Source organism: Amphiura filiformis, chromosome 4, assembly GCF_039555335.1.
Source record: "Amphiura filiformis chromosome 4, Afil_fr2py, whole genome shotgun sequence".
NCBI classification, from domain to species: Eukaryota; Metazoa; Echinodermata; class Ophiuroidea; order Amphilepidida; family Amphiuridae; genus Amphiura; species Amphiura filiformis.
This window is the reverse complement of record NC_092631.1, coordinates 68,066,782-68,138,870: the sequence shown is the minus strand read 5'-3', so window position 1 is coordinate 68,138,870 and position 72,089 is coordinate 68,066,782. Positions and strand designations below refer to the sequence as shown.

The 72,089-nt window shown below is 35.3% G+C and overlaps 2 protein-coding genes and 1 long non-coding RNA gene across 5 annotated transcripts in view; all 3 read left to right on the top strand.

The window, feature by feature from the left end:
• LOC140151274 (solute carrier organic anion transporter family member 1A4-like) overlaps positions 1-4,812 on the top strand; it is a 26,705-nt gene extending 21,893 nt beyond the window's left edge. The window contains exons 9-11 of one of the 2 annotated variants that reach the window (XM_072173555.1): positions 663-907; positions 2,486-2,547; positions 4,289-4,400. In XM_072173555.1, coding sequence (XP_072029656.1) covers positions 663-907; positions 2,486-2,547; position 4,289 — 308 coding nt within the window. In that variant the 3' untranslated portion in view covers positions 4,290-4,400. Of the gene's footprint in view, positions 1-662; positions 908-2,485; positions 2,548-4,288 lie in introns of both variants that reach the window. The other variant, XM_072173554.1, reaches the window with a different exon arrangement.
• A 14,358-nt stretch (positions 4,813-19,170) lies between these two features.
• Positions 19,171-69,535, top strand: LOC140151272 (solute carrier organic anion transporter family member 2B1-like). 2 transcript variants are annotated; one of them, XR_011858922.1, is made up of 10 exons: positions 19,171-19,842; positions 34,512-34,935; positions 35,360-35,490; positions 43,768-44,005; positions 45,602-45,766; positions 57,033-57,409; positions 58,033-58,217; positions 63,279-63,343; positions 64,255-64,614; positions 67,752-67,781. XR_011858922.1 is itself a non-coding variant. In XM_072173549.1 (10 exons), the coding sequence occupies exons 1-10, from the start codon at positions 19,255-19,257 to the stop codon at positions 67,818-67,820; spliced, it is 2,487 nt and encodes an 828-aa protein (XP_072029650.1). In that variant the 5' UTR covers positions 19,172-19,254; the 3' UTR covers positions 67,821-69,535. The 2 variants fall into 2 exon arrangements, 1 of the variants encoding a protein (XP_072029650.1); XM_072173549.1 differs by having other exon boundaries at positions 19,172-19,842; positions 64,255-64,499; positions 67,752-69,535.
• On the top strand, positions 48,775-53,079 carry LOC140151280 (uncharacterized). Its single transcript, XR_011858923.1, has 4 exons — positions 48,775-49,020; positions 49,474-49,546; positions 50,984-51,152; positions 52,030-53,079. It is a non-coding gene; the product is annotated as an uncharacterized lncRNA (long non-coding RNA).
• Positions 69,536-72,089: the final 2,554 nt, after the last annotated feature.

Here is a 72,089-nt window from a genome sequence, read left to right as displayed (position 1 = left end):
CCCCTCCTGCCCTTTTCCTCCTCTTCCCCCCTTCCTCCTCCTCCTTCTCCTCTTCCTCCTCCCCTCCTCCTCCTCTTCCTCCTCCTCTTTCCTCTTCATTATTAATATTTACGCACTTACACAATACCATGCCTTACATGCACTTATACGCAATACCATGCCTTACATACAGAGATTTGTTATTACTAAACAAAGCCATGATTCCTTTTCAAACAATTCATGTTTTATGGAAACATCAAGTATTGTGGAAATCAGGAAGTGCGTTTGCTCCTGACCCGATTTGCCGCGTTCTTACTCCATTGAAGTAGTATTGAAGCTTATTGGCACGTACAAAATTATGTCAAGTACTGGAAATAGGTCGTTTTCATTCAACATAGTTCCATCATGTAGTGTACCATATCTTGCTTGATTGGCATCATTTCTTTGATTCAATATTTTTCAATGGCAACTTTATTATTATATAAGTAGAAGTATAACCATGCAGCAGTATAATAGTTAACACAATATTCTTTTTCCTGTGGTTTTAAAGTTTTGATTATAGTTTAAAAGTGAAAGAAATAATTATGATAGTGTACTTTCAGTTTTACATTCGTCATTAACTTGTCCATTTTTGGATTCACAATCATTATAGTTCATTATAATCAATTATATTACATTTTCAGGTAATCTGTTGGGGCCGATGTATTTTGGTGCTGCAATTGACGCCGCCTGCCTCCTCCATGAGACCAACGACTGCGGTAAATCAGGAGCCTGCTTCTTGTATAATCTCAGAAAATACCGCTACATCTTTGTGGGGCTGCTGTTTGTATTTGTATTTGTACATACATGTTTTGTGTGGCTTGCATATTATTCATTGAAGAAACAGCAAGGTTTGCGTCTTAGGCAGCACGTACCCTTAGAAGAGCAGGTAGGTAGCGATGGATGATATAGCAAAATCCAACTTGAAACTTGATATTTAGGTGATGTTGGTTTATAATTGGTTTACCAGGAAACGTTCATATGTCTACATAATTGTATTATTCTTAAAGCCGTTTCTGACGATGATCCGCATTTTACTATTACAAAGGTTTAATCTTAGGGACGGGATCAAAACTCGACCGCTGGGTGACCGGCGATTGAACCGCGTTCCATTGTTTTGAACAATAGAAACCCGCTGCAACCGGACGGAACCGCTGGTTAAGTTTTGAAGCCGTACGTCCCTTACAAGAGTGGGGACAAGAGTTCATTTTCACTTGTTTGATTTATAAGAAAAACATACCAATTATTTTACAGAGTTCTGCACTGAAGTCCTTAGAATTGGCTTCAATTGATTCCCGGCAAATTTCTATCGATCAGTATCAACAAAATGCATCAAGGCCACAGGGCCGGCAGGCCCGAGGCCGGTGACTCCATAGTTGAGTTCTTTACTAATGGAGTTCTAATATAGAAGGGCCCCGCAGGGCAAGAAAGCAAGAGTAACCTTAATGTAACATTGACCATGCAATAGTTACCTTAATATAACCAGTAGAGAGGGCATAGAAGGTGCCTTTGGCACCGCTTGCGAGCGGCTTTGCCAGCAGCTTTTATAGTGCTTAAAGCATAACTATTATAAGGCAGTGGCCTGGCAATCCATGACATAGTCTTTTCAAAACCCAACGTGCATTATAGGGACATTTGTCATGCAATTGTTTTAAATCTCATACCAACAGAGGGTGTATCAAATCTAAACACAATTGAACTCAATAATTGCACAAAGTTATACTGGATGTTTAAAATCGAAATCGATCATATCGATTGAGTTTGATACAAAGAACTATTTGAGGATTTGAACATGTCATTGTACATTTTCACAAATTGCACATAATTGTAATATATCCATGTTTTGTGACATGCAGTGGGCTGGTTCAAATGCTTGATTTACAAAAAATTAACTCACTGAAAATAAGAACATTGCCGTTGTTTTTGTAATCAGTTGTAAATCCTATATTATGAAGAAATGGTGCGATTAAAAGTTAACAATCTAACGAGATTAATTAGCGAGATACAATCATGTCTGCAACATAGACTCTGTATGGCTAAGAAAGTTATATGACACATATCCTCTCATTTGTAATACCTACTCTCTTAATGTAAAAAAGTGAAACACCTTGAAAGAGTGGTTTCCAGTTTTTTCGGGTGTGATTTGCACTCTTCTCACTCTTCTGGAGAGGAGTTTTTCCGTTAGTTTTTCACTCTTTAACATTAAGAGAGTAACCACAATTGAAAAGCATGTAATTGGTTAAGTATACTTAATTTACGAGAAAGTGCCGTCCTAATGTAGTAAGTTTGAATACAGAGAACAAAAAGATTGATGAAGCCTTACGTGCGCTTGTAACTACAAAGTAGGATTTATGATCATTGAGAAACAAAAACAATATCAAAAATTTGAACCTGCCCATTGTCTTTAAATTGATGCTATGATCAGTCATAGTCTAATGTCAATATCTATTCGTCAAAATTTATACAGAACGACACAGATACGCATGATGTGACGGCAAACAGTACTACGGCGTTTGAAATTCTTATATGGTAAAAAATCCCATATAGTTAAAAATATGTAATCCAAATCCTTATTAACTTCATCCATCAAAAACTGTTTCTTATCTTTAAAAATATATTTTGTTTTGGAGTTTTGCTGTCTTGCTCGGTGTGGATTTCTTTACAAATAAACACTCTTAGACAAAAATGTTCCAAGTAGATATTAAAAAAGTTCTTAAGCTGTCCTGTATGTAGAACCTTAAACATGTTAAATAGTTCGACAAAGAACTAAAAAGGTTCTGCAAAAGCTAGAGAGAACCATTTTAGACATGCAATGGTTCTGTAAAGACCATAAAGAACCATTTTTGGAGTTCTTGCAATTTCCTAGCTGTAAAACCACTAGAACCTTTTTTCTAAGAGTGCAATTTCTTCTACCTTAAAATTATAATTTAACAATGTTGGAACTAACAGCGGAAAATAAAAAAGATCAATAATAAATTTGTAACTTTTAACATTGTGCAGTTTCTGTTTTTTGTTTCTTTGTTTTGTTTTGTTTTTCAAACATTTTCATTGGGGTCACGTGAGCTTTCCTTTAAGAACTAAAATAATAATGAAATTATCCATCTTTGTATTGTACTCTATTGTCATTATGTCCCGTTTTTACCAAGAAGAACCAACTTTAGTCTTGGACTGTAGACGGTGTAATGGACCCGGGTTAATGGAAAGCCATGCACTTATGAGATACCGTAAAAACTCGATAGTTAGCATTATGCTAATGAAATTGTACCAAAGTCCGGCGCTTTATACCAACTGGGGAGCTAATGGGGTTGAGACACACATTTGCAGGTTTATTTGTTCGGATCGTATAAAACTACATGAATTATGTGTATCGATGATTTACTCAAAACCCTTTACACCTTTTTTGGATGGGGTTCTTCATGTTTGGGTGTTTTAAAAAGCGCTCGATCGTATCGAGTAACTATCGAGTTTTTACGGTATCTTAGACTTACTTATAAAATTATAGAGCACGAACTATATTTATTGGCAAACCATAATCACTATTAAAATAATGTTTCCCTTTAACTTATATCTTGGAAATCAGTTGATAAAAAGAAATTATGATCATGCCTGGTCGGACAAGCACCACTACTGAGTCCAGGACTAAAGATATAGCACTGGAAAATACCGGACATATTATGGTGTTAGGCTAATGAAATGAAATGATTAGTTTCCCGTCACATTTTTTCGGTGAAATATGAGATCATGATTTCATTATTCATTATTTTGGAAAATTTCATTATTGTCAAAAGTTTCATTTATATGGCTATTACCTATATTGTTGATAAAAGACCAGCTCAAAACAGGTATTACATGTAATGCTTAGATCATCATTACATCTTGCAACAGATTGAGAAAAGATTTGAATTTGTTTTTATAAAAATGAAAAGAAATTTGCAATTTTTGTAATCACTAGAAACATGATGAGGTAATTCTTAAATTTTCATTATTTACCATATCCTCTACCCCTACAACTAAGAAAAACCTGTTGATTATGATCAGCAGGGGATGTCACACATTTTGAGAGTTTCAATTTTGATTATTTCCATCTCAATTTTCAGATAATTGACTTTTATATGAAAATAATGAAAGTTTTGGTCAAATTGAAAAAGTTATGAGGGCGGGTGACGGGAAACTAATAATTTCATTTCATTAGCCTTATCGTTTGTATACCAATTTGAAAGTGAAACTTGCAATCATTTCGGTTTTTTCCTTTTGATTTCTTTCTTTCCAGACCAGCGACATTAGTGGCTCGTCGTCGGGGAATCAAGACCAAGATTTAAAAGCTGACGAAGAAATAGATCTCAGTATCGCCGTATGAATTCATAAATGGCCGATCACGATGGAAGCTACAACTCTCAGTTTGAAAAGGATATTTTGAACATCATTGTTCGGTATTAGCAGCTCCAAGAATTCATCAATGAACAGACCAAACCGGCGATAAAACCGAGGCTTTTTCACAGCGTAGTTCACCGTTCACGTGTATTTCACGTGTAGTTCACGTGTAGTTCACATGCAGTTCACGCGCAGTTCACGTGTATTCCTTTTGGAAGTGTCCACCATTTGGTCATCATACACTATGAGCTAAAATGATCTCATCTCTGCAGTGGCAAAGTTCAATCATCTAATAGCTCAGCAGTTGACCTCAAGTTGTGGAGTATAGGCCTAGTTTCAAGTTGTACGCAACATTCAAAGCCTCATTTTTTTGCATGCAGAATACCGAACTGTGTACTGACAGATGAGCATGTTTATTACGATAGCTTCGTGTGCTTCCTCGGAATTTCTTTTCAATCCGGCACATGAAACGAGGCAAAGCTCTAAGATAATCTCGAAATACACCGTGGCAGTTTCCGACTTCTTCATTTCAAAAATTTCGTCGTGGGAATCGGGCAATGGGAAAGCGTACGGGCCTACTTTAATTGGCCGTCACTGATCTCTTCATGAGACATGTCTTCCAGCACGTCTTTCTCTAGCTGAATTTATACTCCATCGCTGAGCGACCAATGAGGTAGCGCGATTTTCGCAACGCAACTAAAAGTGCTCTACTTTATTTGCATCGCTCGTCACTCAGCGATGGAGTATAAATTCAGCTTTGGTCGTGTATTTCTTGGAAACATGACCTTTTGTCTTAAATTTGAAGATAGGACTTTGAGGAGGATGTCAATACACATCATGATTCGATTTCTCTCATTGTCAATTATTGAAGACATGTTTAATCGCTATTATGCCTATATATAGGCCTACATGATATAAGACATGATTTGTCAGTGTACAACTCGGGGTAGGCCTACAACTACAAGTTTTTAGCTGTTTTTTATCAAGTGGATTTTAGCCTATATATAAGCCTCGCTGGTCTTCTCTCATTCAAATTCGGTTTTATCTGAGCTCTACATAGACCTACCAAAGCTCTATGACCGAGGTTTTTTCCACGGCTCCTATAGGCCTATAGACGAATCCAATTTCACGCATTCCTACACCTCAATGGCAGCCATAGCCGCGACGGGGACCCAGCTATCTCACCTAAAATGTGAAATGATGCGGCCTTGAAGGGTATTTAAACTGCATTCTATCACCCGTGTTACAGGTAGACAAAAGAATGATGACAGTTTACAAAACAAAAGAATCTAACATCGAATTTTAAGCGGCTTTTATCCACCCAATTGGGCAGTCACGACACCAGTTTGGTGCTGCGGGGACCCAACAATGGCCGACCAAATCCTGACCATGACTTGGCTCGTTGGATTCGTCTATAGCTGCTATCCTCTGGGCTATTCTCATTTATATTTTTTGTATCATTTTAAGCTGAAATAAACTCGTATCTCACAGATAATATCATTGCAATATATAACTTCCAATTTGGTGCATTCTTTTAAATTACCATGTGCAATTTGTACGCTAAGTATCTGTATATCATGTATATTGTGTTAATTGAAGCAACATATTTTATTAAGGTATAGGCCTACAGCGCCTAATATATAGTGCTCATCCTCGTAACTATCACACATAGGGCCTACAAATAAAGCACACGTCTTGTCTTATTGAACTGACAGTATAGACCTTAACCGATGCATTAAGATGTTTTCTTATTACGAGCTAACAAGAAGGGAATCGTAAAATGACTGTTATCCTGTGCTTTTTTTCATTTAAAATGTTCATAGAAATAAAAAAAAGAGTCAATTAGATTATTTGGGCAATTCAAGCGCATCATCATGATCATTCCGCAACGCGAAGTCTGCATATGGATTTCTTGTAACATGTAGGTATTTTATTTATCACATATCGTGGCCAAATGGCCAAATTACATGTAAAATGACAATTCGATCATACATATTAAAATATTAAAAAGATTGAACACTTTACACATGTACTTTTTTACACTTTCACTGGGATCACTGATTGGGATTTTGAGGTTAGCAACTATTTTTTTAAACAATTTAAAAATTGTTACGATTTGGTCATGGTTGTTCACAGCATCTTGCGAAAGATAGTGAGCTCTGGCAAAAATTGCATTGATCATTTCCATCTTTCTCAACTTTGGTCATTTCATAGCGAGTGTGTAGAAGAATTCAAATATCACAGATATACTCTTGTAGGTCCTGTGGTTCTTGAGTTATGTTGTAAATAGGGCTGAAACAACAATACTTTAGTAAAACGTACATGATTTATTAACAACAACAAGCAAGTATATGATTTGTCGAATGAACTTTTGCAAAACATCAAAGTGTTATTTTTCAATGATATAATTAAAATTAAAATCGATTTTTTTTTTGGCTGCTTCGAGTCCAGGCCCGTAGTCAGGGGGTGTGCGAAGGGTGACGACGCACCCCCCCAAAATGCCAAAGGCCCAAAAAAGTCCCATTTGCGAGCGTAAGCGTGCAAAAAAATAGAGGTTTTTATGCCTTTTTCGTCCAAAAATGTCCAAATCCGCCCCCAGTCCAAAAAGGTCCAAATTTTGGAAAAAAGGTTCACTTTTTCAAAATCAGCACCCCCCCCCCCAAAAAAAATAAATAAATAAATAAATAAATAAATCCTGGCTAAGGGGCCTGTCTTCGACCAACAATAGATCGTGTAGCCTTATGCGCATTGAGGCATGGGCATAGGCTATTCATCACTAAATCGCTTTATTGTGTTGGATTATTTAACTATTTTATAACTTTTCTGACAAAACGAAGCCTTTTACTCATAACTCAAACTACAAATCAACAATAGCCATGTGTATACGTGATAGTTAATATATATAGATCTGCATTTTTTTGGCGTATACATGGTATATATAAATAATATATATAGTTATGAATGAAAATAAGTAAACATTGCTTGAGTCCCATATAGTTGAGCATGTTGTGTAAACAATGTCGGTGATATTGTGTTATGAATGGATACAACAGTAAAATGACTTATGAGTAGGCCTATAGTTTCAATTGTACTATATGCCAGTGTTGTAGTCAAGACCTCTATGTCCGAGACCGAGACCGAGACCAAGACCTGCCCGTCCGAGATCGAGACCGAGACCGAGACCAAACCTTCCGAGACCAAGACCACCCCTTCCGAGACCGAGACCTCTAAGTTCCGAGACCAAGACCGAGACCTGAGACCTTGGTTTAATCCCCTGGGATACTCAAGTTTGGTTTGGGTAGGGGATTGCCGCTGAGAATTTAAAAGGGAACCCATCATTGTACCAACTGTTCAAGAAATTTGGACCTGCAGTTAACACTTGTCTTAATTTTTGCAATTTTTTCTCCAAATTTTGGGAAAATTTCAAAAATGTTGGCGATAGTGGAGGCAAAATTAGGCTAGTGTGTGAAGGGCTGGAAACAACAGTGCGCGAAGCGCGAAAAATTGAGCAATTTTACCATATTTGGGCCAAAAACACACTTGATTTTCGTGCTGAAAAGAAGATGCACACTGCACAGGGCAACTATTTGTTCATCTATTTTGCTTTTGTGGAGAATGTTCCCCTTGCAAAAGTTAAGTGGGATCCTCACTTCCACCACCTGCCCACCTATGTTTAATCATGAACTGAAATTGGAAGCTCACATCCGAACAAGCTCACTATAACTTTTTATAACCTTATAAAATGATTTCTGTATCTTTATTCTTAACAATTTCTTCAACATTCATTGAAATTTAGGGTAAGGAATAAATAATGAACAAAAACAGAAAATCATATCTTTTTCTTCAGGTCTCGACAGGTCTCGAACAAAAAAACGTTCGAGACCGAGACTTTTGAGGTCCGAGACCGAGACTTTTGAGTTCCGAGACCGAGACCTTGACATCCGAGACCGAGACACTACAAAAAGGTCTCGAGATGGTCTCGAGACCGAGACCTGGTCTCGAGACCTACAACACTGCTATATGCCACATAAAAAAAAATTCGTTTCACGTCCGACTCCCTCCTCACTTTCTGGGATCAATTCATATATTTTTTGATTTTTCGAATTTTAATTTTAAATTTAAGTTTTTAATACTTTAGTAAAATGTTAATGCTGATCAACAAGATTATTTGTCAGAATTAATCACTTTCAAATGTTTTTGTGGCACTCTAACCCCTCATATAATCTTAAAGAGGAAGCCCCACCAGAGCAGTCTTCTGGGGTGAACCAAACCTGTCTGGTTATCAAATTAATCAGTGACAAAGTTATCTCTGAATTTGATAGGGCCTCATCGTTTTCCTCAAAGATGCAGAAAACTGCTATAAATGTCAATTTTGCAAAATTAAAAAATTAAAAATAATAAAATGAAAAAAAAAATACCTCCCTTCCTTATCACTTTGCCAAAACGTTGGGACGTGAAACGAATTTTATGTGACCCGCTAGGTGAGTAAATGGGAGCGTTCACTAAAACAGGAGGAATAACTGAACAGGTAGAATTTTATGTGGCCATTATTATATAATTGTTATTCAGTTGTTCATTGAGAAGATGCGTTGACCCGTCACGTATTATTAGCTTGTATTACCAATGATTACTGAGTTGTGGAAGATCGGAGGCATGTTGTACCTAAGGTCAAGTTTTCCAGACCAACAACAACAAAACAAAAAGGTGCAACTTGAACTTAGAACCTTTTTATCCCCGTATATAGCACCCACCCTACCTACACCATAAGGATCTATAAATAACCTTTAAAAAACGTTTTATAAAGAACCTTAAAGATTATAAGCTAAGAATTTCCAAATTATTTAATTCAAGGACTCATTGTAAAGTTAAGAAAACTGAAAAGCAATGTAAACCGTTTTTGGTTCTACAAAACCATTTTCTTGGCTAAAGATTTTTTTTTCTATTCTACAAAGAACCAAAGGTCCATATGACTAAAACGTGTTAGATCAGGTCTAGCTTTAGACTATTATATATGGAGATTAGTCCTACGGAAAATGAACTTTTTGGAATTTACACACCATAGTTTATATTATTGCTAAAGGCAAATTACATGTAGACTATTTGTTTAGACTTTGCTAGGAGTAAAGGAGGAAAAGAGTTAATGGACCCTCCATGATTCTAACCTCTACAGTCATTCAAGATCTAACATCAGACCTGGTCTAACTTGTCTTACATTAGACCAGGTATACGGACCATGGCGGGTTCTTTATTAAGGGTTCCTTTAGCTTAAGGTTCTACAAAGAACCATTTTCTTGGCTAAAGAGCATTTTTGGTTCTCCATGGGGTTCTTTGTAAAAACAAAAAAGTTCTTTAGCCAAGAAAATAGTTCTCTGTAGAACCTTATACTTGAAGAACCTTTAAGGAACCCTTAATAAAGAACCCTTCAAGGTTTCTCAACAAAACAGAAAACAAAGTTCTTTACACAAGACAATGATGTTTCAGAACCAAAAAGGGCCAACACTCCCTTTCTTAACTAGTTCATAGGCCTATATAAATCTTTAAGGTTCTTTATAGAACTTTTAAAGGTTCTTTTAAGGACCTTTAGACAAAAAGGTTCTAAGTTGTACCTTTTGTTCTAAAGTTAGCTAAATCTTCCTTGGTGAGTATGGATTTCAAATGGAATAATCCATGACTGCTGTCTGTCCGTTTGCATCCAATCGATTGGCTGCATCCATATTTGTGAATATAAACAATTCTCGCGATTCCAAATACAGCGCGCCACCTACGATCACGCCTGGCTGATCTACTTCGCGCAGAGCATCATGGGTAAAAGTCGACATCCACGACGCGTCGACGATGAACCATCGACCAAGGAAACGGAAACGATGATTTTTTTTTCATTTCTGCCTCCTTTTTAAAGTTAATTTCGACAGTCATGGTTTAGGCCTACCTCTGTGAATGTTCAGAGTGTTAGGCCTATTCCCACACAAAATAATGGGCATCAATTAATCCCTTATTTTCAAACTTTTCCGAACTTTCCGAGGCGCTAGGGAAAATACTTTAGGCTCTCGTTTACAAGAAAAGAAAACACTTTCTGGTCTTTAAGCTTTGTTGTAAGTAGGCCTATAATAGACTTGATTAAAAAAAATATGATTGGGGATAGGCCTACTTACTTAGACCCTCATGCATATCCTTAAAAAAAACCAATTTTTAAACCTTGTTTGTTTTAAGTAAAGTAGGCCTAATTCTCAATATTTAGAATAACGAAATATTCAATACATATTTTAACAGCATGAACAGCGTAAAGCATTTTTTTTTTTAATACGATTAAAACGTTTTCGAATTTCAAATGTACTCTATTCCTATTCAACCATCTACGGTTAAAACTAGATGTCAAAAATGTTGATGTCTCTGATCGACCATCTAAGCCTATAAACCCGATGTCAAAATGTCAATTTTCGAGTTTGGGTAGGCCTATAATAGCAAATAGGAAATTTAATCTAAAACACAAATTCGTGCCTTTTTTATTTCTTGTTTGGATAACTTTTCCCATAGTTATTACCATGCGTGATACATGATTAAGATAAAAGCTTTTGGTTTTCATAAATGTTTTGAACGCTTGTCTTGTTTTTATTTTTATTATTTTTTCCTAGGCCTATAGATGTTTTACATTTATAACCTTTTTACAAACTTTAATAGATATGAATTAATTGTTTTAAAGCATTTTTCGTGTGACAGTTTGAAACGCTCTTTGTAGCATGATGTAGGCCTACTGTATGATCACGAAAGGTCGTAAATTTAGAAGCCATTTCCTTCTATAGCCCTATAAACAAAACACTTTGGCCCCAATGTATAATGTCGGGAGAAAATATATACTTGCACTAAACAAAATTAATAAACCTGTTAATTTTTAAAATAAACTCTCGTGGTGCAATTCTGTCAACAAAATTACATAGGCTTATGAACCGGCGGCTGGGGGCTCAGCCCCCTCAATAGGCCTACCCTTCTGTATGAATAGGCACGTTTTCATTTTCATTTAGGCCTATAATGGCCTCCAAACTACATTGTTAAGCATGTTAAGTTATCTTGTTTTTGTCAAAAACATGAACTGCAAATTGTCCCTTATTGTACAGTATATCCTTCACCGTAAATCGGTGTGTGTGGGGGGGGTGTCCTGTTCGCCCCTTCAGTCTCAAATGAAGCAGGCCTAACCTAAACAATGCGTCCATCCCCAGATTTGACCTCTTTACTTTAGGTTGAGTCCTTGATCCATGGGCCTGATCCATTATTTAATATGCAAGAAATGTCGACCCTCCGAATTTAAACCTTTCCAATTTGGCCAAAGTCCACAATGCCGTAAAGGTTGGGCTACACTATACAGTTCCGTTCTTTTCACAGTGTTGACTTATAATTTCACGAGAAAGAAAAAGAAAATGGGAAAGATTTTAATCTTTCTCATTTTCTTTTTCTTTAAAAAAAATATGTATAGGCCTAGGCCTAGGTGTTTAAAATTGTCCAATTGAATATTTATTAGAAAAAGTTTTTGATTTTTCAATGTTGTGCCGACCGATAATATGTCTAAAAAGAAACTCATTCCAACCAACGTGTGCTATTTGGGAGTAGGCCTAGGCCTACATTAAGAGTAAATTTCCTTGGGTTTTGAATTATTAAAGGGAAAGATGAAATAAAGATGGTATGACATGCAAGAAAGCGGAAGTAAAAATAAAATATGAAAAACAAACATGAATTAATATTAAAATCGGGCATGACAATTGTCAAATTTAAACCTTAATTGTTACACGATCTGGTTCATGGGGGCCAAAGGAGGCATTTTTGAAAATTGTGTTGCTGTAATTATTATACATTACACGTACAATAGGCTATCATTTTAAACTGAAAACACCAAAGGTCTATCTAGCATAGGCCTACTTGGTTCTAAAGTTAAGAAGTTGTTTCATGCGTATTTTCTTGATATGCCTTAAAATAATGATCTTTTAAAATTAACGTAGGCCTACTCTTTTGCAGTTTGAAACTTTCTTCATCTTTATTATAATGCTAGATCTCTATGAGGTATTGTTGAACTTAGGCATTAAAGTCTCAAATTGAAATATTAACAAAAAAATAAATGTTATTTTTATGCGGTAGGCTATGCCTACAAAGTGTTTTTATTGTGATCGTAATGTTTGATAGTAGCCTAATATAATTAAAAATACACATTTAAAAAACCATTACAATAATAACAAAAACGGCAAACCAATGTGATGCATGTTTATAAGTAATGAGACATTAAGAATCTTTTTAAAATTTACTTGAATTTCTTTGCTGTAGGCCTATCCCGCGCGGCGGGCCGCTATGCGCCTTCGTGCAAAAAAACCCCATTTTTAGAAAATGTAGGCCGATTACAAAAACGCAACACCTATTAGTATGGATGTTCTTAAGTATGCTGATGTTATATTATTATCGTATTGAACAAACAATAAATTCAGAAAGAATAAAAACAATTTATTCTAATAACCAAAATAAAACCTATGCGTTTTCCATTAAAAAAGGACAGGCCTAGGCCTACTTCGCATTGACTAGGCTCGCGCGTATCGGGCTGAAAAGCATCGTAAAGTTTAAAAACAAAAAAGGGCGGTTTTAGAAAATATAAAAAAAAAAGGAAACAACTAGTATCAACATCAAGTTTGCGGGTTTTAGAAAAGGACATCTGTGAATATCAAACTGCAATATTTCACTTCAACACAGAAAATCTCAAAAAATTCAAAAGTACTATAAAACATTGTGTTTTTAGAGTAATAATCACAAACATGGTCAGCTATGGTTGATGAAAAGGGATGTCGACCCCAGACACGGGAAATGCCAATTTTCACTGCCGTCGTTGGTGGCGCGCTGTATTTGGAATCGCGTCAATTGATAATCTTCCAATTTTATCATCTAATATAATATATCACGAATGAAATTTATAATTGTAATTATAAACAATATCTAAAAACAACGTCAACAACGAAAATACATGTAACGTATTTTGTATTTAAGAATTTCACACTTTTTAAACTGTATTTTCCGTAAATATTTTAAGTGTGTTGTGCGTACATTTACGAGGTTATTTAGAATTAATTATGAAGGGCTTTCTGTTCTTTATTTCAACTCAATGTATAATGTTATTGAAGTCATACAGTATACCGTAAAACCTCGTCTACAAGCATATATATAGTGCTTTTGATGAAAGTTAAATTAATCCAGTTAAATTAATCCAGGCGCCATCCATCGATAGAATTATACCATTATGGAGTTTGAGCAAATAAATAACTGATACAAGCTTATACAAACAAGTATTATTGTTAGACCAATCTATTGTAGGCCCTATTGGCATATTTTCGGCTGCGTTGTATTAATTTTTGCTTTCATCAAAAACACTCTGTCTGCTTGTAGACGAGGTTTTACGGTATGAGGTCAATCAGTAGGCCCTAGGCCTATAGCTGCCCGTTCAGATTTTCCTGGATCCAAATTTGAACAAAACATCCGTGTCTTGCTCTCGGTACAATCAGGAACTTGGTAATTAGAAATTCTACATTCTTTAGTATGAACCCATTCCATCTGGGTCAAGTGCAAAATGTCTTAAATATGGAATTAAAAAAGAGCCTTTTATTTTCTCCAAGATACATTCCGGGGGTGCTCAAGATAAAAATGGGTTACGGGTGTAGTTTGGTAGTGTTGTCATTGGCACGACCGATGCACATTTAGGTCATAGACCATTTATATTTTAGGTAGGCCTATCCAATTTTTTCAATAAGCGAATTACCCCTGTTTTCCTCAACAATTTTCAATAATATTTCTGGGTTTTTCTTCAAAACTTTTCACAAGTTTAAATATTGTAGACTACAACCAATTTTGATGTTTTCGTATAAAATATGACTTGTATATTCATAAATTATGCATTATATTATTTATATTCATCAAAATGGCTGAATCACGCAACTATCGGCTGAAAATATTATTGTGAACACTGTACACTATCCAGATAATAAGATTTGCATGCATGCTATATCAGATATACTGATCTTGTGCAATTGATACAAAAGTTTGTGTGTGTACTGCAGTCTGTAATATGTACTACAATATTTATTTCAAAGCTAAGCGAATTTCTTAATTCAATATTGTAATAACAATACCAATAATAAAAAAAATTTGATTTCGAACATGTAAAAATGCTTCTGTGTACGTTTTTTCACCAACTTAGCTTCAGCTGTGTTAAACAAGTTGAATGGCCAATGGCTAACAGAGTCATATCTTCAAATCTTGGCTCAAATAAACCGTTTAGCCATGTTAGTCATCTTTCAAAATGACAACTTTTCTCTGATCAGTTTTGAACTATTTCAACGAACCAACCCGTATCATTAACTAATTGTTTGTAGCTGAGAATCAGTCTCAGTCCGTACCATACATTTTACAACAACACTGGGCATGAATTGCTGACAATTCAAGTTTTGTTTTAAGATAGACCTACTTTATAAGGCAGAATATGTGGATCTGTCCAATACTAGTGCCTACTAGCAGTCTCTACACTCTCCTTCACATGTTTCTGTCGTTCTAATAATGTTCGCGATTGGGTTACATACAGCTGGGCCCAAGACTAGCATTTAGAAATCATTATACAGGGTGGTCCAAAAACAACTTTAACCACTTTCAAAGGTTTCTGTCATTCTAATATGTTCGCGATTGGGTTACATACAGCTGGACTCAAGTCTCAGATTAGCATTTAGAAATCATTATACAGGGTGGTTCAAAAACAACTTTAACCACTTTCAAAGGTTAATTTATCAAAGTTGAAAAGTCTGTTTCAAATTGTTGTTGCGTATTCTGATATACCTATATAAGAGGCATTTCCCTTTCTTGCGAAAGAAAACCATGCATGCTATAAAAATTATTAGGCTTTTAAGGCCCATTCAGTGATCAGTGATCGGGTCCCCGCTAAGTGAGTAAATGGGAGCGTTCGCTAAAACAGGAATAACTGAACGGGTAGAATCATTGAAAAGGTCGATTTTATTTATCTGAAGCTGACCCTCAGGCCTACATTTCCATTTTAGCTTCTTTCTTTCTTAAATAGTTTCTTCTACAGAGGCCAATTTTGTAACAATTTTTTTTTTAATTGCTGCTAAAAAAAGCTTGCAATTTTCCGTTTCCATGTTTTTTTTTTACTTATTTAATCCCGTTCCCGTTATTTTCTAAATCTGTCCTTTCTTACATTTCCCTTAGCGTCTTATATATATGGTATGAACAAAAACGTACTGATCTGTGGTTACCATGCATACCAGAAGTGTATTCAATATCCTATTATCACTGATTATAGCTTTTTCGAGATATGACGGACACAATAGGATAGATGGCGCTGCACGAAGTGGGTAAAATCTGTTGAATTTTCCGGGTTTTACCCAGATTGAAAACTGCCCTTCTTTTGTGTACGCCATACTTCGAAAAGGCTAATGGACATTGTTATATACGTTTCTACTTTTCATATCAAAACCGCTGTAGCAAAGCAACTCGAAATTTGGAAACGAATATTATTGTTTTAATGGCAGGTATCAATCTAACTTAGTTAGAGAATAGAACATGAAATATCGAACCACGCCTCCTTAAGTAAACCAACTGTACATTTCTTTATAAAATAACCAGAATAGCTGACAGCTTACCTTGCCTTGGTTTTGGTCCTCCCAGTAAGAACTTGAAATACGCGGCTGATGAGGTATTTTCCTTTTCATCAGCCATGTGAAGTTTTAGGACGTCATCGGTGGTAGAAGTAAGTCGCGTGATGTGTCTACTTTGGGTACCGAAAATGAACAGCGGTTCGTGAAGAAGGAAAATACGGTTCTCATGATCAGTGATAGCAGCCTCGGATTGCAAGCTTCTGTAAATGCATCTCTATGCTCGGAAATATCGAATTATATTCCGTTTTCATAATTTAATTCATGTTTAATCACTGTTTCTTGGGAGATCTCAAGCCGCGTGTGCGTATACGCGCGCGTGAAAATGCGTCACAAAATTATGCAAGCGAGTCCCTGGTTCTCGTTTTCGACGGTATTTTGAAAACACGGAAATGATTTCCCCTTTTTTAATTACGTCTTACGTCTATCCTTGTCGGTCGGTATAGGAATCTCCTCATCAGAAGCAACATCACCAACTTTGATAAGCGTACTTGGGTGGACGCGCTGCATTACTAGGCCCATTTTATTTTAGTCCCCTCATTGCCTTGAAGCCTTCTACGGTGGCGGCCTCAACAGCTGATCGTGGAAGATTGTTCCACAACGGAAGGGTGGAAGGAAAAAACGTGTCCCCATATCTATCTTTGTCATATAGCTGATCTGATTGATCTTCTGTTTGTGGCCTCTGGTTCCTTTATCAGTCTGGTGCACCAGGTGATTCTCCGGTGACATTTTCACCAACCCATTTTTAATCTTGTACATCATGATGACTTTCTTTGTTTTTCTCTTGGCTTCTAGTGTCTCATCATGCAGTTATTGTTAACTAATACATATATGCACAATTGAACCCTATACTGGTAGCGCTGTGTTGTAGATATATGGGATTAACTAGTTTTGCGTCATATATGAAAAAGTATAAAAGCTATGATTTTAGTACTTTCTCTATGTTTCAATTACTTATTCTTTTCCAAATATCTGAATTTTCAACCCGGTACAAGCTTTAATAACGGGGGACCATACATTTGTATGAAAAAGAAATATACCATCTATATCCAAACTCCCGTGTTATTCCAATGCACATTTTGCTTCACCGGGCCGCCCTGGCTTGGTCACATTTGCAAGAGGGGTGTCACGAAACCGCAAGAGGTACAAATTTAGTACTTTCTGTCAATCAAATATGGTTTATTCTCTACATGTCAATCTTTAAATCATTAGCATAGTCCTTAAATAACGGTGGACCGCCTTGTTGAGTAAATGACAGCAAACCAGTGAAAAATACCCCAAAACTCAGTACAGTCAGTAGAGCTCCGCCCGTACATGTCAATAGCGTCATTATCGATTGGATTAGTCGACCGTAGCGCACAATTCGATCGCTCATTGGATTAATATTATTATCACGTGGTAATAAATTTGCGTTCGGCTATCGATTACTATAATGGTTTAGTACTGCATAGGCCTATATCTCGGTTTAATCTTCACTAAGCAGGTTTATGGCTGGAAAGGTCACGGTGAATTTGCCGTGGACATAAGTGCACTATGTCCCATTCCAATTATTTCATATTTATGAATATTAATAAACTTATTTGCATATTTTGCCTGAAATTCCATTAATCCACTCTGCGGTCTATACACGCAAATATGAGCACCTCGACGATTAATGAGCTTATCATAAACTTTGTATTTACAAATCTTTATTGTGGGACTATCTTAATTTCGAACCGCGTAATTCTAGGTCTAAGTTCCAAGCTGAGAGAAAACTAGATTGATGCAGACAAATTGGCTGTGCGTCTTATACTAAATATCCCTCTTTTGATAAATTAACTGAATTTGCGAGTTTGCAAAGTCATGCATCATGCAAAATAAATTACAATGTTCTAAAGTGTAGCGTGATAAATTGACCATGTCCACATACTACTTCCACACTCACATGCGAACAATAAGATGCAATAATGTCATAGGCTAATGTCATAACCTGCAATTATAATTAAAATGTGCCAACATTAGGACAAAAGGATGATGACGCTCTCCACGATTTTTTGCGGCCTAATTTGAACAGCCGTTTTGTTTGCTTTTATAATTTTACTTTGTAATTTCGATCTTCTTGTGTACAGTTTTACATTAATCCCCCTAAGAAGTGGACATTTAAGGTGGTGCTACACCCCTTAATAAATTTATGACCATTTTTGCATTTTTCTCCAAAAAATAATAACACACTGGTAACAAAAGTTATGTATTATTATAGAGGCAAGGAAGCCACTTAGGCCTACTACACTGGAATTTCAGTGACTCAAGACAAGCTGTATGCCTACGTTATTTATAATAAGAAAAGAAGTGTGATAGAATGTACCTCATTTTTTATAGGCCTAATGAACCACTTGTCTTGAATCACTGAAATTTCAGTGAAGTAATTGGATTCCTTGCCCCTATAATATACATAACTTTTGTTACAATAATACCAGTGTGTATAGTTATTTTTTGAGAAAAATGCACAATTAGTCACAAAATTTATCAAGGAGTGTACATGTATATCACCTTAAATGTTGTCAATTTAAGGGGAAGGTGCGTTGCACCACCGCTCCCCCTCATATGCCCATTATTAATGTGTCGCATATTGACGCGCCTTTGAGATCAGCCAGTCGATTTGTGAAAAGGTCGCGAACCCTTTTGGTGGACCCAAGAAACTGCCTAAAATGAGGTAAAATTGGAAAGAAATGGAGTTTCAAATTGAACTTTGAAATTTGAATAGTACAAATAACGTTGGTCTAAGGCTGTGCTAATACATTTCTTTGATGACTTTCAACACAATTTTTATTTTTTCAAATATCTTAAAAACAATAATCTATGATTGAACAGACAGTAATTCACTCATTTAATATTAGAAGCGAAAGTATAGAGCACTGACGTGTCGTCTGCTCTGCTAACAGAACCAATCAACCGGCAAGTTGTGGAATAATAATATAATATGGTATTTTTTTTAATGACAAAGGTGTTTCACGGCATAGGTAAATATCGAGCAGGATATAGACCTAAAAAAATTAACCTGCTTTTAATATTTTGCCGGACTGTTTAGACGCATGATATATTAATGCCGTGTATTTTTTTCGTCACTCATGCGTGTAAAGATTTGTATTCTGTACATATATTTTTAAACCAGCATTCTTTGCTTGGGGTTCGGAAAAATTGTTACATGCATGGTAAATTTGGTAATGATCGAGCTGAATATACTGTAATACATGGTGCTGCTGCATGTGTAACGGGTTTTTTCGGGGAAGACACCTTTACCCATAGTGACCAGCATGGGCTTTCGGCACATGGTTGTATTACTACAGCAATAAACCACGTGTATTCCACTACGGCAGATGTCTTCCAGACTCCAGTGCTGTTGGTGCTAGTGGTACTACTGTGCAATCCTGCCAATGGTTATCTTCGTCGCGCGCGTCACTTGTTAGTCTCGTTTAGGAACCAGCCTGGTATCTCCTGGTCACAAATCGGTGCTTACATGATGGCAGAAGCCCAACGTCCGATTATTGAATTTCAGAATCCGATTAGTCTCGTCGACTCCAAATCGACGTCCAAAGAACATGCAGACAATCCAGCCTCCTCCGTGATCGTGGATTCAAGTTGTGGACTCTTTGGATGGCGACCAGCATGTTTACAAAGATTCGCCACTCCGAATACATTCTTTGGTCTTGTGTGTGCGTGTTTAATGTTAGAAGTAGCCGCCCACACTGGATATGTTGGAGGTGTGTTGAGTACTATCGAAAAGGATTTCCAGGTAAATAATGTGTTTGTTTGTTTGTTTGTTTGTTTGTTTGTTTGTTTATATATGGGTTGGTCCGTAAGGCCGGATTACACGCTTGGGTCCATGAAAAATACATGGTGCCATAGTCCAGAGATATAGGTGCAAAATGCATGCTATAGCTTAGCCTAAGCATATAATCTCTGATAAATCTACTTCTATAGTAGCTTAGTTATAGTTCTTAAGGGATCTAGAATGAGCGTTTATTGCGTTTCGACAGTATTTTCTGAGGGACATGAGAGCACCTCAGACCTATCGAATTGCATTCTGAATACGAAGCATGTCTTTCTGATATCAAATAATTTTCATTTTTGAAAATCACAATATAATACAAATTTTATGACAAATTATAAAATTTAATATTTTTCAAATTTTTGATATATAACAGTCCTCGAAGTAAATTATATAAATCTAATGATATATTCTTAAAGTGTATGTAGCTGGGAGGAAAAGCCGACGGTCAATTGAAAATTTTGACCTTTCATATTGAAGATATGGATTTTTTTCCCAAAAGACCTATTTTTTTTGGTGTTTTGGAAAAAAAATCCATATCTCCAATACGAAAGGTCAAAATTTTCAATTGATCGTCGGCTTTTCATCCCACCTACATACACTTTAAGTATAAATCATCAGATTTGTAAAGTGTACTTCGAGTACTGTTAAATATCGAAAATATCAATTTTTAATGATTTGCCATAAAATGTGTATTACATTGCGAATTTCAAAAAATCAAAATTATTTCATATCAGAAGGACATTCTTCGTATTCAGAATGCAATTCGATATGTCTGATGTGCTCTAATGTCCCAAAATAAATACTGTCTAAACGTTCATACCCCAGCCCTTAATAGTTTATGGCCTATTTAATATAATAGTTAAAAGGCCGGTTAAAGGGGCACTTCGTGATCCACAGCCTCATCCCCCACTTTTCTCAAAAAAAGTTGAGATTTTTATATCACTGGAAACCTCTGGCTACATAATGTTTATGTACAAAATATTTCTTGCAGATTAATTCGTTTAGCAAAGATATCGTGAAATTTGAATTTCGTTCTGGTGCACCAGAACGAAATTACAACGTATTGTCTATGGAGCAGCAGAGCAGTGTAATACACATAATCATGCATAACTCGCAAACGCAATATCGGAATCAACTGAAATTTTGGGAATATGCTTTTTTCGTGGATATGTACTGAAAAATGTCATAAAAAGAGGATGCTAGGATCACGAAATACTCCTTTAAAAGGAAGAAAAATAGCAAGACATAAAAAGAAGCAAAGCAGGCCACTCTACTCTCACCAATTATTTTACTCTGCCCATGTGCCCTTGGGTTGAGAGATAAGCAGCCTTATATCGGGCACAAGATGGAAATCTCATCTCGTGCCCGATACAAAGGCTGTGAATTACTTATCCTGGGCTTTGTTTCTTTCAGGGTTTTTTGCCAGTTACCAGAACTGTATTCTCCATCTGATTTCTTCCTCAGCTTGAAAGCCTGGCAGGAAGGAAACCTGGGAGATCGCACTATTTCAAAATGACAGAAACGTTGAGCTAAATTTGGGGCTAAATTGTGGTAAATCGTGGACAATTTGTGTGGGTGATGGGATCATGGGTGTGTGTGTGTGTGGGTTTTTTTAAATATAAAATGTTATACAAATTACAACATTGTGCAATCTTCCTCGGAATTGCACAAAAACTGCTACATTTCCCCATACAAATATAAATAATACCGCAATTCCATACCAAATGATTCCACGCTTTCTTTGATCTTTCATGTAGGCCTAATGTGTTTTGAACAATTCATGAACGTACATTAATTATACGAACGTATGAATGTGTCAAAACCAGACAATAAGGACTGCATCTGAAATTAATGTAAATAAAATTCCCTTTAAAAGGGAAAGCCAGCCTCAATGTAGAAGAGGTCTTGTAATTAGTTTTGGTCAATGTGAAAGGCATTTTTAGGATCACGCTTACATCTACATGACAGTCCACCAAACCATCAACGATGAGAACATGCACACTGAAACAGCAGAAAACATTAATTCCTAATCTCATGTCAACTCTTTTAATTCATTACATGTACTCCAAATTGTTCTGGTCTGTTTGTTTTGTTGTTGTTGTTGTTGTCGTTGGTTTTTTTTGTCTTTTCAGCTTTTTACCCACGATATCTCAATTTCCAATTTTGTAATACCAGAACTTACGAACTCAATATCTTCGCTTAGGAATGTCCGATTTCACTGCTTTCGATATATACACTGCCGGTTTGAGTTAACTTCCATGCCGCAGCACATTTATAAAGGACTGGTTACTCACTACAATCTTCACTCTTAAACTGTGTTTTTCTGAATGTGCTGATCATGTTGATTGCTAGTCGGAAACTCCTGCGAAGCTATGGACATGGCATCTTACATACTCCATTCTATAACAGTCTGCCTAGTGCCTTGTGTGTTTTCTCTTCAATCATTTTGTTGAATGTAATTTTATGAATCAAATAGTTATGTGTCATTTTATTTATAATAAAGAAGTTATTAAATTAATAAAGTAAGACAATTTATTTATCTATAAGTGCATGTCAAATGGGGTACATTGTTCAATACTATATGCATAAATTATGCCCATATTATAGCTAGGCCCTAAAAACTTTATTTTGCATCGGATTTTTCCCGTTGAAAAGACAAAACTGATGTTTATGATAGCAACCATTTCATCAATAACATTTTGAGTCATTTTTATCCATAAAACGACACAGGATATGATAGATAACTACTTTCACATCAATATGGTCCATATGATCACAGATTGTTGAGAATCTGTGATATGATCCGGGATATGATGAAGATTTTGATTCTATAGATCTGTCGGTTATCAACATGATATCACGCTGTTCAGTGGTCAAGGAGTAAGGACCCCGGTCAAGGACACTGATATGACATCATAGGTGATGTCAGATTTTCTTCTGCTGACCATATGATGCTATATATATTAACTATTATTGTTACATTTAGGCCTTTAAACTTTTAAAGTCATAATTAATTAGTTCAAACATAACTTTGGTAATACTCACTCGTTTTCGTTCGTTGAAACTGCAAAACATACTTACTTTTCCTTACAAATCGAATTAAAATATTTCAAAAAAAATTCAACCACAAAAAGTTTTAAACAAAAGTCATTCCAATACCACTAAAATATAATCTCTTGAGCAAACTGACCCCAAACCTGAAACAGGTACCAGCCCCGAATGGGCTGGCGAAAAAATCATTTCACATTTGAATATAGTAATGCACAATCCCAGGTCCACATAGCCTTGTCAAAAAAGGGATTACATTTTGCCTTCGAAACAGTCGAAGGTTGAATTTGAATTGGGGCAACTTTTGTTTTTTCAAAAAACATTGTTAAAAAAAGCCGTGTTGTGGAGGTGGTAGGCCTACACTGAACATGCTGAAATTGTTAATGTCCTATTTTGGCTTCATGATGTGGTACGTGCATGGTTGCAACAAAATTATCGGATCCGTTAGGCCTATGTTATCATCAGCTTTAATCTCTGCAAACAATCCAAACATCAATAAATGTGTTATAGACGCGTTTTGGTTTTATTTAATAAAATGTCAGGTTATATAAAGGTCATGAAAACGTTTTATATGAAAAAGTACTACAACATCGTTTTAATGTTGTCAAAAAGTTATTGTAAACTGTTTTGGAGCAAAAATTACTCTACCAACATGACCATTGTTAACATATATGTTATAATGTTTTGCATTAAATTTTTGAAAATGTTTATCTTTATGCTATTAAAACGTTTTAAAACCTATAACCCGAACGCCTAAAAACGTTTTGTGTTTGCTGGGATACTACTACATTGTATATATATGTTAGGCCCTACTAAGTACTAATATGTATGTAGGCATGGTGATATTTGATGGGGTCTGAGCTATTATCAACTAAGTATTTTCTGTGCATTGTGTTGTTGCAAAATTGCAAAGTTACAACCTCAATAAAAGTTATAATAACAATAATTATGATCCCAGCAGGGGATGTGGTATTAGGGCATCATGTGTGTGTAAATTATGAGCAAAGAGTATAAGTTTGTGAATCTTTAATTTCCTGACAATGAATTCAGATGATGACACTTTGTCATCAATGAGCAATTTTTAAAATTTTTACTTGTTAAGGGGGTACTACACCCATGTGGTAAATTTGTGACTATTTTGCATTTTTCTCAAAAACAATTACACACTGGTAACAAAAGTTATGTATATTATTGGGGCAAGAAATCCAATTACTACACTGAAATTTCAGTGACTCAAGACAAGCGGTTCAGTATTTTTTTTATAATAGGAAACGAGGTACATCCTAGTGGTACCTTATTTCTGATCATAAATAACAAACCGCTTGTCTTGGGTCACTGAAATTCCAGTGTAGTAATTGATTCCTTGCCCTATAATATACATAACTTTTGTTACCACTGTGTTATTAGTTTTGGAGAAAAGTGCAAAAATATACACAAATTTATCGAGGGGTGTAGTACCCCCTTAAAATGCTATTGCAAAATATTTTTGGCAAACATTTCTGAAAAATATTTTGTCAACACTCAATAACATTATGTTAAAATGCTTCACATTAAGTTTTCTAAAAAAAATTCCGAATGTTATTAAAACGTTTTGTATCTTTTATATAACCTGATATTCAAACCTTTTCTGTAAAACGTTTTGTGTTTGATGGGTTATAAAATGCTTATCGTTATTGTTATACTCCAAAATTTAATTTCAAAAGATGACCCAAAAGTAGCAAAAATAACAAATATACAAAGTTATTTTACATTGACTCAAGAAAGTTGCAATTATTGGTCTATTTTTCAGCTGAATAATGTATTAATAATTATTTTATTTCATAGACATTTCTACTCGGACAAAACATGTGATTTAATGCAACCATAGTAATTGTGATAGCTTTTTCCATTTTGAAAATTTTAAATTATTTTTCGGTATACAGGGTGTCCCAAATAAAAAACCCTCCTCCGTGAACAGAGTGAAAAACAGGTACATTTCTTAAAAAGAGCATATCTTCAAAAGTTGTGAGCCGATTGAGATACATTTTGCGGTTTATTAAAGCTAACGTTTAAAGGTTTCTTTATACATATCAAATATTTTTGATCAACTTTTCTGAAGTAGGAGAAAAAGAGAGCGCATGAGAGTTCTGTTTTTGGGGGACACGGTGTATTTCAAATATTGCTCAATGATGACACTCCGCAAATCAAGGCTCAAAATCTCATAACAAACGAATTCTAACTATACTATATTTAGATATAAATCGTACATTTTATCAATACTTTAACGATTTTGGGTCTTTTCTAACGAAATTGTGGCTCTAATATAAAATGAATTCCCCTAACCGTTTGAATGTGTTATTTGATGACTGACATTGCATTGGAGTACGTGTGAAGACAATGAAGTAGTATGGGGTTAAACGTACATGTAAGCCGAAGAGTAAAAAAAGGTTTTTTTCCAGTTTTTCCCTGGAAATTTTAGTGCCTTGGAGCTGCAGTAGGGTGTTTTTGTGGGGAGGGGTCATACAACAGTAACCCACAGCTCCCAATACACGTACACCTTATTACTTTACTGATCATTGCAAAGGAGCCCTTTACCACCAAACATAACTCACCCGATGATGGGTCAAAATAATGTAACATGACATATTTTTGCGCGCTATACGAGCGCATATTGTCCCAAATAAAGCCATTTTTGGAAACTCGAAGACTAAACTATAATAGTTTTATACTTGTACGTTGCCATCTACTGTAGATAGTTTTATACTCACACCCTGCTATCTACTGTAGATATTTTTATACTCACACCGTGCAATCTACTGTAGATAGTTTTATACTCACACCCTGCTATCTACTGTATATATTTTTATACTCACACCCTGCTATCTACTGTAGATAGTTTTATACTCACACCCTGCTATCTACTGTAGATAGTTTTATACTCACACCCTGCTATCTACTGTAGACAGTTTTATACTCACACCCTGCTATCTACTGTAGATAGTTTTATACTCACACCCTGCTATCTACTGTAGATAGTTTTATACTCACACCCTGCTATCTACTGTAGATAGTTTTATACTCACACCCTGCTATCTACTGTAGATAGTTTTATACTCACACCCTGCTATCTACTGTAGATAGTTTTATACTCACACCCTGCTATCTACTGTAGATAGTTTTATACTCACACCCTGCTATCTACTGTAGATAGTTTTATACTCACACCCTGCTATCTACTGTAGATAGTTTTATACTCACACCCTGCTATCTACTGTAGATAGTTTTATACTCACACCCTGCTATCTACTGTAGATAGTTTTATACTCACACCCTGCTATCTACTGTAGATAGTTTTATACTCACACCCTGCTATCTACTGTAGATAGTTTTATACTCACACCCTGCTATCTATATTCGCAATAACATTGCCAATATTCGCAATATTTGCGATATTTTTTTTTACATTTGGCACTAATATGCTTCCGTATAACTCTCCTTTTTTTAATATCAATATCTTTATTATTATTATTATTATTATTATTTTAAATAGATTATTTTAATCTACTGTAGATATTTTTATACTCACACCCTGCTATCTACTGTAGATATTTTTATACTCACACCCTACTATCTACTGTAGATATTTTTATACTCACACCCTGCTATCTACTATAGATAGTTTTATACTCACACCCTGCTATCTACTGTAGATATTTTTATACTCACACCCTGCAATCTACTATAGATAGTTTTATACTCACACCCTGCTTATACTGTAGATAGTTTGATACTCACACCCTGCTATCTACTGTAGATAGTTTTATACTCACACCCTACTATCTACTGTAAATAGTTTTATATTCACACCCTGCTATCTACTGTAGATAGTTCTGTACTCATACCGTGCTATATCCACTGAAGATACTTTTATTCTCAAACTCTGATATCCACTATAAATACTTCTTACTTCTTGGTAGTTTTTATTCACCCTTTGAAATCTACTTTAGAAAGTTTCATACTCACACTCTGCTATCTTCTATACATATTTTTATACTTATACTCACGCTTTGTTATCTACTGTAGATATAGGTTTATTATACTGAAATCTTGCCATACTTAAGATTCTTTTATACGCACATTTTTGCGCGCTATACGAGCGCATATTGTCCCAAATAAAGCCATTTTTGGAAACTCGAAGACTAAACTATAATAGTTTTATACTTGCACGTTGCCATCTACTGTAGATAGTTTTATACTCACACCCTGCTATCTGCTGTAGATATTTTTATACTCACACCGTGCAATCTACTGTAGATAGTTTTATACTCACACCCTGCTATCTACTGTATATATTTTTATACTCACACCCTGCTATCTACTGTAGATAGTTTTATACTCACACCCTGCTATCTACTGTAGATAGTTTTATACTCACACCCTGCTATCTACTGTAGACAGTTTTATACTCACACCCTGCTATCTACTGTAGATAGTTTTATACTCACACCCTGCTATCTACTGTAGATAGTTTTATACTCACACCCTGCTATCTACTGTAGATAGTTTTATACTCACACCCTGCTATCTACTGTAGATAGTTTTATACTCACACCCTGCTATCTACTGTAGATAGTTTTATACTCACACCCTGCTATCTACTGTACATAGTTTTATACTCACACCCTGCTATCTACTGTAGATAGTTTTATACTCACACCCTGCTATCTACTGTAGATAGTTTTATACTCACACCCTGCTATCTACTGTAGATAGTTTTATACTCACACCCTGCTATCTACTATAGATAGTTTTATACTCACACCCTGCTATCTACTGTAGATATTTTTATACTAACACCCTGCTATCTACTGTAGATAGTTTTATACTCACACCTTGCTATCTACTATAGATAGTTTTATACTCACATCCTGCTATCTACTGTAGATATTTTTATACTCGCACCCTGCAATCTACTGTAGATAGTTTTATACTCACACCCTGCTATCTACTGTAGATAGTTTTATACTCACACCCTGCTATCTACTGTAGATATTTTTATACTAACACCCTGCTATCTACTATAGATAGTTTGATACTCACACCCTGCTATCTACTGTAGATAGTTTTATACTCACACCCTGCTATCTACTATAGATAGTTTTATACTCACACCCTGCTATCTACTGTAGATAGTTTATACTCACATCCTGCTATCTACTGTAGATATTTTTATACTCACATCCTGCTATCTACTGTAGATATTTTTATACTCACACCCTGCCATCTACTGTAGATAGTTTTATACTCATACCCTGCTATCTACTGTAGATATTTTTATACTAACACCCTGCTGTCTACTGTAGATAGTTTTATACTCACACCCTGCTATCTACTATAGATAGTTTTATACTCACATCCTGCTATCTACTGTAGATAGTTTTATACTCACGCCCTGCTATCTACTGTAGATATTTTTATGCTCACACCCTGCTATCTACTGTAGATAGTTTTATACTCACACCCTGCTATCTACTGTAGATAGTTTGATACTCACACCCTGCTATCTACTGTAGATAGTTTTATACTCACACCCTGCTATCTACTGTAGATATTTTTATACTCACACCCTGCTATCTACTGTAGATATTTTTATACTCACACCCTGCTATCTACTATAGATAGTTTTATACTCACACCCTGCTATCTACTATAGATAGTTTTATACTCACACCCTGCTATCTACTGTAGATAGTTGTATACTCACACCCTGCTATCTACTGTAGATAGTTTTATACTCACACCCTGCTATCTACTGTAGATAGTTTATACTCACATCCTGCTATCTACTGTAGATATTTTTATACTCACATCCTGCTATCTACTGTAGATATTTTTATACTCACACCCTGCCATCTACTGTAGATAGTTTTATACTCATACCCTGCTATCTACTGTAGATATTTTTATACTAACACCCTGCTGTCTACTGTAGATAGTTTTATACTCACACCCTGCTATCTACTATAGATAGTTTTATACTCACATCCTGCTATCTACTGTAGATAGTTTTATACTCACGCCCTGCTATCTACTGTAGATACTTTTATGCTCACACCCTGCTATCTACTGTAGATAGTTTTATACTCACACCCTGCTATCTACTGTAGATAGTTTTATATTCACACCCTGCTATCTACTGTAGATAGTTTTATACTCACACCCTGCTATCTACTGTAGATAGTTTTATACTCACACCCTGCTATATATACTGTAGATAGTTTTATACTCACACCCTGCCATCTACTGTAGATAGTTTTATACTCACACCCTGCTATCTACTGTAGATAGTTTTATACTCACACCCTGCTATCTACTGTAGATATTTTTATACTAACACCCTGCTATCTACTATAGATAGTTTGATACTCACACCCTGCTATCTACTGTAGATAGTTTTATACTCACACCCTGCTATCTACTATAGATAGTTTTATACTCACACCCTGCTATCTACTGTAGATAGTTTATACTCACATCCTGCTATCTACTGTAGATATTTTTATACTCACATCCTGCTATCTACTGTAGATATTTTTATACTCACACCCTGCCATCTACTGTAGATAGTTTTATACTCATACCCTGCTATCTACTGTAGATATTTTTATACTAACACCCTGCTGTCTACTGTAGATAGTTTTATACTCACACCCTGCTATCTACTATAGATAGTTTTATACTCACATCCTGCTATCTACTGTAGATAGTTTTATACTCACACCCTGATATCTACTGTAGATATTTTTATGCTCACACCCTGCTATCTACTGTAGATAGTTTTATACTCACACCCTGCTATCTACTGTAGATAGTTTGATACTCACACCCTGCTATCTACTGTAGATAGTTTTATACTCACACCCTGCTATCTACTGTAGATATTTTTATACTCACACCCTGCTATCTACTGTAGATATTTTTATACTCACACCCTGCTATCTACTATAGATAGTTTTATACTCACACCCTGCTATCTACTATAGATAGTTTTATACTCACACCCTGCTATCTACTGTAGATAGTTGTATACTCACACCCTGCTATCTACTGTAGATAGTTTTATACTCACACCCTGCTATCTACTGTAGATAGTTTATACTCACATCCTGCTATCTACTGTAGATATTTTTATACTCACATCCTGCTATCTACTGTAGATATTTTTATACTCACACCCTGCCATCTACTGTAGATAGTTTTATACTCATACCCTGCTATCTACTGTAGATATTTTTATACTAACACCCTGCTGTCTACTGTAGATAGTTTTATACTCACACCCTGCTATCTACTATAGATAGTTTTATACTCACATCCTGCTATCTACTGTAGATAGTTTTATACTCACGCCCTGCTATCTACTGTAGATACTTTTATGCTCACACCCTGCTATCTACTGTAGATAGTTTTATACTCACACCCTGCTATCTACTGTAGATAGTTTTATATTCACACCCTGCTATCTACTGTAGATAGTTTTATACTCACACCCTGCTATCTACTGTAGATAGTTTTATACTCACACCCTGCTATATATACTGTAGATAGTTTTATACTCACACCCTGCCATCTACTGTAGATAGTTTTATACTCACACCCTGCTATCTACTGTAGATAGTTTTATACTCACACCCTGCTATCTACTGTAGATAGTTTAATACTCACACCCTGCTATCTACTGTAGATAGTTGTTTACTCACACCCTGCTATCTACTGTAGATAGTTTTATATTCACACCCTGCTATCTACTGTAGATAGTTTTATATTTACACCCTACTATCTACTGTAGATAGTTTGATACTCACACCCTGCTATCTACTGTAGATTAGTTTTATACTCACACCCTGCTATCTACTGTAGATAGTTTTATGCTCACACCCTGCTATCTACTGTAGATAGTTTTATACTCACACCCTGCTATCTACTGTAGATAGTTTTATACTCACACCCTGCCATCTACTGTAGATAGTTTTATACTCACACCCTGCTATCTACTGTAGATAGTTGTATACTCTCACCCTGCTATCTTCTGTAGATAGTTTTATACTCACACCCTGCTATCTACTGTAGATAGTTTTATACTCACACCCTACTATCTACTGTAGATAGTTTTATACTCACACCCTGCTATCTACTGTAGATATTTTTATACTCACACCTTGCTATCTATTGTAGATAGTTTTATACTCACACCCTGCTATCTACTGTAGATAGTTTTATACTCACACCCTGCTATCTACTGTAGATAGTTTTATACTCACACCCTGCTATCTACTGTAGATAGTTTTATACTCACACGCTGCTATCTACTGTAGATAGTTTTATACTCAAACCCTGCTATCTACTGTAGATAGTTTTATACTCACACCCTGCTATCTACTGTAGATAGTTTTATACTCACACCCTACTATCTACTGTAAATAGTTTTATATTCACACCCTGCTATCTACTGTAGATAGTTCTGTACTCATACCGTGCTATATCCACTGAAGATACTTTTATTCTCAAACTCTGATATCCACTATAAATACTTCTTACTTCTTGGTAGTTTTATTCACCCTTTGAAATCTACTTTAGAAAGTTTCATACTCACACTCTGCTATCTTCTATACATATTTTTATACTTATACTCACGCTTTGTTATCTACTGTAGATATAGGTTTATTATACTGAAATCTTGCCATACTTAAGATTCTTTTATACGCACACCCTGCCATCTATATCTATAAGCTCGTTTTATATTCACACCCTGCTATCTACTAAAGATACTTTTATTCTCAAACCCTGATATCTACTCGAGATACTTCATACTACTCACACCCCGATATCTACTATTGGACTAAATACCGTAGATGTACACCCCTATATCTGAGTTCGGATTTCCAAACTTTTTGTCCAGTCGTGATTATTGGAAATCCAGACTTTGGTATCCAAAAGCGAAAAAATCCAGCAGAAACTAGTTCAAAATTAAAAATCCTCATTTTGAGAGCTCATTTTCGACAATTCCGTGATTTTTCATTCTTTCCAAACTTTATCCAGTTACATTGTCAACTGGAATTCCGGCCGTTTTCAGAAAGCAATGTGCACTGTGTGGGGATGTGCACTTATTTTCTGCAGTAGCCCATTTATAGTTTTTATTTACCCTTTGCAATCTGCTTTAAACAGTTTTATACTCACATCCTTCTATTTACTATACTCACACTTTGCTATCAAGTGTAGATAGTTTTATACTCACACTTTGCTATCTACTGAAGATTCTTTTATACTCATGCCCTCCTATATACTGTAGCTCGTTTTACTCACACCTTGCTATACTGAAAATGTTTTTTTTACATCCTGCTATCTACTGAAGATACTTTCATACTTACGCCCTGATATCTACTGTAGTTTTATATTCACACTTTTTTGAGAGAGGGAGAGAAAAGGGGAGAGAGAGGTGGGGGGGCCGAGGGAAAGAAAGAAGGGGTAGCGAGAGACGAACAGACAGACAAACATGCAGAACGTAAAAGTAGACAGACACACAGGTACAGAAAGAGAGAGAGAGCTATTCATGTTTGTCCTATAGTAATTAATATGCGCAATTTTTTTTTTACATTTTACACTAATATGCTTCCGTATAGGCCCCTAATTCTCCTTTTTTAATATCAATATTTTTAATATTATTATTTTTTAAATAGTTTGTCCATTTTAAAATAATTTCCCCTTTTTATAATTTATATAGATATCAAAGTTTCACTTTCATTTAGACAAAACGCATAGACTGGAATCTTATTTCCCATTTTGAATATGAATTATTCGGGGAATTAAGATTACACTCTAAAGCGCTCTAGTTATTTTTGACTAGAAACTGAAAACTAATCAGAGGGGACATAATTGAGTTCTTGTCAAAATGACTTGGATATTCTGACTAGAAACGCATCAAATTTGACTGTTTAAAATGACAAAGACTTTCTAATCAAATAATACAATGCATTATAATGAATAGAATTTTGTCGAAACAACTCAACTTGTCAAATTTGCCAGGATAACTTATTCTATTTATGATTCTTTTTTTTTTAAATACGAAATTAGAGTGTAGATTTCCATTTGCTATTTGGGATGGTTTCAGTTTTCCTGATTATTCTAAACTGAAACCATCCCAAATAGTATTTATTGTCAATTTGAAGAGAGTATTGAAAATAATATAGACCATCTTGAACATGTTGGAGAGTGAAATGAAACCTCATGAATTATAACGATAACATTGTCATCATATGATTATAACCGCTAATCCCAATGTTCAGTGTCATGATTAAAGCTGTTGATTTTTTTGGTTATCAAATTCTTTATCCGGCATGCTACTGAGGAGAACTTCCTTTCCGATTTTTACACGATTGTGATGTACTTCTACAAATTAACATATCAAGAATCAATGTCCCTTGGTGCTATTTTTGTGACAAAATCTGACTCTGAGACTTGTAATTCCTATACAAAGTATTGGCCAAATTTGATGGCTAAAATATCTTAATTGACGTACATCTTATTACGTCCATATGATGCAGGGTTGGCGATTTTTTTTTTAAATAAAAAAAAATCGATTTATTTGATTTAAATCGGATTTTTTTATTTAAATCGTTTTATTACAAGTCTAAGATTGACAAAAAAAACGCGTTTTCAGATGTGACAATTTCAAAGAAATATTTAATTTGGTAAAATCATGGGAACAAACATGTTGAATTCTGCACCTTGAAAATGATTTGGCAATTGATAAAATGACATCGTAGCTCTAGGTATTTAATTATATCCAAAAGGTGTAGAAGCATTACAAATGAAGTAAAACAGTCAATTCAAGAAAGAAGTTAACTTAAATTGATCAAAAATGGTAAAAACTGAAAAAGTTAATTTCTTTTTAAATCATTTGATTTTTAAATCAAAAATCGTTTGATTTTAAATTAAAAATCGTGATAAAAATCAATTGATTTACATCGTGCCAATCCTAAATTGTGATGTTCATAACACATGCGCCGATCGACATCAGTTGACGATCGGCGGACTGATAGATACATTATACCTGATTGCTAAGCTGGAAATTAAAATGGAACAATAATAGTTAAAATTAACATTTGGTGGAAAATGAATAGGCCTAAATAATCTTTTTTTTAATAGAAATGTTACTTTATTGCTCGAAGCAAGGTGTTCTGACCTTCTGTGTGTATCGCAAGCCATAAGGTACATAATGCATTGCGGCAACGCGTAGCGAACAATTCACAATGCGTTGCGAAAATTCTCAACGCGTTATGGATATTTTGTGAGTTTGTTTGTTGTGTTCTGATTGGGTGATTCCACAATTGGATGATACCACAACGCGTTGTGAAATGGAAAGCTCACAATGGGTTGAAAAAAGCTCATGGAATTGGTAGAATTTTGTAAAAATGCAGTGTTTTGATTGGGTGAATTATAACGCGTTGCCGCAATGCGTTATGGACCTTATGGCTTGCAATATTCGTGTTTTGTTTCACGTAACCGCAGACTTATGTTTTGTCTTATATCTTTTCATTTATCAGCTCAAAAGTTCTGAAGTGGCCTTTGTTACAGTCGTCAACCATATCGGTGCCTTTACTTCTATTGTGACAAGTTACATAGGCAGCAAAACACACCGTCCACGTTTTATAGCCCTTGGTGTAGGCATCATAGGAATCGGACAATTCACCTGTGGACTACCACATTTCTTCTCACATTCCAGCTATCAACCATTGTCGTCATCACTTCAACTCAATTCCTCATCTCTTGTTTGTGGTGCATCATTAAATGAAAGTACTGAAATTAATTGTAATCTAGATGTAGAGTCTACAGGTTCGAATCTGTCCAAAGCATGGTTGTTGATATTGGGCGAGCTGATTACAGGCATCGGTTCAGGACCCGTTATACCACTTATGATTACATATATTGATGATTGTGTAGGAAAAGCAAAAGTATCAGTTTATGTAGGTAAGCACGTCAGAAATTCAAATCCCATGAGTGTAGTATAATATAATAGTATGTTTTTTTGTTTACGAACTTTTATATCTGGTAAGATTTTTAAGGCAAATTAGAGAAAAATCAGTATTATGCACATTTTTCATAAAAGAGAAAATCGGAAATGGGCCTAATCGCTGTTGGGCGTTTGCTGAGGAAGTTTGTTATACATACATGAACAATAATGGTCCGATTAGTTGTAGTATGCAGTGCGTTTCATGATATAGGAGCCTACTGGTAAACTAACATCGATGCTCTTACCCAAAAGTTGGCAAACAAATAAAATTACATTTAAAGATTGCTTTCTATAATTATGTGGTTTATGTTTCCCATTATAATTCTCTCTCTAGTGCTCTCTATCTCACCCCGCATCTTCTCTCTTTTCTCCCTCTCATAGGTATCTTATTTGCATGTGCTGGTAGCGGACCTGTAATTGGATGGTTACTTAGTGGTCTAACTCTCTCTTACCACGTCGACTTTGATCGCAATAGCATCAACCAAAGTATCACACCGTCTGACCCAGGATGGGTAAGAAATTATAGAGATATAATAATGACAAACATTCTGACATTTTTTAAAGAAAATTTGAAAGTTGTCGTCTGCAGTCCACAGTCCCACCTGCGCGCATGGAGAAGTTAGAGTTTGAACGTTGAATTAGCGCATGGAAATAGTTTCCATGATTAGTATTGGGTTAGAGTTATAGGGGTAGGGTAAAGTACGGTTAGGGTCAAAGTTAGGATTCGGGTAATGTTCACACTGAAAAAACAACAGAGCAACACTTAATAAACACTTGTTTGTACAGTGAAGGTATAAGGGTGTTAATTTATAAACACTAAAATAACACTAAAACTCGTAAAAAATATGAAGATGTTTATGTTTTTTAACACAAGATATTGTTAAAAGTGCTTTTTAACACTATATTGTGTTAAAAAACAAACATCTTCATATTTTTACGCGTTTTAGTGTTATTCTACAATATAGTGTTTATAAATTAACACCCTATACCTTCACTGTACAACCAAGTGTTAATTAGGTGTTCACGTGTTTATTAAGTGTTGCTCTGCTATTTTTGCAGTGAAGAGTTAGGATTAGGGTGAAATCTTTGGTTAGGTTTAGGGTTAGGATTATTACGGTTTATAATCATGACCCTTCGGACTGTCGACCTGTAACCACACTCTAAGAAGTAAAGGTTCTAAATAGAGCCTTTATTGTCCTCTCAGGAGAACTCTCCCACTTGAACCACTATAAAAGGTTCTTTAATTTTGAAGAACCCTTGGAGGTTCTCTAAAGTGTATCACATTTGTTTTGGTAATTTTCGATGGTTTGAAACCATTTTTGGTTCTTTTTAGAACCTTAAGGGTTCTCCTGAGAGGACAACTTTAGAACCATTTTAGAACCTTTAGCTACCTTTATTTCTTAGAGTGCAAAACACGTGTCATGCCTTGTGTTGTTGCTGATGTTGTCTTATACGCTGTACTGCTGTAGCATTGTTGTTTTTCACGATGCTGCTGCTGTGTTGTTTCTTCTTATATGATTGTCGTTGTTATTGCTGCCGCCGATGGCATAAATCCCATATCGTCAGCCTGCTACGCTAATTGCCTAAGTCAAATTGACAAAGTACAAAATATGGTTCAAGCATGCATTTAAACATATTCATTCACCAATCTTTGCATAAGAACAAATGTATGCATAACTGATGCATGCTTGAACCACATTTTGTTCTTTGTTCTCAAAATTTCAAAAAATGACTTGGGCAATTAATTAGCTTAGCAGGCTGACGATATTGTACTAAATTAACCTTACACAATTTACCATAAGCCTTAGCTGTTTTGAAACAACAACCGTATTCTACAGCATAATACTTAAAGGTAGTGTAGGCCTATGCCTATAATATGGCCTATGGTACATTTTACCCATTCACACACCCCCCCCCCCCTCCCACCCGGGCCCATAACCACATAGGGTAGGTGCAGGTAATATGGGACAGCAGGTAATATGGGACACCTGTTTTCATTTTAACAAAAAATAGCTTAGAGAAGGTAAACACTTTAAGTTGATTTGTTAAGTGTTTAGAGACATCAATTGTGCTTCTAGAAATGCAGTTTTGGAGTCTGTGTATCAAACTCTTGGAAATCAATGCCAAAAGAGTGAAATTGCCCAAAAATTATGTCGTTTTTTTTGGCCTGATATAAAATCAATGACGTCACATTTTATGATTGTGTATCCAAAAACTCTGGTACTGAGGGGCATTTGTCATTTTTATGATCTTTAGGTGATGGGTTAAGCTTATCAGCAGGTAAAATTCCACTGACAAGTGGCACTTTCCTTTATAAATGATTATTTTCTCTGATTTTCAACTGAATGGGTGCAGGTAATATGGGACACATAGGAAATTGTGTGCATTGTCAATGCGAAAAGCAAAACTATTTAGAAAATTGAATTTTCTTGTAGAAATTTGCATTTAACATTCAAAATCATGTAACAAAAATGTTTTTTAGAACAAAAGAGTGATTTTCTGAACTTTTTGATTTTCACCATAGAGATAACACAGTGTCCCATATTACCTGCACATGCAGGTAATATGGGACACTTGACGATGACGTCATTTTGACGTCATAGCGTCCAAACAAACATAAAAACAAGGTAACATTGCCTGTTTTATTAATCTTAAAGGACAGGTTGTTCATCATAACAATCTCTTGTGGGCATATCTTCTTTAGTTTTTATGCAAATAAGCTAAACGTCCTTAATGGTCCCATATTACCTGCAGGTACCCTACATAACATACAACATTTAGGGACCGTTCACAAACACTTGTAAGGGGGGGGGGGCCTGATGCAAAAACATTTCATCGCAAAAATGTTTTGGCCCCCCTTTACAGACCTCAAAAAATTGTAGGGCCCCCTTTTTGACATGAAAATTATGGGTCAACCCCATAGAAAAGCATATAAACTTAATTTTTCCAGGAAAATTTGTGGTCATTGTTTCAGCCCCCCCCTTTGGAGGGTCAAAAATTTTCAGGGTCCCCCTTTTTGCATCATTTTTACCCTTACAAGTGTTTGTGAACGGTCCCTTAGTCAAATTATGTAGAGATGGCTATATAGAACAAATTTTCTTGTATTTGATGATACCATTATACTAATTTGTAATACTAGTATATTATGTATGCTATTTTTGTAAATATTGTGTATCGTAATATATTTTGTTGCTATAACATGTATACAATGAGGGCCTGCTTGAAAAGCAGTTAACATTAACATTGACATTAACACTGAACTCACTGTGTATACAATTTAATTTTCTTTAATACTGTTCCTGTTTTGAGGAGTTGTTCATGCACAGTTTACCAGCCGGATTCACCTTATTTCAAATTAGAACACATCTTCTAAATTTGAATTGTGGTGGTGGTGGTGGTGGTGGTGGTGGTGGTGGTGGTGGTGGAACTTGGAAGGGTTAAATGAAGGGACCGGGGCACACCAACATCGCCTGGTTAATAATTACTTGCTAGGCCTACAGCAGAGACACTAAAATCAATACCCGGGATCGATACACGTGAATGTGCTATGCACGATTTGATATTCCGCGACAATAAATCTTTGGATACCGGGAAAATGATGAATATCTCCCGTAATTTTTTTCCTTGCACTTGAATATATGTGTTAAAAGGATTTGATAGTCGTTAGCTTGCGTATTGCGAAAGAACCGTGCGTATTGACCTCAAAAACTGACAAAAATTCTGATTTTATATGTGCCGAACTATAGCGCAGCGTAGGCCACTGCAGTCTAAAAGCAGATCGACCCCATGGCGCATACCATGCTCACTCACACACAGAGAGGTCAGTCACCGGGCTATTGTCAATAGCCTTAGCCGGATGCCCCTCAGCCCATTATGCATCTCAAAACTATTAAACAGGTCGGAACAAAATGGCCATGGCGATTTCTGCCATGAAGATATCGGAGCGATGACACTTTGCGGGGCGTCTTTGAAAATTTGTGTGCGCGGATGTGCTTTGACCGATTAGCCTTAAACCTGGTCAAATTCATATGGGAGATCGAGAACAATACGAGGAGTGTTACATTTGGTTGAAATTGGAGGTCGAAGGTCAAAGGTCAAATTGTAATCTTTGTCCGATTGAGCTAAAACTTGTTGAGTGGAATCATTCGAGGTCAAAGGTCATAATGGGGCAAATGTCACAGCATTCCAGATTGGGCATACACTTGGTAAATTAATTAAAGCAAATAAAAATAAATAGGCCTATCAAATGTTCAATGAATGTTTGCTGTCGTGCATACGGGCATGTGGTGCTTATTATGAAATTGTAGGCCTACATGTTGTATAATTATCTCTGAAAATGTTTGTTGAAAAAATAGGCAAATTAACGTCTTGTCTTGTTGAGATATGAATTTTTGGCAATATGAGTTTAATTTTGTCAAGTGCGGCGGCAAATATTTGTATATCACTTTCAATTAAAATTCATGTGCATTCTAATTTAATTTAAATGTTGTTGGTAAAATGTGATCTAATGTGATTTGTAGATGTGTTTATTGAAACATGCTATTATTATTGGAGATGTATCATTCGGTCAAATTTAATGTAGGCCTATTTTTTGAAAGTCACTCATTTAATATGCAATTTAATGTGATTTCTAAATGCATGTATGTTATTAATGTAATCATGTAATACGGTATTGTATTTCTGCCTACAAGCTGCGATTTGAAACTGAAACTAAAATTGATATGATGCACTGGTAGTATTATAGGCCTACTGTCTGTTCAATTAGCTTAGATTCTTGAATTTTTAAGATATTTCAAAAAATAAAATATTGTGGCCAAAGTCATCAAAGAAAAGTGTTAGCACAGCCTTAGACCTAACGTGATTTATACTTTTCAAATTCCCAAGTTCAATTTAACACCCTATTTCTTTTCAATTTTGCCTCATTTTAGGCAGTTACTTGGGTCCATCAAAAGGGTTCGCGACCTTTTTACAAATTGAGTGGGACGGTCCATTCTCAACTTAGGGCATAGACCCTATCCAAATTAGCAAAACAATCTGTCCACCAATCTGTCCTGCCATTTCAATTGTTATACCGTTCCGTTTATTGGATAGTTTCTATATAGGTGATGATGGGCCACCGGTTTTTGTTACACGAAATTATATGGCGATTAAGTTTTATGCATAACATTATTCTGAGCATTATTTTTTTCCTAAACAATGACATTAAAATTATGGATTTCGTTCTTATTTCAACTGGTTTACAATGTAACTTGAGTTTTGTAATTTTGTTTAACACCATCATTCCTTCCCAAGAATATCAGCATTCGCTTGACATTTTCAGATACAGTGACTTTACAAGAATGGTTTTCTGTAACCTGATTGTTTTAATTAATATTTTCTTGTACAAAAGTTCTTTTGTTTCCAAATGTCCTTCTCATAGTTTGTATATATTCAACAAACAAAACGAAATAACAAATTGGAAATAAATGTGTAGTTTTATAATAGGCCTATAGACCTACACCTTCTCAGACCCATTCGCAAAATAAATAAATAAATAAATAAATAAATAAATAAATAAATAAATAAATAAATAAATAAATAAATAAATAAATAAATAAATAAATAAATAAATAAATAACTAACTAACTAACTACGCAAGGAATGTATTTATATAAGCTGGGCCTATTTTAGAAAACTTAGTTCATAAATAATAACGTAATGTTTCAACAGTAGGGTTTCAAAACAAATTAGGCCTACTGGCAAATATAGCTATTATATCAGCGCATTATGACATTCGTCCCCATTGCTCTAAATGGATTGATTCAAAAAAAGTTTATGGTATCCGACGTTCTACGGCTTGTTATAAAAATATCGCGGAAAAGACCAAAATTGAAAAGAAATGGGGTTTTAAATTGAACTTTAGAATTTGACAAGTATAAATCACGTTAGGTCTAAGGCTGTGCTAACACTTTTCTTTGATGACTTTGACCACAATTTTGTATTTTTTTCAAATATTTAAAAAATTCAAGAATCTAAGCTAATTGAACAGACAGTAATCATCAATTCGCTTCACAAAGATACAATACAATAAACATGATATGTCATGCACACACGTGTTTGATAGCTTTTGATGGGAAATCAACCAATGCATTATTGCATTTTTAACAAGTAGGCATAACCTATAAGAAGATATATTTAGACTTAATTACATAATTATGAAATGAAGTTCAGTTCATAGCACATCCCCGAGCACATCTTAAGATTCAGGTTGCTATGAAACTAAATCAGTTTTTCTCGGGTTTTTCCCTATTTGCGATATAGATCACAAATGCTTTTAGAGATTGCTTCCTTCTTTAGCATGTTTAGTGTAAAGCACGTATCCATCTGTACTTATTGTCATGTGAGACTGACAAAAATGATGGGTTTTTGTATTTTTTTTTTTACATTAGTAGCCTAGAAACCAAGGCCAATGTTTAATATGATCCTCTTTTTTATCTCGTAACTATGCGACCCTGTAATTTGGAAATATATATTTTATTTGTTATGTCGTAGGCAGTAAGTAAGAACAGTAAAAGTTGATTGTAGCCTAAGAAACACATAATGGTTTAAGGGCTGGGGTATGAGCGACCTTGAAGTACCGGTATCTGGAGAGGGGAAGCAATGAGTTACCCCAAATCACAGCGGCAGGTAGTGACTGGGCCGCCGAGTGCTAATATATATTTATTTTGGAAGGTTCGTGTTTGTTTTAAATTTTGGGGCGTTTTTCCACAATTTGATATTTTTGGTGATATTCAAAAAAGCCACATGCCAAAGACAACTCTTTGGGCACATAGTTTGTTATTGTTATTGCAGTTCTTTTCCACATACCTACGTTAACATTCGATTGGGTGATTTACTAATATTATATATTTTATGACTGCAATTTGGCGTTTTCAATGCGTTTTACACGTATCATGAAATTAACGCAAATATCTAGTCACGCTGCTTTTAGAATTTTTACCTGATCGTCGGCTTTTGCAGGCAACAGAATGCAGATTGGCTCACGATAGAAGTCGTATTCCTCTATGTGGTTCACTTATTGATAAAATGAGTTTGCATTCCTTGTAACAACACACACATTGCCGTCTGGAAACCGGGTCTGGTACTGATTTTGGGACAGCCATTAAAACCACACGACTGACGACTATGTGTTTATGTTTCCCGCACGAAAGCTTGTGTCTACATCTATTACTATACTTCTTTGGAAACGTTGACCTTTGACCATTCTTTGTATAACGCCCTGATATGACCTTGATATGTTCGCTTGATTGGGTACGTTATAGCATCCATTTCATTGAGTTGTTAGGACTTGGTCAGTAGATAATACTCCAGGGATACAATAGTTTAACATGGTGTGTGAGCATGGTGAAAAGACTCATTATTGATTAGGCGCGGACATATTAAAGGCACAGGTCCTTTGCGTGTATAGCAGAAAATTATAATAGAATGTGTGAATAGAATGTTTGGAATTTTGCAACTAAAATACTAACTGTATTCTGCATTATGTATGTATTTATTTATTTAGGCCTATGCCTATTTATTTATTTACTGACTTATTTATTTATTTTATTTATTTGGTATATTAGTTAGTAGGCCTAGTTAGTAATATTCCATGATAGGCTACGTCGGTTTATTATTGATTGTTGATAACTTGACAACTTGATTGATTGATAGTCATTTCACATTATATTCCTAGTTTATAGGCCAATTTGAATAGCATCGTACATTAGATAAATATACCTATCAGTATTGATTTATTCTATTCAGCAATATCAAGGATTACTATCAAACTTCTCATAGCTAATTGTCAGTTGGCTCAGTGGTAACGCAGTAGGTTTTACAACACGGAGGTCCCGGGTTCGATTCCCACCTCTGCCTATTTTTTGCAAGGCTGAGAAAAAAAATGAAATTTCTGGACTGCAAACTTATTTGGCGCGCGATCTGAGCTGGTCCTTTTCTGGTGGCTGTGTCTGTTACAGGCACACTCCCTCTGCATCCAAACCAGGTTCACGCTCATTGCACCTCCCTTAATAAAAACACGTTTTGGACCAATAGTCCTTTAAGGGCTCGGATAGCGACGTTTTCACGTATTTTTTGTGGGACCTGAGAGCATATCAGACATATCGAATTGTATTGTGAAATTCGCGATATAATACACATTTTATAGCAAATGATTTGCTCGGAGTAAATTGCATAAATCTAATGATGTACTTAAAGTGTATGTAGCTGGGATGAAAAGCCTTCCATCATATGAAAATGTTGACCTTTCATATTAAAGATATAGATTTTTTCCCTCACAAAATCAAAACAATGTAGGCTACGTCTTTTGAGGGAAATAATGTATACATCTTCAATATAGGTCAAAATTTTCATTTGATGGTCGGCTTATCATCCAAGCTACATACACTTTGAAAACATATCATTATAGATTTATAAAGATTAGGGCCAACTTCGAGGACTGTTAAATATTAAAAATATCAAAAATATCAAATTTTAATAATTTGCCATAAAATTATTTGATATCAGCAGGACATTCATCGTACTAGTATTCAGAATGCAATGTCTGATGTGCTCTCAGGTCCCACACAAAATATGTGAAAACGTCGCTATCCGAGCCCTTAACTTCGTTATGAAAAATCCCGGGGAAAAATCGCGCCCAAATGAGTCGAACTGGTAGCAAATTTCCAGGCCTATTAATGGGTCAAATCGAGGGTTAAGGTAGGAATCATTGTGTTTATACAGTTTTGTTCCTTTTTCTCATAATTTTGAAGGTTGGCGCTTGGTGGTTGGGCTTCCTCGTATTCGGTCCGTTGATGATGCTTTTGGCGCCATTTCTCTGTCTCTTCCCGAGAGAAATGCCAAATCAAGAAAATCATGAGACACATCATGTGCAGGATCCCGTTAAGAATCCGGAGAACCGTGATAACAACTTGAATAATGTCGATTCGTTGCAAACAAATGCAGATTATGAATCGAACCAGAGCCGGCCAATATCGCAAGCTATACTTGGTAAGAAATTTACAGAATATTTATCGATGACTTATTAGAAGAACATGATAGAACATGACCAACACGCAGTAACAATTAAACATCAATCAAATTTATTTTAGAAGAACCCGTGAGGAGAACATCAAATCTAATGAAACGTCATCTATGAATGCCCCTCTATCATGTTACTGAAGATGATGCAGAAACAAGGAACAGCAGTTCAGAAAGCATCATGAGATCTAAATATCTCCCGGTTATTAGGTTTCACACGCAAGAAGAAGAAGAAATGAAACAGTCAAAGTAGGCAAGAAAAATACCAGAATAAAAGACAGTAGGGAAATGATATCAAAAAAGAAAGAAACCATGCAGTTTGCAGATCTGTAAAGTTTCCGACAACATTTAAGAAAACAGAATAGGCCCTAATGTGCAAGACTTATATAATTTCTAACATTTCTTTCATTAATTCATAAGTCAAATAAAAAGTTAAACGCACAAAAGCTGAAACAAAATTGTTACGACCGTAATTCACTTTCTTTTTCTTTGTTTTTGTTGTTGAAATTGAATTTTTATGTCAGTGAACGTTTTTGAACGTTCAATATGACTGTATTTAACATGTATAAACTGGCCTCAAAAAGAAACTTATAATTTTTCACAAGGTCATATCTTAAATTCCTGTCCATTAAAATGAACAAAGGTTGAACACAGGATTACTCTAAACACTGTTCAGTAACTAAACAGTTGTCCAACTGATACAACAGCAAAATTCACTGACATGGAACAGCTTCCTGGACCACATTCACAGCCCAGTAATTGCCACCCAACACAAGAAATCTGTGAGTAAACGGAATAGTGTGGAACAAGACATGTTTCTTGAAGAAAGTGTGTGAAAAGCAGAAGCAGCCCCGTTCCACACTATTCCACTTACTCTTTGGAAATAATCACCTGTGTAAGGATCTTAAACGCATTCTTACAGATTTCTTTCAAGTTATTGTCTCGTAGCACTTTTCATTTTTTACTTTGAAACAAAAATGCAATTGTATAATATTTTTTGTAACAACCTGTAGGCCTACATATGAAATTAATTTTCATTATTGAATATGGAAATTTTTATGAATGCAGTATTTGACATCTGCAATTGTATTTTAATTATATCATTTTTATTAATTATCATGACAATTTCTATAAGTGCAATATTTGCCTTATTGTATTTTTTTATTTTGATGTTTTTTCGATATTGTAATTGACACATAATTCAGCTTAAGGCTATCACTTGTTGAATTTAACACTTAAACATATCACCAACCAATGTTGTCTTTTTGGGAAAAGCCCATTATGATTCAAAGGGTCCAGTCCGAAAAGAGACATCAGTTATAGTATAAGGTTTAGGCGTTTGGGTTAAGGCTAGTGTTAGAGTTAGCATTTGGATTAGTGTTAGGGATAGGGTTAGGTTAGGGTCAGAGTTAGGATTAGAATCAGGGTTAGGTTTAGGATTAGGGCTTAGGTTGATGTTATGGGGTTAGGTTGAAGTTTAGGGGTTATAATACTTTTATTGATTTTTTGGAATATTAATGACCCTTCGGGCTATTGACCTAAACCTATTTTGTTTTATTATTGCAGCTTATTTTAGAGCGTTGAAGAGACTGGCAACCAACATACCGTTCATTAGTGTTACGTTGTCAACAACATGGATAATTGTAACAGGGTTAGGCCAATTTTATTTTGGAGCAAAGTACCTGGAGACACAGTATGGATTGACAACGTGGTTGGCACCGATTGTTTTAGGTATGTTTATATAAAAACTACGGAAACCCTAATAAAAAAATAAAAATAAAATATAGGGCTACGAAACTTATTCATCATGCACAGAGGGCACGTGCTTATCTGTGGAGGAGTTCCAACACAAGGCAAAAAACAACCGGGGGGGTCTTCGAAAATTTGTGTACGCGGATGTCCCACACAGACTTTCGGATGCTGACTTTATCTATACCTAATTTTTGCTGTTTTTGCGACCCATCACAAAACACCGAAATTTGCCCTATATAATTGGATGCTTTTAAGGGCACTTTGGAACAAATGGACGTTTGGGCGTATTCGTGTCTTCTGAACATGTTTGATGTAGGCCTATATACGAAGGAGGGCTTTCAACCAGCAATCTCACTGAGGCTCTTAGGTTTTGGATGGTATTTATAAGTACTTAGGGGTATCATGTAGCCTACTCATAATTTACAAGAGCCCTTCACTGAAAGGTGTCGAGTCTATGGGAAAGGTTTATAAATTTCAGTCCCGATTTGGTGGATTTGACCAAATGTTAACTACGATGCAAGTGAAAAGCTGATTTCTTGTCGATACAGACAAGTTGCAATATCACACCGCACCGAGTAGGCCATATGAATTATCATTTAGTGATATGAATTATGATTGATATAGGGATCAAGTGACAATAGGTGTTATTGTATTAAATTTGTGTCATAAATGCACTCTGATCACGCGGTGAGGTCTACAAGTTTACCAGAGCATGACACTTACATGGATGCGTGTACACTGTTAAAAATGAACGTTAATTTACAGGGAAAAAATACAATTTTTACCGTTTTAAAACAATTTATATACAAAAATACGGTGAAAAATTAGGAATTTTACATTTTCCTGTATATGTAATGTTTTTTTATCAAATATCCCATTTTTTTACGATACAATATACAAAAGTAAAAAATAACTGTAATTTTAATGCAATTTACTGTTTATTTACAAATAAAAACATAATTTTGAACGTTTTCTTACAGTTTCTTTTAAAAGTACATTACCGACACTGTTAAAAATCGTCAGAATGTTAATTTGCAGGTAAAAATACGGTTTTTACCATATTTAAACAAAGTTTACACAACATTATGGTCAATAACCGTAAATTTACAATTTCCCGTACCACAATTGAAGTGACAGTTAATTTACATGCAAATTAACAGTTTGTCCGTTTTTAAAACAATATATACAAAAAAAGACGTTAAAAAATCAGCAATTTTACGTTTTCCTGTAAATGTAATGTTTAGTTTATTTTTTAACGATAACAATATACAAAACTAAACAAATTACTGTAATTTTAATATAATTTTCTGTTTATTTACAAATAAAAACATACGTTTGAACATTTTCTTACAGTTTCTTATAAAAGTACATTACGACACTGTTAAAATCGTTAGAATGTTAATTCACAGGTAAAAAAACGGTTTTTTACCATATTTAAACGAAGTTTACACAACATATTATGGTCAATAACCGTATATTTACAATTTCCCGTATCACAAATAAGTGAAAGTTAATTTACATGAAAATTAAACAGTTTGTCCCGTTTTTAAAACAATTTACACAAAAAAGACGTTAAAAAATCAGCAATTTTACGTTTTCCTGTAAATGTAATGCTTAGTTTATTTTTAACGATACAATATACAAAATTAAACAAATGACTGTATATTTAATGTAATTTACTGTTTATTTACAAATAAAAACATGCGTTTGAATGTTTTCTTACAGTTTCTTTTAAAATTACATTACAGACACTGTTAAAATCGTTAGAATGTTAATTTACAGGTAAAAATACGGCTTATACCATATTTTAACCAATTTTACACAACATCATGGTCAACAACCGTAAATTTACAATTTCCCGTACCACAATTGAAGTTCAACGTTAATTTACATGAAAAATTAAAAGTTTTTCCCGTTTTCAAAACAATTTATATACAAAAAGACGCTAAAAAATCAGTATAATTATACGTTTTCCTGTCAATGTAATGTTTCGGTTTTTTTACGATGTAATGTGCAAAATTAAACAAATGACTGTATATTTAATGTAATTTACTGTTTATTTAAATATAAAAACATACGTTTGAACGTTTTCTTACAGTTTCTTTTAAAAGTGCATTACTAACACTGTTAAAAATGGTTAGAATGTTAATTTACAGGTAAAAATACGGCTTATACTATATTTGAACAAATTTTACACAACATTATGGTAAACAACCGTAAATTTACAATTTCCCGTACCACAATTGAAGTTCAACGTTAATTTACATGAAAAATTAACAGTTTTACCGTTTTCAAGACGCTAAAGTCATCAATTTAACGTTTTCCTGTCAATCTAAAGTTTAGTTTGTTTTTAACGATACAATCTGCAAATTTTTTATAATTTAATTTTAATGTAATTTATTGTTTATTTACAAATAAAACATACGTTTAAACCGTTAAAATATTAGTATGAAGTTAATTTACAGGTAAAATATGACTTTCACCATTTTTTTTTTTAAATTAACACCATCACTGTTAAAAATATCAAATTAAATCATAATATAAATGTGAATTGATCCTACCGCAGGTAAAAACACATAGGACCCTAATTGTTTTTCAACATTATACTTCACTTTTTAAGTGTTTTGAGATATATTTTCATAGTTTTATAGAAGCAAACTATTCCGTTATTTTACGGAACATTCCGGCAGCAGGGTTACGGAACATCCGTAAATTGTAATTTATTCATTCCGTAAAACTTATTCATTAAAAATACAGAATAAAACGAGGTTTCTTACGGAAAATATTCCTTAAAAATACAGAATATTCGTAATATTCCGTAGAGTTTTAACGGTAAATATTCCAAACAACTCGGAATCATTCCGTATTTTTACGGAATTAATGTTATTTTACAGAAAAATATGGATGTTCTGGTAAATCCGTAAATTTACAGAAACAAACAAATAAAAATGTATTTTCTTTTTTGAAAACCCGTAAGTTCACAGGTCTCCTGTAATAATACTTTATAGACCGTTTTCCCTGGGTAATTATGCATAATTGATTGAACTGAGGATGCGCTGTTAGTATCAGAATACCGCATGCAGAGGAGCAGCCCCCGGGGAGTAGCCGTTGCGCGCTGTAATGAGACGTATATCGGCCGATAGGACTTGAAGAAGACGACCGTGGCGTCGAAGTGTTTTACTTTGATAAGTTTGCTAGATCGCTTCTTTGCTGGTCAACTTTAACAGAGACAGGCAAGTAAACGCTAGTTGTTTTAGTTCACATGGTTTAAGTGCATGGTACGATCTAAATGCCCATGTACCGGTACCATAGATCAATGCTTATCTTTCTGTGGGTCATTTGGGTCAGTTTCTCAAACTTCAATTTCGGGTCAGTTTTTCAGTTGCACAACTTGCAGGAGAATGAACGTTAATTTACAGGGAAAAATACAATTTTTACCGTTTTAAAACAATTTATATACAAAAATACGGTGAAAAATTAGGAATTTTACATTTTCCTGTATATGTAATGTTTTTTATCAAATATCCCATTTTTTTTACGATACAATATACAAAAGTAAAAAATAACTGTAATTTCAGGGAGAGATTATTTAAATGTTCGATATCAGATCATGTACACATTGATACCATTGCTACTTTGTAATTATGTTTTTACTGAACTTGATTTTCTTTTTATATTTCAAATAGACCTTGACAAGTACTTCAGCTTCTACCATTGAAACACTGGAGTTACCGGCAACACCTTGTCTTGTTGCCCATGGTAAATTCTATTCATTGTGGCTTTATTGGCTATCGATTATCACTTACACTCTCAGAAAAAGGGGGTGCCAACTGAAACCTTTTTTGTCCAGTATATGGAACCCTGGCTATTGAACCCTCAAAAAAGGTTACAGAAAATTCAGGAACCCTTTAAGGTTCTATAGCTTGTTACATTAAGAACCAATAAAGGTTCCTAGAGTGTCTTAGTGGTTCCTTTTAGAACCTGAAAGGGTGCCATATAAAGGAAAAGTGAAGAACCCTTTTAGAACCCTTATTTCTGAAAAAAAAAAAAAAAAATAAGCTCTAAAATCAATTTGCTTTCTACCTTTAAAAATTTGTAAAGACAATTGACTTAGCTCATTGAGAGGTTAAATTGACATTTTAATAATCTTTGAATTACATTTTTCTGGAAAGTACCTAAATTTTTGCACATTTGATTTTTATCCAGCAAAGAGCAAAAACCTGGTCATGAAACTTTGGGAATAAATGAATAAGCATATAGAAATTCTCTTGTGGATTTTTGCAACAAACACTCATAATCCAGTCAGGAAACACTTAGGCCTAACTGACAAAAGCCAAGAAAGATCATTTTCTGAACTAAATATATAGCCTGACATGTCAGTATTGCTTTAGCTTAAAACATAGGCCTAGTAGCTAAAAGGAGGTTTAGAAGTTAAGTTTTATTCATTATCACCCAATATAAAGTTGGAGCCAATCTTGGTTTCTAATTGTGTCAGTTCATAAATTAATTCAATGTAATTTTGAGAGAGTAATCAAACTGCACAGATGCCAGTTCATCAGTTAAGGACATACTAGCCCTTCAAATGAGACAAACTTGTAATGTAAACATAATGTTGTCCAACCAAGTTACAGGTAGATCCAAAATATGTAATTTTGTCATAGTTTTAAATCAGTTTGTTTTAAATTTCTTCTACACTTGAAGGAAAATAGTCACAGATTTGAATTCCTCATCAAATTTTCTTTCAGAAAAAGTAGTACTTTTACTTGGAAACAATAATCGCTTTGGAATTTATTATTGTTTTCAATATGAAATCATGTGCGAATGCTTAAAGGGACAGTCAGAGATCTGCGGGTCAAGGTCAAACTTTTTTCACACATACCTTTTTTTTTTTTGCTTGTTGGGGAAGGTTAGCCTGAAAAGGAATCTTGCACAAACTATACAGTTTGTGAACGAGAGTCAAATCTTTATTTTCTGATGCGCGGGCATCAGAAATTCGCCATAGAAGCCTATGGAACAATGCAATGCACACAATATTGCATAACTTCTAAACGGAAGGTCAGACTTGGCTAAAAGTTTGGAATTAAAGTGATCTTAAAAGGGATGTTGAATCTCTGTACAATCACTGACTGTCCCTTTAACTGGCATTCCTTTCATTGTGTGTATGCAATGCATTTTATCTTTCTTTACTTTAAATAGGAGATTCACCATTTGACACTAACAAGTTCTCACTGACAATAAATGGGAAGGTAGTCATTGATCTCATCACCAACCAGCTGTCAGCATTGGCCCTGTGGTTCTCTACATTCTACGTCTTTAACTTCGAGTACCCTGAGAATATCGGAGCAACATTGGAATTTATTCAGAGGTAAGATTATATATAAGGATGTTTATTTCTCTGCTTCATTTGCTTTGAGGTGTTGTGTGATGTGTTTTTCATTATTAACATTTTGTACCGCCCAACACATTATGGATTGGATGAACTGAGGGTGCAAGAAGCTATTTCACAATTTATTTGAAACTTTTGCAATAATTTTGAAACTTTTATAATAGATTTGAGGAGTTTTATGTAAAATGATCATAGGAATTCAAATAATGTGTCATTCATTACTGGTTTCATTGTACATGTACTATTGTAGCCCTTGTAGCTTTTTAATTATAATAACAATGATGAAAACTAAATAATGTGCATATTTTGATTGCTTCCAATGTCTGATGATATTTTTTTTATTTTTTTTTTAGTAATGCTGGAAACAAGTTAAAATATTCATTTTATTATTGGCAAATCTGCTGTATAGATTTCAACAACAGTTCAAATGGACAAATTGCTGTACCTGAATCCAACCTTAACATTAAACAGAAACACCTGAATCATGTGATCATCAATCAGTGTCAGTTGATGTGTATGGGCCTGTAACTAGTGGGAAAATCATAATTTGTAGAGTGGTTAGTCCACAGTAGGTCAAAAATGTTAAAATTATACAGTCCTTCAAAATAAACTAATATGAAAAATCCATGTAGTGCATAAGTTTCAACTTAAATACCTTTCGTTGTAATAATTTAGTGCAAAACCCTTTTGATATATGAATGAACCATATTCTTAGATGTTTGTGACTTATGTTAACAGCATTCAATGTCTATGAAAATCTTTTACATAGAATATTATTCAATAATAAAACTACAAATTACAATGTATTGTCACTGATATTGAATGAACTGATATGAATGTATGAATTTGATTTCAGGTGCTTCCTTGGCATCAACCCTAGTCAAGGGTCCAAGAGAAGTAAAAAGAAAGGCAAGAAGACAGCCGTTCATCCACAAGTCCTCCAAGTATGTAACAAACTGAAAGACTTTGAAAGTGATTGGCTATAGACTTTGAAATTGAACGGATAAAGGAAGCTATATCTTATCATCTAAATCATCAGATGTTGAATTGATGTTTACTGTTCTGAATTATGTATTCTGTTCAGAGTAGGTTGTTGCATATATCTATATCAACAATTGAGAAATGTGACTGGTTACTAGAGCTATGATTGGGTTCAAACTTCGGCAATCGTGAAACAAAAGTGCTGGTTCAATATTGCGCCACTGTTTATTGTGTAATACACGAACAATACGTGGTCGAACCAGTTGCAACACACCAGTTGCCCAAGTAGCCAATCATAGTGAGACTCACAAATAAGGGAGCTAAAAGTATTACAAATGAACTGATAGTTCACCAGTGAGAGACATGGGCTACTCTATGGCAAAACTCAAGACAGATTGATAATTCCACTCAAAACTAATTGAAAAGTGATCAATGCTTTTTGTCTAGCATTACTGTGATTAGTTCTACAGTACCGTACCATTAATCATGTTAATTGTACAGACTAGTGACCAGGAGATTCTGGGTTCAAATCATACCACCAGCACATTGCTTACTTATGGAGTGAGTTTGGGTTGGGACTTGGCCTCTGTCATCAAGTATTTATTCTAGTCTTTGTAATCTGTTTAAGTCATGGAGTATTATGAAGATACCAAGGAGTATTCAATGAACAAATTCCAAGAGTGGAATTCACAGTGCAGGCCTATACACGATTTTCTATGTTTGAGTTTATATTTTGGCCTCACAAAAAGTTTGTGAAAGTTTTAAGGGGGAGCCGACCCTTCGTGCACCTAGCGGTACTACTCTAGGCTGTATTGTGAAGAATTGGGAAAGGCTAGAAAATGAAAGTTGCTATGAATATAGCTAAGGTTTTTGCCATCCTTCCTATGTAGTTTGATTTTGTTTAGCTTTTATTGATTTTCGCATATAGTGTCAAATGTTCAAAACTTTTGTTTTTCGAACATTTTACACTCTCGAAGAAAATTTGTAAAAGCTAAACAAAATCAAACTTCATAGACATGATGATGGTAATCTTGGCTATAGTCATGGTAACTTTGGTTTTGTAGCCCTTCCCAATTCTTCAGAATATAGTCAGGAATACTGTTAGTAATTAGGTGCATGAAAAAAACGCGAAGGGTCAGCTCCTCCTTAAGTTGATGAAAATATAAAAGATATCATTAAAAAGATACCAAGGAGTATTCAATGTACAAATTCCAAGAGGGGAATTCACAGTGCAGGCCTATACATGATTTTCTATGTTTGAGTTTATATTTTTGGCCTCACAAATTATATGAATTTAGTGTAAAGTTGATAAAAATATCAAAAATAGCATTAAGAAGATACCAAGAAGTATTCAATCAACAAATTCCAAGAGGGGAATTCACCGTGCAGGCTTATATACATGATTCTCTATGTTTGAGTTTATATTTTTGGCCTCACAAATTTTGTGAAAGTGTAAAGTTGATAAAAATATCAAAAATAACATTAAGAGGATATCAAGAAGTATTCAATGAACAAATTCCAAGAAGGAATTCACAGTGCAGGCCTAGGCCTATACATGATTTTCTATGTTTGAGTTTATATTTTGGCCTCACAAATTATGTGAAAGTGTAAAGTTGATAAAAATATCAAAAATAACATTAAGAAGATATCAAGAAGTATTCAATGAACAAATTCAAAGAAGGAATTCACAGTGCAGGCCTAGGCCTATACATGATTTTCTATGTTTGAGTTTATATTTTTGGCCTCACAAATTATGTGAAAGTGTAAAGTTGATAAAAATATCAAAAATAACATTAAGAAGATATCAAGAAGTATTCAATGAACAAATTCCAAGAAGGGAATTCACAGTGCAGGCCTATACATGATTTTCTATGTTTGAGTTTATATTTTTGGCCTCAAATTATGTGAAAGTGAAGTTGTTGAAAATATAAAAAATAGCACGTTATTTATATTGCTATTGCTATTTGTGTCAATTCATATCAAAACGATGGACTTGGTCTGAGAATAAGAAATCAGATACTCTTAGTTAATCATCAAGGCCTACTTTTACTTATATTTCACTTTCTAAAAATGCTACCAAATTTGTAATAATTAAATGCTTATTTACTTAGTTACACAGGAAATAAGTCAACTTAAGCTGCGTTCTCACATGTATTTAAATCCAGGTTTATCTTTATCACCTATAAATCCGCTGCAATTAAAATAAATCCGATAGAATCTCTGCACGTCCAGACAGTCAGGTTTAGTGCCTAAATCCAATAAGCTTAAACCCGGGTTTAGACTATGTGCTATTTGAGCATATTTCCTTAGAACTTTCGATTATACGAAATGTACAAGTGTGCACATGACAATTTTCGATGTTTTATCTTCAAGTTCAAAGCAATACTTTGGCACGAAAATACCCGTTGTTGAAATTCGAATGATATAGGCCTACAGCATGATGAAAATTTGCCCTTTCCTCTGCTGCCCCGAATAGCTAAAAACGTTGACCGTGACTTTTATATAGTAGGGGCCTAACGCGATCAAAATATGAAACATGAAATTCTAAAATTTATAACTCAACTCGTAATACCTGCTTCCATCATGAAATCAGCACCCTATAGGCATAATACATGTAATAGAGTTCGCTTCTATCTAAACTGCGTAGTTCAATGGGCATTATGTTAGTTTTTTACCCCCTTAAACCCGACAGCTCTACGAACACCGTTCATACACAGCGGATTTAAGCTTAAACCCGCTACTAACCCTGGTCAAAAGCAGGGTTAAATTGGCGGATTTAGGGCTCGATAAATCTGCTAGACTTAAATCCGATGATCGTTCAGACAGCAATTTAAACCCGCCGCTAAATCCATCTGAATTTAAACCTGGGTTTAAATGTCTTAAACCTTACTGTGTGGACACGACTAATCTTTTTAATTTCATTTTTCATACTCTGTATTATTGTACCAAAAGTCGTTTTGATATAGACTGACAGATTTACATGTATATTGATACATTGTATTTGTTGCATGTGTAAGTTTCGAGGGTTTAGTTCAACAAAGGGCTCTCTGCATTTTGAGGAAACCAATGTTTATAAGATTTTACTGATCTTGTTCATCTGTTTGTTGTTGTTTATCTCAGCTGTGCTGATTAATAAACAGATTGTGAAAACACCTTCGTGTGATTTGTTGTTTATTCCTTTTCAAATTAGTTTGCTGAGTACTCACAGCATGAATGTGTTACGAAGGCATGATTTATAACAATTAATGATCAGTCAACAACTTTAATTTTCAGATGTTTATTTACGTTACCTGTAGCAACGTCTGCAATTAAACGTAAATAAACTAGTTTGTATTGTAAATTTTGCAGTACAAACCTGTGTTTACGTTACTACCTGGAATATACAAATTGAATGCGAAATAACGGCCTCACGTGGAATATACAAATTGACTGAAATAACCGCCTTCAACGCTATTTTACAGTACAATAGTTTATTTACGTTACTCCCTGAAATAACGTCTTCAATGCTATTTTTTTTCCTAACACAAGTTTATTTACGTTGCTACCTAGAATATACAAATTGACTGTGAAATAACGACCTGACGTGGAATATACAAAGTGACTGTAAAATAACCGCCTTCAACGCGCGCTATTTTACAGTACAATAGTTTGTTTACGTTACTCCCTGAAATATACAATTTTACTATGGAATAACATTCTGCCACGTTTATTTACAGTAGAACTGAAATTATACACGATCTCAGTAAAATAACATCTATCATGTATGTTCACGCCAACTGTTAAATAACATTAAAACATCGTTTGTTGACATTGTCAAGCGTCATTTTACCTAAAATGTTGTTAATTAAGAGATAGTATAGTGTTATATTACGGCTGAAGATGGCATTTATACTGCCCAGATACTCCAAATAACGGGTCATTTATGTAGAAAGTACCATAAAATAACACTGTTATCGTTAATTAACGTTGTTATTAGAATTTAAGGACCTCTTAAAAACGTTAAAAGTCGTATTATTGCATTATTCCACTGTTAATTTACCAGTAACGGGCACGAAGGAAAAAAACCCGTTTTTTAGGAGAAAACGTACAACCGTTAAAAAATCAAACGAATTGTTCAATTAACGGTCAATTCTTGTTTATGGTTGCTGTATTTTACCGGTAAAATACCGGCGTCCCAGCTGCCAGTATTTTACCGGTAAAATACAGCATCCGTTAAAAATCAAACGAATTGTTCAATTAACGGTCAATTCTTGTTTACGGTTGCTGTATTTTGGTTGCTGTATTTTACCGGTAAAATACAGGTTTTTTTCTAACAGTGTATAGGCCTACATGTCATTGTAAATAAAATATTAATTCGTCAAAAATGTGGTAGGCCTATATTATGCATATAGCAAGTTAAACATTCGCCATTTTAAAAGGCTGGTTAATCATTCAAAATTTGTATTGTGTATACACTGAAAATATATTTATAATGATGAAAGAATTCTTAAAATTAAATTTCAAATTTATTTTCAGCACATGCACATTTTCTCATTCAATATTATTATCATGTAAATTACCGTATTTTATAGGCTATAAGCCGAGCTTTTATGGTGCATTGGAAGTATGTGACGTAGGCATATCGAAAGATTCTCAAAACTCGACGAAAAGTAACATAAAGTCAAAACGGTTGTAACACTTAACACCATTTTAGAATATGGCATAATGATTACTTAGCATTTAAGAAGAATCATTAAAAATTAAATGATTAAATATGGACTTCAGTGTATTCACCACCGTGCGGCTTAAATTCCAGAAACTACGGTAGTACTTTACTTTCAAGAGACAATTTTCCAAGAGTCCTTTTTATATGCAGTATTTTGTTTCTTTTCCATACAGGTGGTATGGTCCTACCGGCAACATTGGGTGGTATCTTATTGGGTAGTTATCTCGTAAAGAGATGGAATCTCACTGAACCTCCTCAAAGATGTGCTCGTATGAGTGGCATCATGGGTATTGCCTGCATGCTCCTTTGGTTCGTTCTGTTATTTCTCGGATGTGGCCACGACTCTCATTTTGCGGGGTTAAAAATGCCTTACCCTATGGACGTTGTTTCTGAATTTAAACTGCATGACAAAAGTGATATAATATTATTCAATGAGTGCAATAGTAGATGTCAGTGTTCTGAAGTAGATTTTAATCCAGTTTGTGGCAATGACGGGATCACATTTGCTAGCCCGTGTTTTGCAGGATGCGATATTGCTATCAATGACACGGTGAGTGTGTGATATTGGTTTTATAATATGTTTGTGGCGAATTTAATTATGGGGGAGGGGGAGGGGGAACGTCAGGCCCGTACGCAGGATTTCATTTGACGGGGGTGCTGATTCTGAAATTTTGGGACTTTTGTATACTTTCCAATTTTAGGGGGGGCGTACGGGCCTCAACGTGGTAAGATGGGTCACTTTTACTGCCACTAGTCATTTTGAAATACATTAAAAATACATTTTCAAATCATTATTATCTATTAAATCCGGAATGGGCATGCAGACACACAGACAAACAAACATACAAACTGACCATGTGATAGAGAAGATCATGTGATATACAGGCTGTATCAAAATGATCGTCGTTGCCCATCAATTTGTGTATGCTGAAATGCCTGCCTCTTTGAAACGCACCCTCTATTTGAAATGACCAAAGTATGAAGTCAGTTCAAGTGCATCCAATGGTTGGTTTGAGAGAATTAAAGAGGCATACCTTTTCAAAAACGCCACACACGGATGGGTAACACACTAATTCTGATTTTGATTTTGATACAGCCTGTATACTAAAATGCTTTTATTGATGCATTCAAAATTAAGATGAATTGGAATTGTTTGTTTCTGATGAATTTCAGGTGTTTTCCGACTGTAGCTGTATACCCAGTATGTTGGCAAATGGAGACGTGGTAACTGAGAGATTCGCAACGCTAGGAAAATGTGTTCACGTGTGTTTGACTATAATACCCTATTGTCTGATTTATGCAATTGGAGCATTCTTCGTCGCGCTAAGTCAAAATCCGAACTACATGGTGACTCTCAGGTAATCATAAACAGGGCCTAAGGGGTGCACCATTTGAAAAGAGAAAAAACCTTCGCCCTTTAGTGAGACGAAAAACAAAAATTTCACCCACTGATGAGTAAAAAACCCACCAACGCTGCATAAAGGTACTAAAAATGTATACAATCAAATTGGAAATAAAACATTTCGCAACCAAAAGGCGTGAACAAAAAAAAATCGCCTTTCGGCGGCCTAAAAAGAAAGAAAAAAAAATCCGCCCGACCAATTTCCCATGACCTCACCTGAAAATCAAATGACGCGTCCCTAATTTGACTTACCGTATGTAGCAGATCCATCCTGGAAAGTATCAAATAAAATTATGGGCATGATTTATTGCCTTACACCGTCATAGGATAATGGATGCATTGGTTTAATCTAATTATCACCCCACGTCAGATGCACATATATCCAGTATATGCACCCTATCCTTTATTGTGGGAGATGTTTTGGTTAAAAAGAAGTCCTTGACTTGACTTGTGTTATAGGCTAAGATAATATAGATGCACTGGGTTAATCTAATTATCTACCCAGTGCACATGTATCCAGTATATGCACCCTATCCTTTATTGTGGGAGATATCTTGGTTAAAAATATGTCCTTATTGGCTTGACTTGTGTTATATGATAATGGATGCACTGGGTTAATCTAATTATCTCCCCACGTCAGATGCACATGAATCCAGTATAATGCACCCTATCTTTTACTGCCATGGGAGATATCTTGGTTAAAGGAAGTCACTGATTTGGCTTATGTAGGATAATGGATGTACTGGGTTAGTCAATTATCTCCCTACCTCAGGTGCACATATACATGCAGTATATGCAACCTATCATTTACTGTGGGAGAAATATTGGCTAAGGTTTGTTGAATTTCAAATAAATACGGCCAATATTCTACAGCGCCGTCCAAGTGCAAGAGGAGAGCCAATTTCTAGTCATTTAGATGAATTCAAATGATCGTTACGATTCTGATATAGAAATGGGATTTCTTGATTGATTTTCCATTTTCTGATTATAGATCACCACATGCTGCACGACATGCATGTACATTGCCATGCATGACAAGGCCTACCATAATTATCTTAGAATACACTTCTAGTGCCCGTTTCTATTCATCGTTATGTATTCTTCTCCCGTGCATTATTTTCGCGAACTACCCTTCACAGCCCAAATTATATAAACCTGCACGCTAAACAATGCATTATCTAAAACCTGCACGCTAAACAATAGATTCTAGATAATACGTGCACGCTCAAATACTAGAAATACTACTTTCACATAACCATATAGTAGAGTTAGGTGACGCTTTCGACACAGAGGTCACATAACTATATAATTGTCTGTTCGATATATATACCATCAAAAAAGTACGAATATACATTCTGTGGTGTTAAAATGGTATAGTTACAAACGGTGTTCTATAATAGGGTACAATTACCGAATAGGGTGCAACTCGTTAGACTTGAGTCCAGTCCTCGTTTACGGAGTTTAGGTTTAGGGTTGGGGTAGGGCAGTATTTTAATAAGACTAGTAGAGTTGCACCCTATTCGGCAATCGCTCGTGCAAAGGGCAGATCATTGTCATAAATTATGATTAATGACCTCAAATAAATCAAACATCAAATGAGAATAATCGAGCTTCTATTAATTAAAAAGGGCCAAAAACAGGTGGATCATAATTATACAAGATGACACCATTGCAAAATATTCAGCATTTTACAAATGAAATACATGTAGGCCTATATCTAAAATAACATAGCCGGGCCTGGAAACACACACTAGCGCATAATATCATGATCATGCTTTATAATACCATAGGCCTTCAAACACATGTGTTTGAAGGCCTATGATAATACTGAACAAATTGTTAAATCCCAATGTCGTGTGTTTTAATATAAGTAGATTTTAAAGTTCAAATTATAGAGCTATAAAGTCCAGTCGATATTCATCGTAGTACTAGTCGGACATCTAAATCGATCGTTTCCAACTGGTTCAGTGCTCTCTGTGTTCGAAACCACGATATTAAATGATCACAACATAAAGTCAATTGGTTACAAACCATGCGTGAATAAGTTACTAAAGTATGACGTATGGCGCAATCGATACCATTGATAGCTAACTTATACGGGATTGATTTTCTTTACCAGTTAAATGCTACGTAGCTGGTCAATGTCCTGACGTGTTTTTAAAATGTAAGATATTTTCCCTAATATTAAAACTAATATAATGAATGCAGCAATTAATATTGCCTATTGTTTTAATAGGCCTACACTCAAAGTGTATGACGGATAATGTACTCGTGCAAATACATTCGTCAAGATAATTGCACTTGCCATGGAGTTATTGCATTTAGCTCTTGAGCCTATCGGCTCTTGAGCTAAATGCAATAACTCCACGGCGCGTGCGATTATCTTGACGAATGCATTGCACTCAGTTCATTATCCTTATCATAAGACAAAAATAATTTGAAGCTATATTTGAGATTACAGGGATACAAGTTGATTAAAAAACACAATGAAGTTATGCATCGTTAAGCAGGATGACAATTACGTTGAAATGTAGTATCAATAATAATAATAAAACACCATACTGTTGGTTTCATATAAAATGTACTACTGACGCGAATCGCCAGCAAAATATTGGATAATGCGCTGATGAATTATCTGATTATAGTTTTGAATGGATGCCTTCCTAATACGCATGTCACTGGTTCGATTCTCCATGTTGGCACGCTCGAAAGGAATAAATGAATGATCATTTGGGTAGAAGGCTCGGCATGCATGATTAAGGTAACAAGTCCCTAAAAACTGGGGTCGCGGGGTCTTTGAATTGGGTGTTATGGTTATTATATATAATACAGCTCTATGGTCAGATCAGGTTCGCCATGAAAATATGGCTATAATGTTGTAATATGTAAAGGTATATACACATATCCGGTTTTACTATACTTTATTGTGATAAGGCAAAGTAAAATATGGATCATATTTCGTTCGCTTTTTTTTGGTTAAAATGTTTCTCAGGTTAACATATTGGCAGTGAGTGTGATTGCTTTCTGGCCAATAAATCAAGTCGGCTTGTGTTAATTTACCCTGCTGTCTACTGAAGATCCCAGCAAACACAAAAACGTTTTAAAAACATTTTAAATAAGTTATATTTTGGTTTAGGTAAAAACGTTTTAATAACATTAAAATGTCGGGTTATATAAAGGTCATGATAACGTTTTAAAACATTTTGTATGACAATATTTTTAAATGTTTTCAAAAAATATTATTGTAAACTATTTTTGCAAAATTTTTTGCAAAATATTGTGTCAATACTTAAATAACATTATGTTAAAATATTTGAACCCAGCAAACACAGAAATGTTCTTAAAATGTTTTTTTCAAAACATTTTAATAACATTTAAATGTCGGGTTATATAAAGGTCATGAAAAGGTTTTTAAAACGTTATTGAAAATATTTTGGGCAAACATTTTTCGCAAAATATTTTTTCAACCCCAAAATAATATTCTGTTTATGTCTTGTATCAAGTTTTCAAGAATGTTTTTGGAATGTTATTAAAACGTTTTTATACCCTTTATATAACCCGACGTTTAAACGTTTTCTGTAAAACATTTTTGTTTGCTGAGCAGTAGATTATCAAAAAATGTTTTTTAAGGTTATGAAAACTTTTTATACTCTTAATATACCCTTTATATAACCCGACATTTAAACATTTTCTGACAACCTTTTATAACCTTTTGCGAATGATGTCGAAAACGTTTTGTGTTTGCTGGGATAGCAGACAAAATAATAAGCATTAACAAGTTTCCTCTAATTTCTTAAAGTAAAACTGACAAAATGGTCTCTTGGTGTGAGGAAACATGTGGGGGGGGGGGGATGTGTGGTGCGTGACCAAACAGAGTTTATTTTGTATTTTCATACCTTTTATATACATGCCTTTTGGAAACCTCTGAGAAACTTGCTATCTACTCAAGATAGCAAAAATGAAAATTGAAAAGGCATAGTATCTTTTCAAATTCTCAAATGGGGAATGATCAAGAAAGTTTGTTTTAGTATTTTATACCTTTTATAAACTTTTTTTGAGAAAAAAACCCTGCATGCTGTCTACTGAAGATTAACATAATCGATTTCCTTCAAATTATTTCGTGAATTGGAACTTACTTGGTTAGGAATGCGTGATCAGGAACAGATTATTTTGGTATTTTCATACCCTTTATCAAACTTTGAGAAGCTTGCTATCAAGATAGGCCTATAGCTAAAAATAAATTTCTCATGGGGTGTGGGATGATCGAGAAAGTTTATTTTGGTATTTTCATACCTTTTATCAGGAAAAGCATTTTGTAAGGCAACCTATGATAGACCTACCTTTTACTTGCCCAAATAAGGTATGAAAATATACCAAATAAAGACTCTATTCCCTGGTTCCGCTAGCAATTTCTGTTCATTCTCATTTCTTTTCCCAAAATATATTATGCCCTATCTGTAGTTGCTGTACGTAAGCTGATCAAAATTCAAAAGTTATTCTTTTATCATGTTTATAAAATAACATCATTCCATGTCACACTGTGAATTCAAGGTCATTCGATAGGGTATCCAATAACCTTGGTTCCCCTAAATACCTATCTTCAAGAGATTGATCCATTATGCTCAACGCAGGGGGACCATCCTCTAATAATAGTTCTCTCTCTCTCTTTTGGCCACTTTAGTGCACTGCACATGACCTCCTCACGTTGAGTTTGGGGGCTCCAAATTTTGGCCTGGCCAGCCCCCTCCAATGTATATAAATCCGGCCCTGACCATGAGTCATGACATCAAAATATTTTACAAGAGCCTCTTCCTCTTCAAGGTACTATAATAGCGAGATAGGCGATACCGATTTGTAAAAAAACCACTCTACCTTCATTTTGACGCTAGACGGTGATGTTTTTTTGTTTTTTGTTTTACTTTTATAATGGTGGTGTATTTATTTATTTATTTATTTATATATATATATATATTTATTACTACTACTAAAATCCTATCATTTTGTTGTTATTCTCTAGGAGTGTGGAACAACACGATCGAGCGATTGGTCTTGGTTTAAGCAACGTTGTCATGAGGATATTGGGTAAGCTAACAATTCCCCCATCATGCCTATCGCCAAAAAGCAAAAAAAAAAAAAAAAAAAAAAAAAAAGACCACTGTTAGGAATTAAATGTTCTAAAACGGAAAAACAACATTAAAAACACACCATGTATAATGTCCGTAAAACGCGGCAAATTCGGGCAACTTTAATTGCTGCCAACAGATTGCCATTTTTACTGACATTATTGTTGAAACTTGTAAGAATTTACCATCCTCTATGACTATTTTGCAAATTTGTCACCATAATTATTTTGATCTTCCTTAAGTTCCTTTATATTATTACGAAAAGTGTGCAAATTGGTATCGTACGCTCCGTAATGTACGTTTTCCAAAGCCCGGATTTCCGCGCCTGAAAAATGCATTAAAGCATGCATGATGTTTGGTGTTTCTAAATTGGGGGGCACTCCAATTGTAAAGTGACTTGCATGTGGGTCTTTCAACATAGGAGTCTTTCTTCATGTTCTTGGCAAAAGGGATGTTTCATATAGGCAACTGGTAAAAATGGTGGTCTTTCGTGGGGCAGATACTAAAAAATTATGGTCCTTCGAGGTAACATCCGAAAAATGTGGTCTTTCGGTGGCAAATGATGCAGAAAGAGGGCCTTTCGAGGATGATTCTAAAAATGGGTTCTTTGGGAGGGCAGATTCTAAAAATGTAATTTGGAGGTGGATGCGGGGGTAGATGTTGTATAACAGTACGAATTTGTCCACATAAAGGGATTAGGAGCAAAAATTTGCCTTCTGGGGGAAAACTTGGATAATATGCCCGGATAATATGGGGTCTTTGAAGGGAAACAGGCAATGGGAACCGGAACTGCACATATAATGCACATTGTAGGCATGCCCTCGGTTCTAAATACCAGTACACCGTATTTTTTCACATTTACATTGACAGGAAATCTACTGGGACCAATTTACTTCGGTGTTGCAATCGACACATCATGTCTTCTGCACGAAACGAACAAATGCGGCCATACAGGAGCCTGCGTTTTGTACGATCTCAAGAAATACCGCACAATTTTCATAGGAATGCTTTTTGGTTTTGTTGCGTTACATACATTTTGTGTTTGGATTGCTTATTATTCGCTGAGGGCACAGCAGAGTAAAAATCAGAGGCAACATCAGCCATTGAGTGAGGGGGTGAGTGTGTTCAATTGGTATCGCAGATGGCTAAATCGGGAAACGCAACTGTAAACAACTCTCTTTGACACTGCTGCACCACCATCATGTATACCAGACGCCTGAAATTATTATGGTATAGCTTATGGTGATAGAGCAATGGAGACTTACCTCATGATCATACAGCATTTGTTTGTTTGCTTGCCTGTTTGTGTTTGTTTATTGAAGTCCCGGGGGGGGGGTCACTCCCATTGTGGCCTGTACACCATCCGCGATAATGAAAACGCGTAAAAAGGGTTGTTTTTCGTGGGTAGGCACGATACGCGCGTAACGCGTTTAGGGTGTCAAAAACATGAAATATTGGTAAAAAGGGTAGCAAAATTGCAATTGCTAATACACGGAAATGAAATTTAGGGTATGAAATTTGATGCAAGGAATAAAATCTCTGTTTAGGGTATTGTTTTAGCCAAGGGTTAAATCCTTGTTTAGGGTGCTTTTCAAAAGTTGATTATCGCGGATGGTGTACAGGCCACAATGGGAGTGACCCCCCGGGATTGAAGTGTTTATAAAGAAAATTCCGCTTAGCTATTAACTACATTGAAAACTAATACCGTAAAAACTTGATAGTTAGCATAATGTGCTTACTATCAAGCGCTTTTAAAACATACAAACATGAATGATGAAGAGCTCATCCACAAAAGTGTAAAGGGTTTTGAGCAAATCATCGGTACACATACCAACAAGTAAACCTGCAAATGTGTGTCTCTACCCCATTAGCCCAGTTGGTAAAGCGCCGGACTTTGGTACAATTTCATGTTTTCAAAAGCGGTCGATAATAAGCACACATCGAGTTTTTACGGTATTTTATTTCATACCATCGAAATGCGGATGCAAAAAGCCAAAAAATAGTCCGACGTTTCAGCGGGCGTTTTGATGCGGTATATCAGACGTCGTGTTTTCCGTTTCCCGCTGCGATTATCAAGTTGTCCGCCCGGTCGCAGCGACCTTCCGTTCTCTATACACTCATCATATGATCAGCTTTGTTGGGGGCTTTGTTTGCTCTATGGACGTCTTCTGCAACGCCTGATTGGAAGACGCTGCGGAAATTTAGCCGCTGCAGATGCAGGAGACGATATAGCGTAAAATTAACCGCTGCGTCTGTTGCAACGGGACAATGTCCGCAAGACGTCTGACTGTATTTTGACTTCGGACGTCTTGAAGGCGATTTTCAGTTGCGACAGACGCAGTGGCTAATTATCGCCAGCGTCTTCCGTAAAAATTGCCTCGGCGTCTTCTCCAGATATACTAGTCTCCAGACGTCTTCTGCTGCAGAACACAGAAGGAGAACAGAGTCCATGCAGCTAATCACCTGAGTGAAAATCAAGACCATGGTCCAACAGCCCGGTCCAACAGTCGCTGCGGAAAACTGAAACGCAACATTTGCTGCAACGAAAAATCGCCCTCGGCGCCGAAGACGTCGGACAATATTGCCGGCGAAAGGATGAGATTATAGTCTTTGCGGGTGTTTATCCGTTGTAACCAACATCGCGTTTTCGGTTCTCCACAGCGATTTTCGGTTATCCGATGCGACCTTCCGTTCTTTCCACTGAGCTTCAATGTTCGCCTGCGACATCTTCCTTATACTGGACGCTGCGGAAACGTTTAGCCACTACGCATGTGGAAAAGGCGTGGAAAAGTGGCGGCTACGTCTCGCAGTGGCAAAACGCTCGCAGGACGTCGGAGTATTAATATACTCTTCATTCTTACATGTACATCTACTGAGAAGCGTTAGGATTATTATGTGGGTGTCCCTGACGGGGTACCCCCGCTAGTCCGACACGCCGCTAGTCCGAATCTGAAATGCGCCGGTAGTCACAGGCGTAGCCAGGGGGCAGAGGGCAGAGTGCCCCCACAGAAAAATTTCAGGCGCAAAATGGGGACGGTAAAGAGCAAAATGTCCTTAAAACGACCAAAAATGGGACAAAAAAAAAAAATCAAAAATGGGGACGAAAATCGGGCATTGCCTCCTAAATGGGGACGAAAATTTGGCTTTGCCACCTCATACCAAATTCCTGGCCACGCCACTGGACACACTGCGTGCACCGCTAGTCCGACACTCTGCTAGTCTGAATCTGAAATGCACTGCACACACCAACATATACACGCCACTATTTCGAATCTGAAAATGCACTGTGCACGTCCGACACGCCGCTGGTCCGAATCTGAAATGCACCGGCAGTCCGTACATGCTGGTCCTATTCTGATATGCACTAGTGCCTGTCAGATATATGCCGATAGTCCGACACAGGCTGGTTTAAATTTAGAAAACACTAGCTGCTTCAGTCCAACCACTGCGCTAGTCTGAAATTGAAAACCACTGCGCTAGTCCGAATCTATAAAACCGGGGTAAAACACTTCCGATACTGCTCCAGTTCTCATCGTTCTCGGCAAATGCTCTTTTAAAAGCTTTTCCCATCTCCCCCCCCCCCCCCCTCGGTCTTTTTGATGGTGTAAGACGGGCGGCACTAAATAATCATTTTGGAATTTCTGAAAATGTGCCAATTTTTGGAAAGGATCGTGTTTCAACTCTTACTCTTATAGTAGTAATTTCAATTATTGCAAACAAGTGAAATTGCAAGAATAGACTTTGTTTTAATTATTATTGTTTTATAAGTTTATTTAACTGATGTACTCATTTTTAATTATTCACCCCTGCAAATAATTCATCTTGGTGCGGTGCAGTATTAGACTCGGGTATTTTCATGATCTTGGTGCCTATAGGCCTACTTGTACTCGGGATCGGGTTATAATAAATTGCTTCATATTGCACGATTTCCTCAAGCACGCATCATTCACACACACACCCCTGTTTGTAAATACGTTCAAACGAGGACCTCGACTTATCTAACCGAGGACTCACACACCCGTTTTTAATCGACACACCGTGGACCTCATCACACAGACACACCAGACAACTTACTATCTAACTGAGACCCGTCCTATAAAATATACCCGCTATGGGGGACCTATCTTATATGCATATTTGCATCATTTAGGCCTACGTCATCCTGGTCATAGTCTGTTTCAAACCGAGGACGTCCTCGTTTGGAGGTGTGTCCTCGTTTTATGGTGTGTATATCCATATGTAGGTCCTCGTTTGGAGGCATTTACAAACGCACACACACACCCCCCATACTTGGTTGTTTGGTAAAATTAATTGGACGACTTGGCAAGAAATGAATATGTTTAATTTATTTATTTATCCGTTTACAGAGTAGTGCCAAAACATTTACAGGAAATCAGGAGCAAGACTCTAAAGTTGACAAGATGTATCCACTATAATGATTTGACGCCCATGCCTGGTATCCACTATAATGATTTGACAAGACGTATCCACTATAATGATTTGACAAGATGTATCCACTATAATGATTTGACGCCCATGCCTGGTATCCACTATAATGATTTGACAAGATGTATCCACTATAATGATTTGACACGATGCATCCATTATAATGATTGACAAGATGCATCCACTATAATGATTTATAAGATGTATAAATACGCAGTATTAATTTTTATTTTAGAGTGAAGACGTCAAATTAAGAAATAAAATTCCTGTAAAAAAAGACTACCTGCAACTCCGCTATTTACGAGATGTGTTTGTTTATGATCGCCTCCCATCCCACCGACACAAAATTGCACCGTGCGTCTGTTATCTTGGTTTGTCACGCATGCATGGAGAGCAAGTGTAACTCCAGCATTTATCGGCAAGAGCTCTAAATCGAAGGACATGTTATATTGGCACAACACATTTGACAAGATGTAGCCACTATAATTTGTCAGGAATGTGTCCACTATAATGATTTGATAAAATGCAGCCACTATAATGATTTGTTAAGATGTACGTATCCACTGTAATGTTTTGACAAGATATATTCACTGCAATGATTTTACAAGATGTATCCACTATAATGATTTGACAAGCCTGGTATCCACTGTAATGATTTGACAAGATGTATGATGCATCCACTATAATGAATTGACCAGATGTATCCACTGTACTGGTTTGACTAGATGTATCCGCTATAATGATTTTACAAGATGTATCCACTGCATTGATTTGACAAGATGTACCCATTGTAATGGTTTGACAAGATGTATCCACTACAATGATTTGACAAGCCTAATATTCATTGTAATGATTTTGACAGATGCATTATAATTACTTGACAATATTTATCCAATATAAGGATTTGACAAGATGTATGCACTATAATGATTGACAAGCCTGGTATCCACTATAATGATTTGACAACAAATGTATACACACTATAATGATTTGTCAAGATGTATCCACTAAAATGATTTTACAAGATGTATCCACTATAATGATTTGACAAGATGTATCCACTTAAATGATTTGACAAGATGTATCCACTTAAATGATTTGACAAGATGTATCCACTATAATGATTTGACAAGATGTATCCACTATAATGATTTGACAAGATGTATCCACTATAATGATTTGACAAGATGTATCCACTATAATGATTTGACAAGATGTATCCACTATAATGATTTGACAAGATGTATCCACTATAATGATTTGACAAGATGTATCCACTATAATGATTTGACATGATGTATATACACAGTATTTTAGAATGAAGACATCTAATTCAGAAAAACCCTTTAAAAGGTTCCTAAAAAGGATGTATCCACTATAATAATTTGACAAAATGCAACCACTATAATGATTTTACAAGATGTATAAACACAGTATTATTTTCGAATGAAGATATCAAATTAAGAAAACAAAATCCTTTAAAAAGGACTACCTGTAGCTATACTATTTAAATAAGGTTGTCGGTTTATGAGCTCTGTCATGTGTGGAGGGCAAATTGTACCTCCGGCATTTATCAGCAACAACCCGAAATCGAAAAACCATTTATGGTTGGCCATTCGGGTCATTACGTGTATCAATACGTGTATTCGAAATTTAGATTCTAAATTTCGAATACATGAATAACGTAGTAGACGAATACTAGTAACCCAAAAGCTCCCAAACAAGCAATCAAAATTTACTGGACGCATGGGGAAATAATCCGGAATAACTATTGGAAATAATGATTTAACTCCACTTAATACTAAACATACTTTGTGGCGTAGCTGGATTTTTTAATGGCGGGCCAAACTTAGTACTCTAAACTTTCACGCGAAAAAAGAGAGGTCACAGTGCACCTATTTTATTATATTATTCGATGATTTTTTTATAAAAAATATTTTTCTCATTTGTAAAAATGTAACAGTTACAAAGAAACAGGAGGAGAAGGAATCTTTCATTGATGCTCGAATGTTTTTATGAATCCAATGATATGTGCTTTTTCATTGACAAATGATATATATTATTAAGCTACTGTAATTTATTCAGACTTATATGCAGAAATGTATGACTATACTATTGTTATATAAAAATGTTCACCATTTTATTTTGTCAAATAAAAACAAAACAAACAGAATATACAGAAAAATCTATTCGACTTATATTGTCTTGTTACTTTTTAAACTTTTGACTTGACACAGAAAGAAATATCGGCATGGGTAAATCCATCCTTTTAACCAACAATAATAGACCGTATCTATAACTAGCACTTTCCTGCCGTTGATGGGGAGAACATCAATATCGCATATTATAAATTAACGAAAGCGATGTCAAGAAGGTAACACGTTATTACAAATAACAAAAGCGAGATCAAGAAGGGTGTGATGTTGAACAGTGTACCCCATCAAACACATTCAACCATGACCCCCCCCGACACAGTCTTCCAAAGTTGGTCATACTAATCACACACCTTTCTGTGCAACTACGCTCTTAGAAAAAAAAAGTGCTACTTAGAACATTTTTTGTCCGGTATGCAGAACTTTAAGCAGTTAGTAGTACACGTAGTAGACGAATAACCCAAACAAGCAAAAAAAATTTACTGGACGCATGCCGAAATAATCCGGAATAACTATTTGAAATAATGATTTAACTCCACTTAATACTAAACATACTTAGTGGCGTAGCTGGATTTTTTAATGACGGGCCAAACTTAGTACTAGTACTCAAAACTTACACGCAAAAAAAGAGAGGTCACAGTGCACCTATTTTATTATATTATTCGATGATTTTTTTATAAAAAATATTTTTCTCCTTTGTAAAAACGTAACAGTTACAAAGAAACAGGATGAGAAGGAATCTTTCATTGATGCTCGAATGTTTTTATGAATCAATGATATGTGCTTTCATTGACAAATGATATATATTATTAAGCTACTGTAATTTATTCAGACTTATATGCAGAAATGTATGACTACTATTGTTATATAAAAATGTTCACCATTTTATTTTGTCAAATAAAAACAAAGCAAACAGAATATACAGAAAAATCTATTCGACTTATATTGTCTTGTTATTTTTAAAACTTTTGACTTGACACAGAAAGAAATATCGGCATGGGTAAATCCATCCTTTTAACCAACAATAATAGACCGTATCTATAACTAGCACTTTCCTGCCGTTGATGGGGAGAACATCAATATCGCATTATCGCATATTGTAAATTAACGAAAGCGATGTCAAGAAGGTAACACGTTATTACAAAATAACAAAAGCGAGATCAAGAAGGGTGTGATGTTGAATAGTGTACCCCACCAAACACCTTCAACCCCCCGGACACAGTCTTCCAAAGTTGGTCATACTAATCACGCACCTTTCTGTGCAACTACGCTCTTAGGAAAAAAAGTGCTACTTAGAACATTTTTTGTCCGGTATGCAGAACTCTTAAGCAGTTAGTTGTGAAGCAGCCCTCTATTTTGCATATTTGCATAATTAGCTGTGTAATACTAGAGGGGTGGCAATTGGCAGTCCTGACAGACAGATATTTGAATAGGCTGCCAATTGACAACCCTCTGTGTAATACTAGAGGGTACCGGGTGGCAATTGGCAGTCCTGACAGATAGGTATTTGAATAGGTTGCTAATTGGCAACCCTCTGTGTAATACAAGAGGGATTGACAGTCCTTACAGATAGGTATTTGAATATTTTGAACAAGTTCATTTTGGAATGTAAGATTCAACTGTTGACATGGTTCATTTTGAACAATTCCAGTGAAAAATGATGTTGACTACTCACATTTTTAGTGACGTTTCACCACTACACTAGTGATTTCATCAGACTGGCAACTCATCACATCTGACTGCTTCCTTTTATAGGCAACAGGAAACGTTGAGGGCATGATGCATTGGTCAAAGATGTTGTTGAGTGAAAAGGCCCCCTCGTCCTTATCCAGAGTGTCTTTTCCTTTTCGGCGTATCCAGATGGCTTCTTTTAGCCATTTAGTGGTCTTGTCAGCTTCTCTAGCTGTAGATAACTCGTTATAATATTGTGTAATACTAGAGAGGTACCAATTAACAGTCCTTACAGATAGGTATCCGAATAGGTTGCCAATTGGCAGTCCTCACAGATAGGTATATCCGAATAGGTTGCCAATTGGCAGTCCTTACAGATAGGTATCCGAATAGGTTGCCAATTGGCAGTCCTTACAGATAGGTATCTGGATAGGC

Coding starts and splice junctions, on each gene's coding strand:
- LOC140151272 (XM_072173549.1), top strand. CDS start 19,255: ATGCATGGTAAATTTGGTAATGATCGAGCTGAATATACTGTAATACAT. Junction 57,410..58,032: donor ATATTGCTATCAATGACACG/GTGAGTGTGTGA, acceptor GATGAATTTCAG/GTGTTTTCCGACTGTAGCTG. Junction 58,218..63,278: donor AACTACATGGTGACTCTCAG/GTAATCATAAAC, acceptor GTTATTCTCTAG/GAGTGTGGAACAACACGATC.